The sequence below is a fragment of the Lactuca sativa genome, chromosome 9 (genome assembly GCF_002870075.4).
Source record: "Lactuca sativa cultivar Salinas chromosome 9, Lsat_Salinas_v11, whole genome shotgun sequence".
NCBI lineage: Eukaryota > Viridiplantae > Streptophyta > Magnoliopsida > Asterales > Asteraceae > Lactuca > Lactuca sativa.
The window spans coordinates 160,870,787-160,942,875 of record NC_056631.2 but is presented as its reverse complement, the minus strand read 5'-3'; the positions used below and the strand labels follow the sequence as shown (position 1 = coordinate 160,942,875).

At 34.9% G+C, this 72,089-nt stretch overlaps 2 protein-coding genes and 1 long non-coding RNA gene across 25 annotated transcripts; 1 reads left to right on the top strand and 2 right to left on the bottom strand.

Moving 5' to 3' along the window:
• Positions 1-17,944: 17,944 nt before the first annotated feature.
• LOC111888115 (uncharacterized) lies at positions 17,945-30,180 on the top strand. 19 transcript variants are annotated; one of them, XR_006187538.2, is made up of 17 exons: positions 17,945-18,739; positions 19,113-19,763; positions 20,141-20,525; positions 20,598-20,816; positions 20,953-21,426; positions 21,505-21,580; positions 21,961-22,090; positions 22,248-22,331; positions 22,404-22,496; positions 22,576-22,631; positions 22,874-22,973; positions 23,291-23,386; positions 23,641-25,773; positions 25,845-25,925; positions 26,127-26,321; positions 26,415-26,501; positions 26,754-27,354. XR_006187538.2 is itself a non-coding variant. In XM_023884231.2 (4 exons), the coding sequence occupies exons 1-4, from the start codon at positions 18,065-18,067 to the stop codon at positions 20,789-20,791; spliced, it is 1,905 nt and encodes a 634-aa protein (XP_023739999.1). In that variant the 5' UTR covers positions 17,945-18,064; the 3' UTR covers positions 20,792-20,905. The 19 variants fall into 19 exon arrangements, 1 of the variants encoding a protein (XP_023739999.1); XR_008227176.1 differs by having other exon boundaries at positions 23,288-23,386; XR_006187533.2 differs by having other exon boundaries at positions 23,285-23,386.
• On the bottom strand, positions 29,836-31,275 carry LOC128129327 (uncharacterized). The gene is made up of 3 exons (XR_008227183.1): positions 30,835-31,275; positions 30,711-30,746; positions 29,836-30,224 (listed from the first exon to the last, which is right to left on the bottom strand). It is a non-coding gene; the product is annotated as an uncharacterized LOC128129327 (long non-coding RNA).
• A 1,569-nt stretch (positions 31,276-32,844) lies between these two features.
• LOC111888116 (nicotinamide/nicotinic acid mononucleotide adenylyltransferase) lies at positions 32,845-35,120 on the bottom strand. Of its 5 annotated transcripts, none has more exons than XM_042898592.2 (10): positions 34,891-35,120; positions 34,440-34,688; positions 34,273-34,346; positions 34,105-34,190; positions 33,904-33,987; positions 33,707-33,791; positions 33,534-33,613; positions 33,333-33,434; positions 33,195-33,253; positions 32,845-33,114 (listed from the first exon to the last, which is right to left on the bottom strand). In XM_042898592.2, exons 2-10 carry the CDS (start codon positions 34,514-34,516, stop codon positions 33,009-33,011), a joined length of 753 nt encoding a protein of 250 aa, XP_042754526.1. In that variant the 5' UTR covers positions 34,517-34,688; positions 34,891-35,120; the 3' UTR covers positions 32,845-33,008. The 5 variants fall into 5 exon arrangements, with proteins under 5 accessions (XP_042754526.1, XP_023740002.1, XP_023740000.1 ...); XM_023884234.3 differs by having other exon boundaries at positions 34,440-34,596; XM_023884232.3 differs by having other exon boundaries at positions 34,440-34,561.
• Positions 35,121-72,089: the final 36,969 nt, after the last annotated feature.

The window sequence follows — 72,089 nt, the reverse complement described above, 5'->3', positions numbered from 1 at the left end:
TCTGAACCCTTGAGCAATATCTGGTGATAGGGCCATGGTCAAGATGGCCAACGCCTTCTCCTGCTCTTCCACACTCTCAAAGTCTTCATCAGTGTAATTTTCTATCTTTTCTTCAACCACTTGCCCCGCAACTGTAGTGGTTATTCTGACTGGATCCTTGATGATGCATTTCCATATCTTGAAATCTTTCATTTTTATGTACTTCGCTATTCTGTACTTCCACTCGGGAAAACCCATCAGCAGACATTAACCTTGGAATTCGTGTAGTGGTGCCCATGACAGCATCAAGTTCTTGAAAATGTGTTTGACTTTGAGATTCCATTTTTATTGTTTAAGAAATGTGAAACAAAATAGATTAATTAAGATTTAAAAAAATTATTAAAAAAATTCGATTTGCTGTCAAAATGAGTTCACTGCCCAAAAATGGTTTGCGGCCGTAAACACTAAGTTTGCGGTCGAAAGGGAATACGGTCCAAAATTTATGGTTCAAGAATATGGTTGAAGATTCACGGTCCAAGGCTTTACGGTTGAAGTATACGGTCCAAGAACTTTGATGGGATTGCGGCTGTAAACAGAGATTACGGTCGTAAGCTCGATCCGTAATCAATAAATTTTTCAGTTTCTCGATGAAACCAAAAACACTTTTTTAGATAAACACAAACTTAGTCTCAGGCCAATAAGAACTCGCTCCAAAATCGATTGTAGAATGCCTTTGACACTGGTTCGCTCTGATACCAATTGTAAAGTCCAAATAATGGATCTTACCAGAGATCAATAGCAAAGACAATCACACAAAGCAATAATAGAAGCGAAAAGAGAATAAACCAAGTTTACACACGTTTTATATCAATAAACGTTTGGTACAACTCGATGGAAAGTCGTGAACACTAAGGCATCAACAACCACTAAACGACTGACTAACCCGGTATTTATATGGACCACGACCGAGAAGAGTTTACGGCCGTAAACTCATTACAACCATAAACTACCAAAAACACACTACTGACACACTCCCTACTATTACATTGTAAAGCCTAGACCAAACCACTAAATCATGCCCTTCAATGTGTCTCTTCTCAAAGTGCTCTAAATCGATCTCGCATCTGTAACCTCTTGGAAATCATATCCTTCAAGGGCTGACACCTTACCACGCTCACTAGCTCACTTGCCAGTGGCTAAGATGCAATATCTGGAACATCCTCTGTCCCGAAACTAGGTCACAAACTTCTCCCCTAAGCTTCTCAGATTCTCCAAGACTCTCACCGATTCGAGTATGGATCCTATGCTTTCAGCAGTACGGGCCCAATACTACCTTCCACACCTATCCATACTCTCCTGAGCAATCCTCCCAAATCCTCTAAGTCACTTCCTCAAAATGATGCACCCAAGTCTTACTGAGCCTCACTAATAACCCACTGAAACATATCCTAGGCTTCCCTAGGTTCCCGTACCCACCTAGTCCTCAGCTACTAAAAGATTCCCAGTAATGTCAACTAGCTACCTTATGAATATAGCCACATGCAACAGAGATTAGATAATCCTTCCAGTAATAGACCCATCCCTAGAACGGTTGGAATCAGACAAGAGCCGCGCAATAGGGTCAAATCTATCACTCTAAGATTATCCAGCCTGTGCCACATGTAACTTAGCATATTTATGTAATAGCTAGCTCACATTACTAAGAGTCCCACAAAGCACAAATCAAGCAACATTCAAAAAACGGGAAAATCTAACCATCATATTTCAATCAAACCATTCTATCATCCAATCAGGAATATGTACATGCAATTCAATGGCTCATACAATCAGGCATAACCTAAACAGGCTATCCTATCACTGACTGATCAGTACTAGCATGCAAGTCTACAAGCACATATAATAGGCATATAAGGCATCCTCCTAGATCCTTAGCCCTAATATAGCATGTAGTTCTGATAATCATATCATAACATAAAATAACATATCATAACATCTATGGGTATCTTGGGGAAAACTTACTTGAGCTTGGCTGATTGCACGCATCACACACCTTGTTCCCTTCAAAGTTCTTTTCTCTTTTCAAATTCTTTTCAAACTTCTTTTTATAAAAGGGTTTTACTTTTAAAAATTTTCATACCAAGTCCTTAGTTTGAGTTCAGACACACCCGGGAGTGTGCCCGAATCCCTCAAACCAAGGCTCTGATACCAACTTGTAACATCCCAAAATTCAAGGCCAAAAATTTCATTTTTAAATAAGTTATTATAAAACCAACAATATAAGAAAACCTCCACAGTATCATATCATGTCAAAACCAATACGTCAATAATCAAAACATGTCATCATAAAACAATATCATAGTATAATCCCAAAGATCTCGTGTGCGGAAAAAATAGTGTGATGCACTGCGATCGAGCCAGCTCCTTTCCTTTAAAAACGAAGTACCTGGAACCAGAACTGAAAACCGTAATCACGAAGCTTAGTGAGTTACCCCATCATACCACATACCATACAATACACATACTGCCTAGCATATATGGGTGCTGGCCTCCCATTCGGTATCTTTTAACCGGTAGCCGAGAGCTAACCTCCCCTTCAGTATCTTTCAACCGATAATCAGGACCTAACCTCCCCTTCGGTATCTTTCAACTGGTAACTGGTAGCTAACCTCCCATTCGGTATCTTTCAATCGGTAACCGGGAGCTAACCTCCCTTCGGTATCTTTGAACCGGTAACCGGGAGCTAACCTCCCATTCGGTATCTTTCAACCGGTAACTAGGGATTATTTCACCCCTATCACTACCACATAACAGCATAACATATACATATAAATCATATATTGATCACATAATAACATATAATAAACATACTGATCACATGCATGGGTTTTATCTACCCCTTCGGTATCTTTCAACCGGTAACTGCCTTCGGTATCTTTCAATCGGTAATCGGGGACTATTTCACCCCTACTACTATCACATAATAACATATCATAATCATACTGCTAGGCATGCATGGGTACTGACGACCCCTTCGGTATCTTACAACCGGTATTTGGGGACTATTTCACCCTACTACTACTAACACATATATCAGATCATCCTAACACATAGAGCATATCAGATAGTTGCAAACCAGACAATTATCACAAAGACAATCATGTCATACATAGTCACCTACTGGTGGGTCGGTATTGGTGCCTTAGACCCACCTCTACTGTAAGGTAACGCACCTCATACTGCTAAAGTCCACTGCTAGAAATCCTTACTGCTGCCCTGGCAACTCCTCGAGCTATCAATATCACAATATCACCTAATTAGCAATTGGGTCCTAAACCATGATCCATAAACCATACTTGGGTTGAAATGACCGTTTCACCCCTGACCCATCGAGGTCGATATTATATATTCCATGAAGGCCCATGAATGGCCCAAGTCTAAACCAATCAAGCCCATAGCTCCAAAATCCATAAAGGTCCACCAATGGCCCACTAACGGCCCAATTTTCCAAATTGGGCCCAAACCTTTACATGGGCCTCACCCAAATCCCAATAACTTATTTCCAGTCCAACCATACATCCTTAGCTAGTCCAACAATCCCTAACCCAAATAATAACCCAACCCAAAATGGTCCTAACTTACAATTAGGCCCAATCCCTTCTCATGGGCCTTATCCAAAGGCCCAATAATGGTTCTTTAGTCCAAATGTTCAATTCCAGATGGCCCACTAAGGTCTAAAGTAGTCAAGTCCAAAGAATGGCCTAAACTGAGGCCCATTAGTGCGAAACCCACTCTGATTGAGTACGTGGGGGGTGCTCAGCTGTATGCAGGGCGTACTGGGCTTGTGACCTATACGCTGCGCGTACCAGCTTGTACGCCCAACATACTCCCCTGTTAAGCTCTTTCATCTATTAAGCACTTAATTACTTCATCCCTTGCTCTAACTCTTCAGTCTGATTTCTATGGGTGGTGGCTTTTCAAGTAAAGTTGCCAACTTTACTAACATGCATGGCTTAATGGGACTCTAGAGATCACAAGAGCTTAATGGATGGTCTTAACTCATACTTGGACTCAAACACTTCACCAAGCTTGCACCTTTATGAGAGAGGGGACCTTAGAATGTCCATATCTACATGTTTGAGTCCCCAAAACGACCCCAGCTCACCAAGGCCAAGCAAAAGGATAAAAATGGCCAAAACCAACCCAAAAGAGGATCTATGAAATGGAAGGTCAAGATCTGAACTTTTTACCTCCAATGGGCTGACAAATATGAGAACTTTTTGGATCTATAAGGTCCCTTCCAAGATCAACACTTGAACACCACTTTCTCTTCTTGCACACACACACACAAAAGTCTTCTTTCAAGTTCCAAGCTTCATCCAAGGTCATTTAGGGTTTCATGGTCATGAAAAGGGGTGGAGGCTGACTTGAAATGACCTAGGGAAGGATATAATATGGCTTATATAGGGCACAAGTAGAGAAATTAGGGTTCGGACACTCAGGACGTACATTGGGCGTACTTCTTGTATGTTGGGCGTACGCCACTCCACACCCGCGACCATGTGATTTAATAAGCTGGGCAAACCCAGCTAAATATACGCATGCATGGCTTACCTTTGTCACAAAACTCCATTAGCGACTAAAATTGACATTAACTTCAAAGTGCTATAACTCTTCCATTCTAAGTCCGTTTCCGGCGAACTTTATATCCACGAAAAGGTGGCGGGAGGCCCTACGCTCCTAGCATCACACCCGAGTCTTAAAACCTTCCGAATAAAGCCTAAAATGCATAACAGGCCGAGATACCAGTTTACAGTCATACCCTTGGCTCCCGAAGACACAATCAAATACATGGTCACTTGAATCATAGCAACTACATCCGAAATGGACTAAATCCTTCTTACCTCTAATCCCCATGACAACTAATGATTATGCCGCAACCGTAATTAATAAGGACAATTTGAAACCGGGTGTTACAAATAGGTGTTAAGACGTTGTCGCGCACGTATTAAGCAAATAAATTATCACTGCTGGTTGCACTAAAAATATTGCATCAGGCACATCTAGTCAAGAAACAAAAAGTATAAAATGGGGATTTTAAATTTAACTAAAAACTAACAACTAAAAATGTAGTTATATTAAACTAAACGAAAATAAATAATAAAAAACAATTTCAGTTCTACCGTGATTTTCCTAATCACGCAATCAACATCGACCTGGTTATTTGAGATGTGTTCTATTTAAGCTGGTACTGAGAAAAACTAACAAGCTCTAGTAATTCCTCTTTTACCTTATTTAGCTAACCAAAACAAGCTCTTCAATTAACCCAAACTTTTTACTGTCTAATCAAACAAGCTCTTAATTAAGATTGCAAAAGTTGCCTTAAGTTCTTTGTAAAATTCCCAGCAATACCCAATATTTCTCAAAAGCTCAGAAGCGTAAAGGTATGATTTTTATAGTTTATACCAGAGTTAAATTCCAAAACGGAACCACTCTGATACTTGTTACTTTTACCAGTTGACAAGAACAATTACAGATTCTATTAACTGATTAACCGGAATGATAAAACCTTAGCTAGGTGATTAGACTAACAAGAATCAAAATCAAACATTCATTAAGAACAAAACTGAAGAATCTAGATAGAAACACAAATCAAAAACTGGGTCTAATGATCATTCACATGAAAAGTACTTGTCTTTGCAGAACTAAAAACTAGGGTTTAGCCAGACATGTCAAAAATCTGATAAAAACAAATGAAAAGAGATATCAAACAACTAATCTTACTAATCTACTTGAAAGAGATGATCCAGAGCCTTCAAATCTTCAGAAATCGTTGAAATCAGAGAAGAAACACCTCCAAAATCGTATTTTCGTCTTCTGGAACATCTGGAATCGCCCACTTAGGTTACTGGGAGGTTATAAGGTCTATTTATACGTCTAGCAGCAAAAACGGCGCACCTGCGATCGCAAAGGGAGAACCGACGATCGCAGGTTTTGAAGTAATAATGTATGGTGCCTTTTTAATGAATTAAGATACCATTTTAGCACTTTTTGGCCAACCTGCGATCGCATGTACACAACCTGCGATCGCAGGCATTGAGTTTTCACTCCCGGATGATTTTTTTGGCACGAAAGAACCTCGAAAGCAACCTGCGACCCAACCTGCGATCGCAAAGGGTATCTTGCGATCACAAGGAGACAAACTGTTATTGCAAGTTGTGCCTATGAAGTCCAAACTTTCTTCTACTTTTCAGATCATTTTGGATCGCGTCAATCGGAGTTACGGTTCTCAAGATATGGTCAAAATACTGACACGGGGTCAAAGCTGCCAACAACATCCTTTAACTTTGAGATTGCATATTCTATCTTCATGTGATCAATTCAATCGAATGTTTCTTGACCAAAGCATCTTGCAAGCTTCCCTCTACATACTCCATAAGTTCCAAACTCCATTTTAAGCTCCAAACACGCATCTAACTACTCCCAAAGCACTGCTCCATTTCTTGACCAAAGCACTACTCCACTCGAACTATCTGAAATCGACATAAAAACATGAGCAGTATGGGAATTCTAACAAAAGACATGAGTTGAACATTATATATCTAAATGAAATGCAAATGTACAAAATATGATGCTAAAATGATGATAAAACTACCCTATAAGATGCATAAAATGGCATCTAACAATAGGCTACTTTGACTTGAAGAACAAACTTTTTGAAGAATTTGGTGACAAGCTAAGAAAACAATCGAAGAGCCCATCGCCACTGAAAGTTCTCCCAGCGTCCCTGTCCAGCCTACTCAACATGAAAACATTGTGGATCCACCATCCGTCAGAACTACAGTAATTGTCGATCGATTCGAAAAGGAACCTGTCCAAGCCAACCCACGAATCACCATCAAGCAAGCCAAAAGGAAGGTTACAAATGAGAAGAAAGAGGGATGGCTCTTTATGAAGAATTATGATGAGAACCATCGTGTAGACAAGCCAAAAATCACTGTAACCGATCTTGAAAAACGGAGGTTAGGCGACAAATTTCGCGATCGATCTGGAATCAAAATGTGGGGATTTAAAGACAATTTAAATCCGTGGATGGTGAAAGGGAACTCAGGCAACTCGGAATATTACAAGGATACTCATGACTTTTGTTCCTGGACGAAAGTCGATCTCACTAAACTCTCCGTAGCTCCGTTCCACAATCCGTCTCACAACCCTACGACCTTTGACTTCGAACGATTTCTAGAGAGGCGAGTCAAAGAGAAGATTACTGGAATGAAGACTGCAGAATCACTTATTAGAAGGGACAATGAGGTGATCGATCCCCGACCAACGGGCCAATGAAGATAGTGTTGTGGCCTGCAACCAAAAAGTTAAAAGAAATTCCTATTCCTCTTCACTTTCATGAGGGATATTTGGACAAAATGGAATTTTGGGCGTTCGATGAGGCCACAACCACAGTTGTGATCAAGTTTTCAGATGGTGTTCTTCATCTAGTTGAGGCAAAAGATCTTCTGCGGTTCAGGGAGAGAGACATTCACACCTTGGCCCGCCATCAAATCTTCTGCAAGTCAAAACTTATGAAGCCAGCTGCCAATGAGTTTACAGGAATGGTTGCAACAATCATCAAGAAGAGGTTATGGCTGGGGGCAATGGGAAAATCAGACGTGATGTTGTTCAAGAAGACCTGAGTACATGCTAGACCCAAACCAAGAGGGAGTTTGTTAGGTCATAATTAAATGGTTTGGGCTAGGCAATATCTTGTATAGGTCGTGATAGGGTTTTGGTCATGGGTTTGGTGTTTGTAGCTTGTTTGTGTGTGTTCACGGTCGTTTGAGTGTTCACGACCATGAACGCTTCAAGGGCCGTGAACGCCGAAAACTGATTTTTCTTCAATTAAAACCGTCGATCCACGGTCAATTCTCGATTAGATTAGCATGATGGCGATCGGAATGAGCTACGAGAAGTAATAAAAATTTCAACAGAAAACACGGTTTGAGAAGATTTGATGAACATTAGAGAGAGGGAAACTATTTTGGGTTCACGGACGTAATCCGGAAACGTGGGTTAAGGGGTAAACGGCCGGAAACCCCACCCTTTATACTTAGGATCTAAAACTCGGTCCATCCTTATAGGCTGCAACCCAAGATGCTTCAAATCCAAGCCCAACACCACAACTTATTTAAAAATAATGCATTTTGAAGACTTAAACTAAAATAAAAACTAAAAAAAATTAAATTAAAATATTATATTTTTTTTAATTTTTGATTTTTTTAGAAAAATAAAAATAAAAATAAAAATAAAAATAAAAATAAAAATAATAGAATAAAATTGAAATAAAAATGAATTAACACTAATTTCTCTTTCACTAATGCTAATATTATTTTGTGATTTTTGGGATCAAAATTCTTAGACAACCTTAATCCGTTTATCAGTACCTCCCTTTTCATGAATAGATCTGGTCAATCGTCGGTATTGTGATCCACTTAAACACGAAAGATTGTTACAAAATTAGGACATACTACAAGTGACAAAACATTATGGCCTTACTAGGAGATCAAGTCCCTTTGTTGCTCAAGGACATGCACTGATAATAGATGTTGCATGCATGTTGTTCAGAGTTTAATAAAGAGGTAAACGTAGAAATTTCATCTATTAAATCACTATGTTTTAGTTCCTTAAACTTAAATACCAACTAATCTTTAATTTGCAAAAATTGAATTGAGGTAAAGGAAGGATGACAAGAAATTTGCTCCTATTGAAGATGTAACATCCAGAAAAAGAAAACCATGTAGTAAGTTATTCCATTAGCACTTAAGCTTTGTTCTTTTTTCATTATGTAAAAAAAAGAATGTTTATTGTTGGGAAGTTTTGTGATAAATTTTCAATCCAGTATGTGTTTGTTGATACAGGTTTGGATATGGATATGATTACCATACACTTATAGTGGTCCATCTCCATTTGGTAAGCACCAATTTTGTTCATTAGCTCCCAATCTCATTCTAATAATTATAACTAAGCTTGAAGTTTTGATGTTAGTAACTTGGTTATCACCGTAATGAATGAGTTAGCAGGTATGATCTTAATTCCCTTTTGAAACTTGTAAACTTTATGCATTTCTTCAGCTTTTAGAAATCAACACCCTACTTGGTATGGTATGTAAGATAGAGTGATTAACAGATTGTATTCGGACTCTAACTCGTGACAAAAATTGCATTTTTTGTCAGACTAAAAAAGTTTGCTCTTTTTACCTCTCTCTCTCTCTCTCTCTCTATATATATATATATATATATATATATATATATATAGGATATAGATCCGGTAAGAAATTTTTTTTGGTAGGAAGGTAAGAAAATTTTATTTCTACATATTTTTTTGACGAACAAAATAAATGAATCACTAGATCATTCATTTGTAAGATGATTCACAAGAAAAAATTCCCAAAAAAATATATTTATGATTCATTTTTAAGTAAATTAAGAAAAAATTCACTTTTATGACCATTTTAGTAAATAACAATAAAATCATTGTATAAATGAATCATCAAGATGTTTTTTTAAGATTTTTTTCTTGTGAATCATCTTACAATTGAATCATCTAATGATTCATTTTGTTTGTTCGTGAAAAAAATATGTAGAAAAAAAAACTTCTTACCTTTCTACCAAAAATTTTCTTCTTATTTGATCTTGACTCTCTCTCTCTCTCTCTCTCTCTCTATATATATATATATATATATATATATATATATATATATATATATATATATATATAATATACCTTCGCTTCCGCTTCCCATTCTTCATTAGTCATGTTAAAAGAATTCGTTACGGGATTATAAAGATTTTCGGTTTTATTTTTACGTTTTAACCACACTGCATACTTTGCTTTCAAATAGTCGTATCGGTTTTTCATTTGTTTTTTGTCGACAACAAAATTATGATCTTTTTTTCAATTTCTCCGCGACTACAGTCCATGAGCTTGCTTTTAGGCCACTACCCTCCCTTCCATTACTTGTTAATTCGTGTATACAAGCTTCCAAAAAAGTTTTGTCCACGATCTCTGACTTCCAACTAACTCTAGTTCTTTTATCTGTCATGTCTATTGTAACAAAAAAAAAAGAAAAAAAAAAGAAAAAACCCTAAATCATCCACATAACACACGTTCACAACATAAATCAACCATAAATTTGATTTCATCACATTTTTAACAACATATACAACATACAATTTGATTTCATAAGTATATAACAATTTTTGACTTTTGATTTCATACAAACATGTATAACATGTATAACATATTCAACATTTTTTGATTTCAACTATCTAAAATATAATTTTATGCACACATAAGTTCATGTAACAAAAACGGATTCTAACAACATAATTATAGCATATTTAGATTTAAGATTGTTCAAACATATTTAATTTACAACATATTTCAGATTGTACCAAAGCACTAATGAGCAAGAATGGCTTATAGATAGTGCTTTAATTTAGATGAGATGAGACTTTTAATTTATATGGATAAACTCAAATACTTTGTGTGCATGTTGTCACACCTCCAAATCAAGGATGACGGAAACGTTCGGGGGTGGAGGACTTCATGTATAGTATCACAACAACGAGTATAATAATGCTCAAAGTAAATACAACCATCATAAATATAATTGAGAAAGTTACATCATATCAAGTTTACATGTTTCAAAATCAATTACATTATGATGACAAAATGTAATGTTTGACGATTTATCGTCCCATCCTCAAAATGCTGTTGGTTTTCCTGTTTCACTGATTTCCTGAGAATACAAGTAGTTTTGAAAAAGTGTCAACAATTAAGTTGATGAGTTCATAAGAGTTTTGTTTTAGAATGAAACCGTTTCCCTTGTAAAAGCAACAAAGTATATTTCCTGAAAATCCAATATTTTCCTTATCATGTATGAAATGAATGCTTCTATGTTATGCGATAATGAATCCTAGAAAGTCCCATAGATTCCTTCTATAATCACTCAGCGTATATAAATTATATAAAAATTAAGTTAAATAAACCGTTGAATATAATGGGTCTGCCCCAGGTCCAAAACCAAACAAGGAACAGGAGATAAGGCGGGCCCACTAATTCTAAGTCAATTTTGACTAGATTCTTATATAACTCTAGCATATACACTTAGCAATTATAGCTGAAGTCTAACAATTCTAGATGAAATATAGTTTTAATATCATAAAAGCTATTTTATGTGAACCTAGTATTTTGTATTTGTACCCATTTTTGTATAAAAACCTGGTACTTTGTATCTGTATCCCCTTTTGTATAAAACCGGTATTTTGTATTTGTACCCCTTTTTGGTATGAAACCGGTACTTTGTATTTGTACCCCTTTTTGTATGAAAACCTGGTACTTTGTATTTGTACCCCTTTTTGTATAAACCCGGTACTTTGTATTTGTATCCCTTTTCGTATGAAAACCTAAAACCGGTACTTTATATTTGTACCCCTTTTTGGTATGAAACCGGTACTTTGTATTTGTACCCCTTTTCGTATGAAAACCTTTTGTAATGTAAATGAACATAAAGTATACCTATTATAGTTTATCAAGATGTTTGATATGTATAAGCAACCTAACTATACCTATTATAGTTTAGTATGTTTGTTTGTGGTGTATAAGAACCCTTTTCTATGTAAGTCGAATATATAGCAAAATATAACTATGGTTATCTTGCTTTGTTTTGTACTAATGGTAATGATGGAGGATTCTTACAATTCAGTGAGTATTTTCTGTTATATAATTATACCATAACAAGAAACACATGTATAATATGAAGTCATCAAAGATTTAACACTTTGCTCAACATGTTAAAAAGTGTGTTGAAAGTTATAAGTTGTTAACTAGTTTTTAACCTTTCTGCACTGTTTTAGAAAGATCATAGAAAAATCATGCGAAGTCAAAAACTAAATCCGTAAATTATGAGAGTTCCTAAAATGTGTCTAGTTTTTTCATAATTTTTATCATGATTTTTGGAAGCCTTTAACTTGTGTTAAAATGTTCATAATCACAGACTGGTCCGGATTTGCTCTTGAAACGATAGGCAGTTTTGTAAAAATCACCATAAATTGTAGAGAAATCGTATGGAGATGTGCAAGTAGTCATTTTAAAGCTAAGAAATGGAACTACTTGCACCTAAAACAGTTTTGAAAACTAAAATGTTTAAGTTGCCCAAAACAGTCCGTGAATGGAGTCCAACTTTTCTGATGAAAGCTGTTAGAAAAGTTTAGTTATGTTCTTGGTGTTTTAACTTGTATTCCCCCCCTAAAAACTTGAGAAAACATGAAAATGTAGGGGTATGAACTCACCTTATGTGATTTTAGTAGATGAATGTTGGAGGAGAGAAGTGTTCAACTCAAGAACACTTGAAGGATCACTTGAAGATTCGAAGATCTAACATGAATGTGATGATGTTTGTGTAAGGAATCAATGATTTGAGTAAAAGGGAAGTGTAATTAACACTAGGGGAATGAATTATACTTACCAAGAGTGTAAGAAAACTTGATGATCAGCCTTGAATCTCAAATTTGAGGGGGAAAGTTTGAGAGAAAAGGTGTTTGTTCCTTGGGTGGAAATGAGAGAAATGAGAGAGATGAAGAGTGAGTGGAGTATTTTCCCAACTCTTTGGATGTTGATTTGCTGAAGAAAAGAGTAGGAAAGTACCCTTGAATGACCAGGTATGGTGGGGAGTACAATGGCTGGTCATGGGAATGGGTATGGAGTGGTTGTTTGTGTCAAATATTATGGCAAGATTTACACTCCACCTCATAATTTCCTTTAATGGATTTTATTCTTTAATAAATATTTTCATAAAAATATGTTTATATTATGAATATTTAGGGTCTTATATGTTAAAATATGATTTTTGGAGAAAATCTCGCGTTAAAATGATGAAAAACGGGCTTAAAACGGAGTTGGGGTCGAAAACCGAGTGAAAAATGGCAAATCCGTAGTCAGGAGGCTGACTCCGGCCTTAACAACATTAGATTTGAAGTGGGGGGTTAGGCTGCTGAAGAGGATCCGAAGGAAAAAGGGTTGCGGTCCGAGGTGAAGCTCGCTACGGGGCTTGGTTCCGGGTTCGGTGGCTGCGGCTTCGTGGCTGCGGTCTTGACGGCTGCGGCTCTGGGCTTTGGCTCGGTGGCTGCGGCTGGATGGCTGCGGCTACTCAGGGGCCTCGGACTCGGTTTATGTGGCCTCGGATCCAAGAGGGTTTTGGCCCCCATAGAGACGCTTCGGCCCTAAGAGGCTAATTTCCAAGGATTCTCCCCGTATCGAGGGGGGATTTTAAATACACCATGCTAAAACCATTTTACTAAAGTCAAAACCATCTTTAGTCAAACGTCTAATCATTAACCATTTACAATTTTAAATATAGTAATTTTTAATTTTTTCCTTACCGTATGTATACATATGAAAAGAAAACACAACCGGGTGTTTTTATATATAGTAATGACCCTTAAACTTTTTCTTTTATTCAAAAATGGCCCTTTAAATTTATATATTTTATTCAGAAAGCATCCAAATTATAATTGTGTTTTCGTATGCAACCATTGTCCTAAAGTATTCTCTTTTATTCACACATCATTTAAATTACAAAAAAAAGTCCGTAAACTATTTCCTCATATTTTTCTTATTAATAAACTCTTTGAATTATTTCCTATAATCTTTTAGTGTTTTAGAAAGTTATAAGTTTAGCTGTTAAAATTTTAATGTTTACATCTATTTCATTATTATTTTAAAATATCTTCGGTTTCAGTTTATTATTTTTATATTTGGTACGATTTGTTGAGTAGAAATGTACGTTGGTCATCCACACTCCAAAGGTCAAAGTTTCGATTCTCCTAAATCCTCATTTTGTTTTCTAAATGCATTTTTTTAAAACTTTTATGTATTTTGTAACATCTATCTTAGTAGTTTATGGTAGACCAAAAACTGTTTTTTTTTTGTATAACTGAAATATAGTTATATTATTTTTATTCGATCGTGTTGATCTATGATGACGCCAAAATGCCAGAATGTTAGGCATTACATTGGACAACTGAAATATAGTTATATTATTTTTATTTGATCGTAGAGAGATTCATTTATACCGCACTCAATAAATGTAGTAGGATTTATTTACACCCACTCAGTAAAAGAATGAAGTTTAAAGTATTTATAGTAAAAGATAAGATAACTTAAAAGACCATCAATATAAATATACTTATATTATTTTGATTAATCGTAGTGAGATTTATTTACTCCACACTCAACAAAAGAAATTAAGTTTTTTTTTTATTTATTTATAGTAAAACATTGGATAACTTAAATGACCATAAATGTGCACATTGTTATATTATTTTCATTTGATCGGAATTGTATTAATGTTATAATTTTATTATAAAGATATTTATATTAACAACAAAATATGTAATATATATATATATATATATATATATATATATATATATATATATATATATATATATATATATAGTTAAGTTATTTTGATAACTTAAAATATCTACGAGAACCCGAGAATATGAAATATCCATTAGTTTCTCATGCTTCAGACGAGATGATAAATAATGCTCGAAAATAATTGTTTTTATTATTTATTAATTACAATTCATGGTTCATCTTTTTTTAACAACAAAAACATTATTAATATTATAAAAACGCTAGATATGAGCCATAAATTAGTACAATTACTAAACAAAAAACAAAATGTTAACCGCACAATATCAAACCCCGAAAATGTTAGAAAAAACAAAAAATAAATAAATATGAATATACGCATATTAAAAACTATTAACGCATAGAAAGACAATTGGATGTGAATAATAAAAAACAATGAGATTCTTATAAAACAAGATATTAGCACACCCCAAAATATACAATTCAAAAGTTAAGAATCTAATTTTAATTAATATAAAAAGACGGTTGTATAATAATAATAATAATAATAATAATAATAATAATAATAATAATAAATCATTATTAAAGATTTATATTGTACCGATTATGTTTTCGTGAAATATATTCGGAAAACATGTAAATAACATAAATAAGATGATGCTAGATGTAATATTTGAACATACGTTCGATCAACATGTTCGATTTTTCTATTTCAGAAAAAACAATAATTAAAAAAAATAAAAGATAAAAAAAACAATAATTAAGAAATAAAAACGTCAAGGTCTCGTATATTAAGAATTAATACATTTTATTTAATACAAATATCATTGATTATATTATTTGTCATGTATTTATATTAAACATAATATGTGAAATAAAAATCATACATGTAGTATTATTTTTATTAAATAATATAAAGCATTAGAATATAAAATATTATGTAAAGTAAAGGACATTGGTATATATATGAATTATTTATATTTATAAATGCAAAAGTCGAAATTGAAATGAATGTATAATATTAAGGTCTATAAATGTAAATTTTATTAATAGTAGTATTATAGTAATGTTTTTGCTCATAATGATGATTTTTAACGAGTCAAAGTGGTTTTTGACTTTAGAAATGGTTTTGAGCATAGTAGTTTCGGGTGTGAATAACAACACCCCGTATCGAGTGGTTTTTCACCAAGTCAAGTGTCGGGATACCCCAAATGATCAAAATAAATCCAAAAGAGGTTTTGAGAGAGATTTGGGAGAGATTTCACCTTCTTGGAGAGATTTCTCATACAAAGAGAGATTTGTGAGAGATTCCACATTCTTGGAGAGATTTCTCATACAAAGAGAGATTTGGGAGAGATTTGACATATGTGGAGAGATTTAGGAGAGATTTCACATACTTGGAGAGATTTCTTATATGGAGAGAGATTTGGGAGAGATTCCTCATTCTTGGAGAGATTTCTCATACAAAGAGAGATTTGGGAGAGATTTGACATATGTGGAGAGATTTAGGAGATATTTCACATACTTGGAGAGATTTCTCATATGGAGAGAGATTTGGGAGAGATTCCTCATTCTTGGAGAGATTTGGGAGAGATTCTCGATAAAGAGAGATAGAGTGAAAACGATTGAGAGATGTTTCGTGTGTGACATTTGTGAGTGTTCGGCTTCGCAACGCAAGGTCCGTAAACCCCATTAAGCCATATTTAAGGATCTTACACACTCCCAATGAGTATGCAACATTGTTTTATCGGTTTGGTTCGTTACTTACCACGGGTTTAGGTTAAGGAAATCTAGATGTACGAACTTTTCAATTTATGATCTCTCATTAGAATAGCGAGTTGTTTAGTAATTACATAACGTAAACCCTAGCATACAAGGGTTAACTGAGTTGACCGGTATGACTTGTTGACTTTAGTTGACTTTGACTCGACCGGAAATTGACGGTTGTCATACATGTGGTCGGTGTGAGACAAATAAATAAAGGAAATTATGGATCTAATATTGGTTAGAACTTATGGAGCTTATATCTTTTACACATATGAGATATTTAAACGAATTACTTTCACATGTGTGGTAAAATCATAATCAAGTTCATAAGAACATTCAGATTTCAGAGTTCATAATCTTTCACAATATTTTTTTTTTCTACAAACCCTTAAAATCGTTAACAATTAATCACGGAATAATTTTTTTGCTCTCATACACATGCTTACAATTCATCCATAATTGATTACATAAAAGCAAAAGGAAAAAACAGGAGGCAATGTTGCATGTGAAGGACGTCAACAGTGAAGTTGCATGTGAAGGACTTTCAACCATGAAGTATTTGGGATGAAAAAAACGAACCTGATGTCGCCTGTGAAGGATCGTTGGTTGGAGGCTGTCACCGGTGGAAGACGCTGAGGAGGAGCAACGACAACTGTTGTTGTTGTTTTTGCCGATCAGTTTTTTTCGTATTAGGTATCCAGGGGCAATCGATGATATATAAACGAAAATATAAGTGTGGGCTTTTTCTCTTTTCCAGTCAACCATAATTTCTCATCTTACCGAGTAAGCCCTTTGGGTCAGCAAGGCTGACCGAATCAGATTAAATGTTATCTTATCAAACAGTCCGACTACTTACCGGGTCAGCAGTCAGGACTTATTGGACCCGGTAAGTTCAAATCAAACAGACCCTAAGGTTAACTTATCGCTTAAAGGAACATTTCCTGCTCATGATTAGAGTTTAAGTATAATTTTTCCTTGGGATTAACCTTAATATCATTAAAACCAAGATAATTACTTCTCAATAAATTCAAAACATAACAATAACTAAGGGTATTTAAAATTACAATAGAAATCAATAAATTCCTCCAATTCATCTACGGGTTTTGTGTCATGATGAATTCGGTTTGTAATCTGTTTCGCAATCACGTATTTCCATTTTTCTTTCCAGTTACCAACCTCTTTTTGGTATAGACACTTCAACGATTTTGTTTTCATCATATGGACTTTCCTTCGTACTCTAAAATATACAATATCATATGATACATATATAAATTATGTCTTTAAGTTTTCCATCTCGACCACATGTTGTAATTTTTATTTTTGGACTACCTGTTGTTTGTGTTATAGTTGCGTATAGTTTATTTATATTTAATACATAAAATATATGTTTTTTGTAAATATTTCATATGAACTGTCCGTTTTACGCTTTGGTTTACCATATCTAAAAACCGAAACCAAATTATAATTTTCGGTTTTTGAAAATGAAGCCCAAACTGTTGGTTTATTTATTTATTTACTTTTCTTTCTTGGGTTTTGGGTTGGATGTTGCTTAATAATAACTAGGGACAAAATTAGATCAAAATAAATAATTTATTTACTAATACTGATGTTATTCTTTTGTTAGAAAAGAAAAAGATTGTTTTTTTCTTTTTAATTTTTTTTATATGAAAAAATTAAGAAATACGTATGGTTTTTATGAAAGAAAAATAAAAAATGGTTCCAAACTCTAAAATAATGACGGTGTGTCGGTGTCATCCTATTTAAAAGCCATTCTCCCTTTTATTTCATTTCACCTTTTACTTTTTACAGCATACAACGAATTCCAAACCGCGCTTATTTTTTTTACAGCAAACGACGAAATCCACGAAAACGAAAACTTCATCGATCGATGATGGCAGGAAAACTCAGGGTTTTCTTGTTCCTTCTCGCAGTCGCACTTTCACTGACTTCACACTCATCATCCCACAACTTTACTCTCGACGACGACCCGATTGATTCTGATGTTTTGGGGGCGATATTAGTATCGCGAATTTTCTTGATTTTTTCTTACCTTTTTGTTTTTTTCTTCGAACAGGGAGTTGAAGACTTACTTCATGGATCGATGATGGCAGGAAAATTCATAGTTTTCTTGTTCCTCGCACTTGCACCGACTTCACACTTACAATTCCACAACTTTAGCGTCGACGTTACTATTGATTCTGGTGTTCTTGGGGCGATATTAGTATTGCCAATTTTCTTGATTTTTTCTTACCTTTTTGTTTTTTTCTTTGAACAGGGAGTTGAAGACTTACTTTATGGATCGATAATGGCAGGAAAATTCATAATTTTCTTGTTCCTTCTCACAGTCGCACTTGCACCGACTTCACACTCATCATTCGACAACTTTAGTGTCGACGTTACTATTGATTCTGGTGTTCTTGGGGCGATATTAGTATTGCGAATTTTCTTGATTTTTTCTTACTTTTTTGTTTTTTTCTTTGAACAGGGAGTTGAAGATTTGTATGACGAGGAGGATTATTCTTTACCAACAACACATCAGCAAATTGCTGTGCTCTCTAGCGAGGTAAACAAGCCATTAGTTTCCTCTGCATCTCAAGTTAGAAGGGGCTCAAAGGCCCAAAAGATGTTATATCCATTCCTTTTAGTTTTTTTCAACAAACACTTTAGCATGCAATGCATTCAGATGTTACTTGAAATTGGACAGAATATATATATGTAATGTAATATGCTTTTCTTTCTCATTAGGGTAACATACTTGCAAAACCAACACAAAACATTCCATTTTCACACTTCCCTGATCTTAATACATGTATTACTTTCTGAATTGTTCATAACAAGAACTGGGGAGGTTTAGCAAGAAAAAAAACAGTTTTATTCAATAAAAATTAGGGAAATCTACATTATTCATGCCATATCTGTCTTGTCTTTTCTGATAGGTTGATATTCAGGATGAAAATGCTGGTGGTGATTTTACAAGTGTCTCCCTTACTTCAAGTTCATGTTTATCCAAACAAGGAGACAAGGATTTTGCTACGTGGCCACATAGGAATGTTGAAGACCACATAGGAATCGACTGCAAATCTGCTAGAGGTTCAAGTCAACAAACTAGTGGGTCCTTAGAACTGGGCATCTCTGCTTCTTACAATCCAAAAGTTGGATCAGATGCAGTCTTTGAAGTAAATTCTGTAAAGAAGTTGGATCCTAGGGAATCAGATGCTTTAGCCTTAAACCAATCTTCTGAGTGCTGTATTCTTGTTAAACCTAAGCAACTGAAGTTTGATGAAATGGATGGATGCAATTCAAATAAAGGTAGCAGTCTGCTTTCCAGGATTAGAGAACTGTTGGGCAATCCCTCAATGGATATGGATTCTGCTTCATTAAAAGATGATAAATCCAGTGAGCAGCAGTTGAAGTCTGCAATGATACGTTCTCATGAGGATTTTGATGCGTGTACAAGTACAGAGACAATGAATATCGATTTGGACTTGGATCTGAATCCATTGGTGGAGGAGAGTTTGCTTCCCAAGAACAGAATGGTGAACCCTAAGGTTTCCCTGCATGATGCTGCTGCTGCTGTTTACTGTGAGGTAAGTGTCACTTCTCATTAAATCCATTCCCTTTAGTTTTGTTTTTTTTTTCTTCAACAAACAGTTTAGCATGCATTGAGGTTTCTCATCATAATACAAACCCTGTTTGCAATTGCATTCCAACCATCAAGAATGTAACTGGAAACCCATTCCAATGAGATGTTACTTGAAATTGGACAGAATATATGTATATAACCCATTTCTAAATGTAAGATATACCAAATATTGATGGATATATTCCTTTACATATCCAATACCAGGAGTAAATAATATGGTTTTCTTTTCTCATTATGTCAAGTGAAGTTGTAATAGCATTTCCCTTCTTTTATTTAACATTTTTCTCCTGAATTTTCTTATGCATTATTTATTCTACACAGGCAGCATTTACTGAAGTGGAAAGAGCGGCTTCTGAATCTGATCAAACAAGCAATGGTGATGTTGAAGACTTTTATTATGAGGATATGGATATTTCAACCAGCACTGATTATGAGGATATGGATATTTCAACCAGCATTGATTATGAGGATATGGATATTTCAACTAGCACTGATTATGATTCGGTGACCATAGCGGATTATTCTTATCCAACACAGCAGCAAACTGACGATTCGCTTCCTCCCTTTAATACTTGGCAAACAAAGCATTTTTGTTCATCTCCTGTTGATTTGGGAAATCTCTGGGACAGGTCAACATCGACTACAGAGAATCCGTTAACATCATTTCTTCCACATCCACAAAAACAAGCAGCTGCAGTTTGGCCAGGTAGTTAAATTTTTTCTCTATTCCAAAGTTTGAATTACCAAAAAATGACATTGTTTGTTTTTGTCTTTGAAGGTAGGAGAGGAGACATTAAAGTGAAGGCGTTAGTGGCAGCTAAGGCTGCAAAAATACGCCAAGAAAAACAGGAGAATGAGAGGAACTGGAAGAAAGAAGCATTTCGGATGGAGATAGCGAGGCGCAAAAAAAGAAAAAAGCAGAAAGAAGGGAAGGAAAAAAAAAGCAGGAGGAAATGGTTCCTAGAGGCCTGAACATCCACAAAAAGAAAACCATGTAGTAAGTTATTCCATTAGCACTTAAGCTTTGTTCTTTTTTCATTAAGTCAAAAAAAAAATATATATATATGGTCATGAATTTATAGTTTAGTCATTTCTTAGTTGAAAGTTAACAACAAATGAACATGTGAATGCAGATGGTCAATTTTGGATTTTTTTTTTTTTTTTTTAATTTGTGATGAAATGGCTTGGCCTCCTTTGCAGCAAGTTGGCAGATGGTTATATAATTTGGCTATAAGGTCCTTGAAAGTAGTTTATTAGGAAAAACATTTGATCCTAGACTTTGTAGAACATACAACAATAGAAAACTAGGATTTTGTATACTCATGCTCCAATGAAGCAGAATGTCACAGCAATTCGGCTCAATGGAGTATTAGTTGTTTGATAATAGATGCTGCTGCATTGCATGCATGTCGTTCAGAGTTTAATAAAGAGGTAAATGTAGAAATTTCATCTATTAAATCACTATGTTTTAGTTCCTTAAACTTAAATACCAAGTAATCGTCGTCGAGGGAATTGAATTGAGGTAAAGGAAGGATGACAAGAATTCTGCTCCAGTCCTGTTGAAGATGTTACATACATACATCCACAAAAACAAAACCACATACATAGTAAGTAAGTTATTCCTTCCAGTAGCAGTTAAGTTTTCTTCTTTTTGCATATGAATTTGTAAATTTCTGTGATTACAGTATTAGCAGAAAAGAGTGGGGGATTTTGAGCAACAGTTAAATAATCATATTCTGTTGTTACTTGTTACTCCTAAAGGTACAATTCAGACTCCAGTTGTACTTTACGCATAATTCTTCATTTCTGTTAGAAAAAGGGTCTTTATCATCTTTTTTATATATATTGAAAGAATTGACAATGACATGTAGCAACAATTCTTATGCATCCATTGTATGTGAACAAAAGAGTCTATTAAATGAAGATAAGAGCATTAACTTTTTTCTTAATTGTTGTTTCTTTTCTACTTAATGAGAACATGGAATAATAAACTATATGGATATTTCTATTTTAACTCAATGCAAAAAGAATGACTTAATAAACACATCTAATGTAATGTAATGTGTATACATTTACGCTAATCCTCAATCATCTGTCCCAGATTTAGGAATGATTATTTTGTTTTATATGGCATTGTCTAGTAGGACTCTTCCAACTAACAAGCCAAGCCAAGCCAAGCCAAGCCAAGCCAGTTGTTGACTATCAAACGACTGACTGTGTTGAAGTTGAAGAGAACAGGGACATTTGGCATATATAATGAAGCAAGTATTAGTATGTATCTATTTTCCTCCGAGCATTTTCTTTGGTTGAAAGATAGATACTAAATGATGATTACATTTACATACATACATACATACATACATGATGTTGTTAGCATATGCATTTAAATATCTTACTCTTGCCTGTTGGTTGGTTATATTGGTCATAGTTATGTTGGAAGCTCAAAGCTCAAAGCTCATCTCATGAGTTGACCATGAGTCAAAATTAAGTATGGATTACCTGTTATGAAAAGGTATCATTTAATGCTCCTAGACAATATTCTGTTCTGGCTTTCCAACTAACATAATCTAAATGAATATTGTAGGTGTGTTATAAAAAGTAAATTAATGGGAACAGCTTGCTTATCCATCTTTTGTACAAGCCAATTTCGATCTCTAACATGGAATGTGGAAGGAAGGTATCATTAAATACTCCTACTTTATTCCTGACTCGTACTTTATTTGTTTACCTATAATAACAATATACTTATGTTGTAGGTTTGTCATAGTACAATGCTGCCTATAATGATGTTTTATCATCTCATTCTCATCTGGTATGTATAATACCAACATACCTTACTATTTTTACCGGCATCATATATAATACCTTACTTACCTTCTTTATCTATAATAGCAACATTTTTTTACCTGAAACTATTCTATAAGTTTCAAGTTTTATGTTTGAGTAACCAACATTGCCAATATTGGTATTTGGTAGTGAGAATAAAGTATGTTGCTTGCTGTTCCCTGCAGTTAATACTATTTACTTTTTTTTTTTTTTTTTTTTTAATTACAGAGGACCCCAACCGGATTAAGCAACCTCCGGGCCCGTTTGTCCACCTGGCTGATCACTCCTCCCGTATGGACACTAGGCCATGAAAGCTGCATAAAAAAAGGTCACGTGTCATTTCTTATCATCTGTATGTTATATGCTGCTGCTTTGATAATATGAAAAGGGTTAGGCTAGGCTTAAATTGTTAAAATATGTTTCTTAGTCGGTAGGAAAAAAGATTACCATTTTGCCCTTGCAAGTTTCAAACTAACTGGCATTGAGAGTTTTGTTTTTTTTACAATCACTTCTAATTACCATTATGCCCTTGCAAGTTTCAGCTGCCAAGAAAACTAAATGGCACCGAGTTTTTTGTTTTCCTTCAATATTTAGCTTGCAGTTAATTTTTTTCTATATAATTTTGATTTTTTGTTGCAGTAGCAGTGTACAAACATGGAAGAAGAAGAAGAAGAAGAAGAAGGAGGAGGAGGGGAGGTCTAGGGTTGGATTCAAATGAAAAATTGTGTTTCTTATGCCCTTGTAAGTATGATTATGATTTCTTCAGTTGATTAGTTTTATTGTGATGTTAAAGTATGGATTTGAATTATGAAAAGTTGTGCATGAGAAACCAAAATTGCAGGTAATAATGTACTTTATTTAGTTAAAAGTCCTCTTGCTTATTATTTGTCTCTTTTAAATTCTTCTGTTGGTTGGTTATTCCTAGCAGCTGGGTATGTTTAATAATTTTTAAACCGACTCACTCAGAAACATTTGATTTGATTTCATTGTTTCAGGACATACATAGAGTTATCGAAGGAGATAAATGAATGAATCTTTCAAGAAATCATCTCAAAAGTACCTTCCAGAATCTAATCTAGATAAGTGTCCATGTCCTAGCAACTAAGTTGGGTATGGTATGTTTAATAATTTTTAAAATTTTAACATTTGATTTTGTTGTTTCAGGACATACATAGAGATATCAAAGGAGATAAATGAATGAATCTTTCAAGGAGTTATCTCTCAAGTTTTGACAAAACTATCTTCCAGAATCTAATCTAGATAAGTGTCCATGTCCTAGAAACTAAGTTGGGTATGGTATATTTAATAATTTTTAAAAATTTAATTTGACTCAGAAACATTTGATTTCGTTGTTTCAGGACATACATAGAGTTCCTGATTTCAGTCAGTTTGTAATACACATTCTACTAACAGAGTGTTTCAATCATTCAGTAAATAGTCTCTCTCAATTCAGTTCTACCCTAGTCTATATCACACAATGCAGTCTGTTCTAATAAATAAAAATCCTTTTGCCACTTGTCAACTTCTTAGGTGTTTTGACAAATGTCATTTTCTCATATTTTTCAATTTTTTCCTTCTACCTTCTAAAATTGACATGTGTATTTTTTTTTTAAAAACAAATATGATTCTCTGTGGCGCGTAATATGGGCTTTATTTGAGGTCCCACATATCAGCAACCAATTGAATCTATAACGTGTTTTCTCAAATCAATTGCCTTATTTTCCTCAGACCATTGTTGCATTCCAAATTCACATCCCATACAACATACTTTCTGTATCCATTTTACTCTCACAACATTTTTTCTTCAATTTAGTAAACAGGAGAATTGCTTTCATATTAACTCTCCCGTAAATCATCTCCTCAATTTGAATTTGAATTTTTAATGAAGTAAATTGATAGAGTTCCCATATATAGGCTCTATTTTCGAGTCGTTAATCTCTGTTGATACGTGAGATCCCAATTTTTGTGGAACAAAATGAATTCCATATTGAAATCACTCTATAAATTCGATTACTGTTCTGGCTATTATTCACACCTTGGTTTTCTTCTTCAATTCATTCGTCATCTAGGTTTCTTCTTTAATCTGATGTTCTTAATTTTTATTAATTGTATTCGATTTTTTATTATCATGAATGTGTGTTGTATCTGATTGCCTTCTTAACCTTGCATTTGATGTTGCACTCTATGTGATTGATAAAATGCCCATGAGATATTTGTTCTTATCAAATGCTATTACAGACTATTGTCTGTAATTTTGTGCTACTTACCACGTGTGTGTGTGTGTGTTTTTGTGATTCCTAGCTTTCCTGCATTTTGTTTGGGTTAAATCATAAACTTGGTTAGCTTACTCATCCTGGAAGAAAAGAAAGATCAACTATTTCATAATAAAAAATAGTTGATATCTTGGATATTGTATCTATATCAGCATGTTAAGATTTGACTGTACCATTTGGTGTATTTTTGAGCAAACCATGGGTTTTCACTCTCATTTAGTTTCTTTATGCTATAGTTATATGGGAAGAAAAGTGATTATGCTAAAGGAATTTTCAGCCCTTTTTCTTTTTTTGTTATTTGTTAGTTGACATCACTTCTAAATAGAAAGGTACTTTCAACAATAATCTTTAGTCCAAATATCAAATTGAGGAAATGACTTTTAATTTCCTTTTATGTGATTTTAGGTCAAAAAGTTCATTTACTCTTTGCTACTTAGAGATAGATCATTTGCACTTATTGGATTCAGTTTTTTACTACAACCGAAAATTTTGATTTTTGACTTTAGAAATACCAAGTTTCTGGACATAACAGCTTATGTGCATGGCTATTAGTAATATAATTTTGAAAAAAATAAACCCTTTTCTTTAGGAGGGCATGGGTTAAGTGTTGTTCCACCACAAAAGTTGATCTTAATTTCAAGAAACACAATTGAAGATCTACCTGTTGAACTTTCTTCATGTGCTTCCCTCCTCGCCCACTTTTTAATCCAAATATGAAAAGTATCAGTGGTAATTAATTATTAAAGGATTATTGTTCTTGCAGACTTTGATTTTGATTTTGATCAAGGAACAAGTGTAATCTTGAAGTCACTTCAACATCTAGTGTGTGTGTGTGTTTAAAACTGGATAGTAATGGTAAATTAGACTTTTTAAAGGGATAATATTTGTCATTTTTCGTATGTTATCTCATTCTCCTTCATTTGTAGATTCCATCAGATGGGTTTGAAGCTCTACTAAATGGTGTCTGTGGTTGCACCACACCACACCAAACTAATATTGCATTGCAGGTTTGGAAAGAACACTGTTCCTATTCATTTTACTACTTTTCCATCCAAATCCAAATCTTCACCTTACTGATCAAGTAGATTAAAAACAAAACTGCAAAAAATGGCCCATGTCCTAGCAATAAATAACAACTGGGTGTGGTATGTTTAATAATTTTTTAAAATATTAATGTGACTCAAAAACATTTGATTACATTGTTTCAGGACATACATAGAGATAGGGTTATCAAAGGAGATAAATGAATCAATCTTTCAAAAAATCATCTGACAAAACTACCTTCCGAATCCACCATTTCTAATGAATCAAGTTCAAACCCTATCCCACCAACCCAAACCAGAGAGTATCAAAATTTACAGCCATCATTCAAACGCTATAATGATGTTTTATCATCTCTTCTGGTATGTATAATACCAACATACGTTACTCTTTTTACCAGGCATCATATATACTACTTACCTTCTTTATCTATAATAGCAATATTTTTGTTGCAGTAGCAGTGTACAAACTTGGAAGAAGAAGAAGGAGGAGGAGGGGAGGTCTGGCGTTGGATTCAAATGAAAAATTGTGTTTCTTATACAGTAAGTATGATTATTCCTTGAGTTTTATTGTGATGTTAAAGTATGGATTTGAATTATGAAAAGTTGTGCATGAGAAAGCAAAATTGCAGGTAATAATGTACTTTATTTAGTTAAAAGTCCTCTTGCTTATTATTTGTCTCTTTTAAATTCTTCTGTTGGTTGGTTATTCCTAGCAGCTGGGTATGTTTAATAATTTTTTTAAATTTTAATCTGACTCACTCAGAAACATTTGATTTGATTTCATTGTTTCAGGACATACATAGAGTTATCAAAGGAGATAAATGAATGAATCTTTCAAGAAATCATCTCAAGTTTTGAGAAAACTATTTTCCAGAATCTAATCTAGATAAGTGTCCATGTTCATGTCGTAGCAACTAAGTTGGGTATAGTATATTTAATAATTTTTAAAAATTTAATATGACTCTTTAACATTTGATTTTGTTGTTTCAGGACATACATAGAGATATCAAAGGAGATAAATGAATGAATCTTTCAAGGAATTATCTCTCAAGTTTTTGACAAAACTACCTTCCAGAATCTAATCTAGATAAGTGTCCATGTCCATGTCCTAGCAAAAATAGCAATTGGGTGTGGTATGTTTAATAATTTTTAAAATTTTAATCTGATGCTTAAATTGTTGTTTGAATGTAGGTACTGTTTGTGGGAAAAGTAATTCTGACTTGGTCCCGTGTTGATCTTGTCGATAGGAATAAGTGGCTTAGTTGCCACCACTTTAGGAGCACACTTTTGTTGCAGTTTAGCTTTGCAGCTTTGTTTTGTCCTCTATTTAAGTATTGTAGCTTTCCTTTGTTTAGGTGTATTCAGAAATAAAAGAAACCTCTGTTACTTACTCTGTTTGGGTGTAAACTTTCTTTGATCCTAGGCCTGAACCAACACTTGGTATCAGAGCTTTCTAGTTTATGCCCAAATACATTAGATACGATAACATGACAGGTTCTCACAAAAGATAACGGTGGAGTATCGTTCCAGTGCCCACTGCTGACTTGTACAAAATGGGCAATCAAGATGGAGGCTACGTGGAATTGGTTCATGCTGATCTATGTGGGGGGGTCCTATATCCCCCCAAACCTTAGCAGGAAATCAATATTTCCTTCTCATGGTAGATAGATGACTACAGCAGGTTCATGTGATGTGGGTATCGATGATCAGAACTAAGAGTAGAAAGTGAAGGGAAATTCAAATTAAAGATGTTGCGCACAGATCGAGGAGGTGAATTCAATTCACGTCTAATGAATTCATTGAGTTTTGCAATCAGGAAGGAATTAAGAGGCAGTTGACAGCACCCTACTCCCCACAACACAACGGGGTGGTAGAACGCCGGAATCGTACGGTACAATCCTAAACAAAAACAATCAAACAACTCCTAAAATTTAACTAGTACAAAACACTTCAATTTTTCCCTAGTCTATATCACAATGCAATGCCTTATTAAAGAAAAAAAAACAAATCAAACAACTATAAACCATCTACCTTTCTATTTCAAAAAAACTCCTAAAATTTAACTAGTACAAAACAATTTAGCAAAATCTACAGGTAACCAATGCTTTGTTTTTGATCGATGCTCAAAATTTCCACAGAGGAGGAGCAAGTTAAGTTGATTGATGTCATTTCTGATTTTGTAACTAACTAACTAACTCTGTTTTTGGTTTTTGAAATGATCAACATCTTTTATTTATTTTGTAATTAAGATTTAGATGTTGGATTTTATGATAGGAATCCCCAAGTTTTAGCCATGCCCCCTGTGCCACCGGAATCGGAATCGGAATATGCCAATCTGGGGAAGCATTCAATGCCACTAATTGCAACAGCTTTTCTTCAATCAATTCCAAATGGGATTGCTTTAGCTTTTAAGTGGATAATCCAATCCCTAAATGAATGTTTTTTTCGAAACTCATTTGATTTATTTCTAATTAAAAATGATGCAGAAAGTGGAACATCTAAGAGCAAGGAAAAAGTTATTGCTATGGCCTCCTGTTTATCGCTTGCTTCAAAGGTTATATTTTCTTACTTCTTTCATCCAACATATAGATTATTATTAAAGAATCTGAATGATTTTGTAAAAAATAAACCCTTTTCTTTAGGAGGGCATGGGTTAAGTGTTGTTCCACCACAAAAGTTGATCTTAATTTCAAGAAACACAATTGAAGATCTACCTGTTGAACTTTCTTCATGTGCTTCCCTCCTCGCCCACTTTTTAATCCAAATATCAGTGGCATTATGGTAATTATTTATTGAAGGATGATTATTCTTGCAGACTTTGATTTTGATTTTATCAAGGAACAAGATTAAAATTTTAAAATTTTAATTTGACTCAGAAACATTTGATTTCATTTCATTGTTTCAGGACATACATAATAGAGTTATCAAAGGGAGATAAAAGAATCAATCTGTCAAGAAATGATCTCAAGTTTTGACAAAACTACCTTCCAGAATCTAATCTAGATAAGTGTCCATGTCCTTATCCACTAAGTTGGGTATGGTATGTTCAATAATTTTAAAGATTTTAATCTGACTCTTTAACATTTGATTTGATTTCATTGTTAATTGAATGTAGGTATTGTTCCACTAATAGAGGTCTGCCTTCCCCTTCCACCTGAATCATCGGTGAGTTGAGTTCCCATTTTACATGTGCGATGCGCCAGCCATTTATAATATACAGACCATTTGCTATTTTTATATATTTTTTTTCAAGGCATGGTTTTTGGGTTAAAAGATATGTTTTTTTCAACCTCCTGAAAATGTACCATTTTGTTTAGGGTGATCATAATAACCAGAAAATCCGAACCAAAACAATTTTAATTGTTACAACCGAAAGTTTTTTTTGCTTTTTGTTAATTGATATGTAGCTGTTCGGTTACGGTTTTATTAGGAATCCGAAACCATCTTTTAAACAATTTTAATTATTACAACCGAAACCATCTTCAAAGTTTCAAGAGTTTTTTTTTTTAACTTTTCATATGATTCACAGTTTCAAGAGTTTTTTAAACTTTTCATATAATTCACAATCAGTATTTGCCACTTTTCCTTATTCATTGAATGAGAAGAAATCAGAAGGAATTATTCAAGAATATTTACTCTTTAATTTAAGATTGGGTGCAAATGGTTGCTTCAGTCTTATTCGATTTTGCATTTATTCTAAACTTTTATGTTATTTTTCAAAGTTATCAACTATGTAGAATTTTCATATTGTTGGAAAGCACCTGTTTCATTCATAGCAACATACTTGGTAAAATTAATCTGCAAATCAACTTCTAAGAGGCTATTGATCAGAAAACACAAAAACTGAAAAAAAAAAAAAAACTTGTCACCTAAATTTTAAAATCTTAAAAACTTTTTTTTTTTTCTCACAATATACAATCACTCATTCCAGTTCAATCCACTCGTGCACAATATCACACCCAATTGATTATGATATCCACACACATACTTACACCACATTGATTTCACCTTTAAGTGTTATGTTTTCATCTTTAGCAGGGGATTATCTCTCTGTTCTTGCATGACTCAATCAACTCCAGAACTTGCCCAAACACCACAAGCCTTAGTGTCAACCATGGTGTCTATAAAATAAAGAAATAAATGTTACATGTTTATATATGTATGCCCGCTTTCATACCTTGACTGTGCTTCTAAAGAATTGACTTCCATTTTTATTTTATATTGTAGTCTCCATGCTATCAAATTCTTTTCTAACATCAATCACTGCAATGGTAAGGTAGAATTAATGACTATTGGTTGCATTTGTTTCATTCCTAAAGCTTGATACATCGTCATTACCAACAGTACAAAAGGATGGCTTGTAATTAAATCTTGATAAATATCATAACCCTAGAAATATTAAATCAAACAAATTTTCAACTAATCCTAATAAGATTTAGTTCATATAAATGGTTAGGAAACCCAAATATATTCATAAATATGTCAGGGTTTCATTTAATGGTTTTACATATTCTCCTATCCTAACCAATAACTCATCTACAGCTCAAAATATATATATATATATATATATATATATATATATATATATATATATATATATATATATATATATATATATAGAGAGAGAGAGAGAGAGAGAGAGAGAGAGAGAGAGAGAGAGAGACCTGATTTCATCATTTATGTACGTACTTTTTTTTTTCTTGCACTTATCACTAATCTTAAATAACAAAATAAATAATAATAATGTACCTTTTAAATTATATTCAAGGCTTTAATTTCAACAACCTGAAACAACAAAAAGGGAATGGTGAATAGAATATACCACTATTAGAAACATTATTAATGATAGCAAGTTGTAAGTATCAGGATATACATCCCCATGGTAATTTGTTGGGATCCCAGTCATGTCATAATGGAAAGTGGGTAAAAATAGAATTGGCTCTGTGTAATATCATCACCTGCAAATCAAAACATTAACTTCAATTGATTCCATAATAAAAAACAAACAAATAGTAAAAAGAAAGTACAAAACTTAAACGAGTATAAAGGGGATAGGAAGAATCTAAGAAAGGAGAAGTGGTTGGGTACAACGGCTTCTGATTGAGGGTGGTGAGTGATGGTGGTTGTGTAGAGGAGAAGGAGATACAAATGCGGTGACTTTTTGGGGAATAAACCCTATAAATGAAACTCCTACATCAAAATATCACAAAAATCAAAATCATGTCGTTGTTATCAACATAAACATCACCAAAAATCCAAAATCAAAATAATAAAGGAAGCAACAAATAAATAAAGAAACTGATGTCTAGAGAGGAAATGTATCTACCTAAAATCAAAATATTGCAACCTCTAAGTTAAGGATCTACATGCTATCGGAAGTCAGATAACCTGAATATTTAAATTTGAATAGTCAATCCTAACTTAAGTTTGTTTTTATACGGTAATCACACAAATACACCCAAATCTGTTATCAAGTACATAGAAACACACTTAACCTCAAATAGCTTCAAACACACAATCAACAAAAACCTTATAATTTTGTATTTCACTTGATCTGTCCATAACATCATTGTTTCTTTGTTTCTTTTTAAAATTTCTTCATTCTAAAGGCCGTCGACGATATGCAATGGTGAAATGGTAGTGAGGTTGTACGATGGTTGGATAATAGGCGACTTAGGGTTTCTAGAGAGAGAGAGAGAGAAGGTTGGATGATAGTGCTAATGATTGATAGCTGATGAAAGCAGCTGGTCGAAATCTTGTTCTCCAGGTATGTGTGTAAAACCTGCAACACATACGACCTCACATATAAGAAAACCTATTGTCCCAAAACAAAAACTGAGCAAAATAAACTCACATAAATAGCAGAACAAAGGCAGGGAAGGGACATCGACTTACCAATGGTGGTGCGCATTTGCTGTGTTGCTCTGGTGGTGGTGATGAGTGGTGTAACGATGGTAGGGAGAAGAACAACGACTTGCTTCAATACCTAAATCATTTGTGTAATTTGTAGGTGGGCGTGATCTTACAAATTTCCATTTGACTAATGTACAGAAATATAAGAGATTTATGTGTAATATGTTTATGTAAAACTTGCCTGGTTTTGGAGGTTTGATTGGGTTCAAATAGACCGAAGCTCAGAGAAAAATAGATGCAAACATGGAGAAAATCAACAGCAGATAAAATAATTCACAGAGAACCTGATTTCTTGAATTATATGGTGTCGATGGGTCTAAGATTTAGGAAATAATGATGATTTGAAAATGCTAAAAATGAGGGAATATGGGTTCAATTAGCGGATGACAAATTCAAGATATAAAATGGGCCGAGTCAAACTAACAAAATTTGTGAATGAATTTGAATTTTAACTGATAGGAGTATGACTTTTGAATTACATATTACTTTGACTTTTTCAATGCTTTGACGGATAAGATTTACATTTTCTATATGTATAAATTGATTGTATATATTGCATTATGGTTTGTACGACTTAATTTTAAACGTTAGACCAAATATGCTTTATAAGGTATATAATAGAGAATAGAGATATATCTCCACAACCATTTATATGTAGCGCTTTTTTTATTCAAAATTAGATACGGGATAGTGGATACAAGAAGAATCCCAAAATCTTTGCGAAAATTGAGATGAAATGTATGAAAATTTAGAAAACCCAAAAGGAAATGATGAAAGTTAATATGAAAGACAAAATGAAAGAGTATTATTAATCATTTTTATCAAACTAAACGTTTGAGCAAGAAATACTACCATAGAAACACTTGTATTTTTTTGGATTTGGTCCAATATGTTTTTTTTTTCAATTTCTCTCTTTATTTTTTTCCTTGAAACGCAATAACCATTTCACATTTCACAGGGCAACACAAAGTTCATTCCCAAATTTTAATTTTTTGTCAACACAAAGTTCATTCCCAAATTTTAATTTTTTGTCAATAATTCAAAAACAGTTATAATAGTATTATTAACATGTACAACAATTCCATTAAAAAATTAGTCTATAAATGCCATGTAACCAGGTAATAATACCATGTGCTACACGTTTTGTTGTTGGTTTGTGTAGAGCTGGTTTCGTTTGATGTAATCAATAACTTCATCTGATGTCAAATACTTCACTGACAAACCCCGCAAAATGCAATCTCTAAAATCACACACAAACAAAATTAAACTCCAAAAATTAAAGCAAAAGTGTTGAATTTTATTGGATTGGAATTTGGATACCTTACTAAAGTTGAGCTAATACGGTTTGGAACTATTTCATCAACCACTTGGATGTTATTCTGCATTATTCAAATTACAAAAATTGGATAAGCTCAAAAATATGCAACAAGATCGGTGAAAAGACGTAAATGCCCCTACCCTGTATTCTGTCAAAATGTCTATGTGTGAGATGATTTTCTCAATGTCTTGACCTTCTCTACGGATACAAACAACACCATAATCTCTGCATATACTCCTCACCTAAAATAAAATGTCAACAAAAACAAATCAGAAACTCATGTTAAGATTTATAGAATTACTGATGAAAAATTACACAAAAATAATAATTTACTTATTTACCTGGTCAGGTATCCAAGCTCCAGGAATGCCAAATGATTCTAGCAGATCAGAGCCACAAACAAGCATCACCTTTAAAGATGCTTCAATTCAGAAAACAAAAAAATTAGAACATTTTGAATCCCAACAAAGGTCTCGAAAAGGGTAATTTGGTCATAACAGGGTGCACTTTGTACCATTAGGTATGAGTCCATTATCAGAAAAGAAGCTTCTGATTCTTGACAACACAGTCAATGAGCGTTGAAATGAAGTTTGTTTTGCCTAAAACAGATAAATAATTCTGCATCAATTAATAAAGAAAACAATAATCAAAACATTTAATATATATTGAATAAAAAGAAAGGCGTTAATACTTTAGAATCAATCCACTAACCTCCCATGCATCCACCATTACAAAATCAGAACTTTTGCTAACTAATTGGCACATTGTAATACGGTGTTCAGATGGTATGAGACCCTATGCAAAGATTATAAAAATAACAAAGTCTATAGTTTTTACTTTTTATGCATAATGCTAAAGAATTTTGATTTGAGTAAAAGAAAATAATGATAAAGTTTCTTTTTCTTCATGTACCTTTTTTTTGTATGCATCGTTTACAGGCGACATATAACCTCCAACCACATTGAATCCTTTTGCGTTAAGAGCATCTCTTGCCAATTCTAAGCATGAAAAAATGAAAAATAAAAAATTGACAATTTGTGTAAACCCAAAAACATAAAATGAGAAAGTAACTATACATACCAAAAAGGCGTAAATGCATGAATGTAGGAGGATTGAAGCTTCCTGTGGATACCAAAACTACATGGATTTTTCCCCTGTGAGAATGTAAGAGGGGTGAAAAAGTAATTATGCATTGTTTATTAATTTTAGAAAGTAATCACTAAAGATGATGATTGTGTAAGACTTACTTTGTGTTGGAATGTGATGAAGCATTTTCCTCAATGGGCACTAACATTAACTTATCAACTGGTAACTCAACATCCATTTTTGTAGAGGCGTTTGGTTCGTATTTTCCTGCTATCTGAAAAGACTGAAAAGCCCCTCATCAACAATGGCAGCCGATTGCTAATTTAGGGTTTCAAATTGATCATGGTGACTTTCAATTAGAGATACACCAAAAAGTCGATATTATCAAGAACGACAGAAGCAATTGATATCTATTCAAACAAAAAAAAGTCAGAATAGCATTCATACACTAATCACCTTGCAAAAAAAGTTATCAGATTTGCAAACGGATACAATTACATAAATGAAAAACAAATTCAACCCAAAAGAGGATATTGTAATCCCCGTTTAATAAAACACACACAGTAACAAGAACACCTACATAATTTGAATAAATAAAATTGCAGGTCTAACCTTGAAATTCGTTCGTTGATAAGTATACTTCAGCTTCAAAGAAAAGCTTCAGTTGAGATAATCAGTGGCAGAAAAATCGAATAAAGCCTTATGCTTTTATAGAAAACGATAAGTCATGTCGATGATATGGTGGTTGATTATTTGCGATTTGGATGGAATCTATTTCTGGAGCTCGATTAGGTAGCGTAATATACGCGGGACAAAACAACATTCTATATAACGTTAGGCGTAGATAGGATTAGAACAAAAGCAAATACGGACAAAGTCATTGGGACTATTTTACCTGATTTCAGTAGGACAGAAGGCACAATGACAAAAAGACCCTTCTATCCCCTCTCTTTCCCCTTCATTGAAACTTCAATGACCCAAACTCCTTCCAATTTCCTAGCAAAACTGGTTTGAATCAGATCGGTGTACCTCCAAAACGAAATCTGTTAGCATAAATGGGTCTCAGTTAAATTTATTGTATATAATTATAAAATAATCACATTACATGTCTAATTTGTAATTGTTATATTATTAAAGACTAGTAGGGAACCCGCGCGATGCAGTAGGACGCGAATGTGATGGTGGTTAATAATTTCATTTTTCTGATTAATTTCCTTTTGACGTGTCGAATCGTCATTTTTTGGTGAATAGTCTCATTGTATCGATTAATTTTCTTTTGAAAACATTTTATTTTCCAAAGAACACGTCCACAATGTATGCATGTTAGTTGGTATTTTATTATTTGTAATTGACATATTTATCAAAAAAAAAAGTAAACCGTGTTCCGGTGTTTTTGGGGTTGATAAGAGTGATGTATTTCCTAGGGTAGTAGTTGGAAAGTGGTGTTCTTATGTTATTGAGATGACTTCACTTTTGATGTTACAGGGTTATGAATATATCTCATAGCCGAATGATTTCATTTTTGACGTTACGGGGTTATGGATATATCTTATAGCCTAAGGATTAATAACCTTAAGCATATGAAGATTATATGTGGACAAATTAAAGAAAATATTTGCTAAAACATTTTTGAATATGGTCGTTAATGACATTAGATAGTATTTTTTGATTTTTTTTTTCCAATTCTTACATTGATAGATCTTGTTCATGAAGAAATCATTTAATATGAAATATCAAACAAATAAATTAACTAATATTAAAAAAATAGAAACACAAATTAATATTAATGCTTATGCATATTATTATTATAATAAATATTTTCAGTGTTTGCTTGTTTGAATCGACAAAATCAGTATTTCATTTATGTTTTTTGTTTATACAAAACATATGTTCATAATTATATCCATATTTAAATACTTATATACAAATTTAAAAACCTAAAAAGATACTTTTAAATTCATCTGAACCCTTTATTTTTTGAACATAATACTTAATACTTAATGAACATAAATTTTTAAAGGTTTAACATCTAAAGTTACTTTGAATTGTCATCGAACTTTGAATAATTGGTTATGGCTATTTTATTTAAAAATATAATCTGTTTTATTATACTAATTATACAATATAACATTATTTCTTAACTGGACTAAGAAGTTGGGGATCATCATAAAGATTAAAAATAAAAAAATATAAAAAATAACTAACGTTATCATTTATATCAACATTGTTGTTTTGTTGATAATTTTTTCTATTTCTCAAAAATTAGTCAATTTATTAAATAGGATTAGAAAAAATAATATGAATGTCCTTTTATTGAATAAGAAAAAACAGTATATATTCGTATAGAAAAAATTAAATATGGTTATTAAAAATCTTAATCCTTAATTCCTACGACGTTAAAATGTACTTTGTTTACCATAACATAAGGAGTAATGGTGAATTTTTTTTTCTTGATAGATATCTTTTTCTTGTTATATTGTAAATATGTTCCAGCATTTTATATATGAAAATTTTTACATAAGTCTTTTTTCAGTAAAATTTTGTATCCTAATTTACGTTTTTTAAATCAAAAGGGTTAAAGCTTAAATTTAAAATCAGTGAACAATTAAATTGAAGTAAATATATTTATTAAAGCTCAACTGTAATTAATTTGATAGGTCATGTTAACTGTATTATAGGGCATGTAAAAACTCCCTTTATTTATTGGGAAAATACCGATAATAGTCAAAAAAAAATGGGGAGCTTTTTCAAAATATAGACACAAGAGTAGACGTTTCCGGATATAGACATGCATTCAGCGGAGGTAGCTCCACGGGCACATGAAAAGTTTTATGCTAACAAATTACATAAACTAACAAATCAGAACTTTCAGGTCATACTGATGAAGGTGGTGCTACAAAATCAAAAATAGAAAGGTTCTAAGAAAGAAAGATCGAACCAGATCTTAAACAAACATACACACATGTACTATCTATCACAAACATACACACATACAAGTCTAAAAATACAACAATATCTTGTAGAGAAATCTTGTAAATGGTGGTGATGAACGTCATGGTGAATGGTGTGAGGCTAAAAGCAATGACTAAATAGTGTTGGCATAGATGTAGCAATGATTATGACGATGTAGCGGTGGTAGTGTTGTGTTGCATTCGTGACTATGTTAATGGTGGTTTTTATGGTCTTTCCAAAGAGTGAATAGATAGTGGTACTAAAGGTGGACGCGGGAGAGGCGGTCGATGACAGTGAAGACGGTGTAGCACTGGCGGCGATTGTTGGTAGTGAGGGGTGATGGCCATGTTGGTTAGGGTTTTCATAGAGTTTTTTCAGATCTGAGGTTTTCAGTAATTGTTGTGGAGCAAATGAAGGTCGTGGCTTTTTAACAAACTTGACGGAGGATGCTAATGAAGAGGGCGAGAGCAAAATGGGGTTTCAAAGTGTCATCTGGTTTTATAGTGTGATTTTCTTATAAATGTTTATGGTAGGTTAAGTTTGATTGGTTAGTTTCATTTCAGATGGATCACCACTTATCTAATCTACACCACCCATCATAAATTCAATGGCCAATAAAACTTCTCCTTGTTTTTAAGACAATTGTCTTAAAAAAAATGGTCCACCAACATGTATACATTATAAAGTATTAAGATATTAGAAAAAATCTACTTAATGTTGAAGGATAATTTAGTAATTTAAACATCTTGTTTCACTTTGGCCTAGTCATACCAAACACTTTGTAAGTAATCATCAATCAAGTTATTTCAATCTAGTCTAGTTCTGTTATGATCTGGTTCATATACCAAACACTGCCTTAATGAAAATATGTTAGAGCAATTTAGTACGCTTCCGACTTTGACGGGGATAGAGGGGCAAATTAGGAAATTTTCCTCTAAAGAGGGAATGGTATGAAAGGAAAATGGGATACTCATGAGAATGAAATCTAATGCCCTTTGAAGGGAATAAGATTATGTCATTATGTGTTAACACAAAGTTTTAGCAAAGAAAAAAGAAAATAATGGGAAAGATGTTAGAAAATTAATGTAAACACTTTCCCCTTGGATTGTGTGAACACTTTCCGGACTGATATTTTTACCATATGTCTGGACAAAAAATTAAGCTTAGGATAATCTCAAGGGACACTTACGGATTTAGGTACAGAAAACGTAAGCCAAATTGCTAGAGAATTTTGAGTTTGGATGAAGAAAACGAAGGCTAAAAGGTTCTATATGTGGCTCAAAAGATGAGATGTATTTATACTTGACAGATTAGACTAAATCTTTTAAATTAGTTATATAAATCTCGAAATTAATGGTATAATTAATGGTTATCAAAATTAACGAGATTTACTAAATCTTCAATCTTCTAAAATAGTTATGTAAATCTCGAAATTAATGGCATAATCAATGGTTACCAAAATTGACGAGATTTGTTTACTATAATTACCCACTAGAATTTAGATTTTCCATAAATAAATTAATTCAGATTTCCGAAAACCTTTTGGGGCGCTGCCCCCTTGACCCCACCTTTCTGTCATATCGGCTTATAATTCGATCTTATATATGCATGCACTCCGCATTCACCAAACATATATTAGAGTACAAATCACGAAGCCCCTTAGCTCACATGTAAGTTCTAATTACACAAAATGTCCTGGTGACACTAAAATCACCAACTTAAGTACCTGCAAAGGACTAAGGATTGGGTCTTTACCCTCGGTGGGAGTGATGACTTAAGAGTGATAGGGTATAGTGACGCCGGCTTTCAGACCGACAGAGATAATTCCGCTCTCAGTCGGGCTGCATATTACCTTAAATGGAGGAGTAGTAACTTGGAAAAGTTCCAAATAGGAGACTGTAGTTGATTCAACGTGTGAACCAGAATACATAGCAGCAACTCAAGCGTCGAATGAGGCAATATAGCTAAAGAACTTCATTTGAGACCCTGGAGTTGTACCAGCTATAAAGGAGCCTATGGAGATTTTTTGTGACAACGAGAGTGCGGTCGCCTTAGCCAAGGAATTAAGGGATCATGGCAGATCCAGGCACATCGATAGAAAATGTCACTTCATAAAACATCGAGTAGAAGAATGACTCCTTGTAATGAAGGGGGTATCGTCAGAGGAGAACCCAACAAATCCCCTTACAAAGGGACTGAGTAGGGTTAAGCACTTGCAGCACGCTTGGATTATCGGGCTGAAGGACGATATTAATTTTAATGATTATATAGACATTTAGAAACTTGTAATAGCTAAAATGTAACTGATATTCGATGATTGAATAAAAGGATTTTTATTTATAAGTGAAGATACTATCTTATGTCAATTATTTACTATTGTTTCATTTTTGCATGTTTTGACTTCTAGAATAATAAGATTATTCAAACTATCCACAGTCGATCATACTTTGGAAGTAGGTTAAGAAAGTAGACTGTCATGAATGGGTTTTCGTAAGATTGTCAAAGGTGTTAGACATTGCAAAAGTTTGCTACAAACATTCATGAGTGCTCTTGAAGTAAGATTTGAGTATTGGACTAAACCCACGCTCACATGAATCACTTCATGGAATTTATCACGAGTGATTGTGAGACGATAAAATCGTATAATCTTCAAAAAAAGATATATGAGTTAGTTGTGCATTGATAGTACGAAACCACATCAGTAACTTGATATTATAAAACATATTATTGTGTATGATTTAACGAGTAGTTAGTACAAGCATATAAGTCGAAGTTTATATGTTCCTTTTATCCTAAGAGGATTAAAAGCGATATCTTGGGCCCATCGATCATTTTGTTTTGACTTATGTGTTGGGCCTGGTCAGAGCTAAATTGATGTATTCAGTTAAGTTCTATGTCAAACAAATCAGAAATCGGGAAACAAACTGTAGGAAAATGAGTATGACTATGTTCCATGTATTTGTCCGCACGATATCTTGAAGAGCAGAGGATTATATGATCCCTTATCTAATGGACGCGTTAGAGTTCGACAACGGCTTTTTGAGAGCTATGATTGCTAATCGGATTTTGAAGTTACATTGGCAGTTATAGTTATTAGGCTTATCCAAGTGGGAGATTGTCAGATTAGGTGTCTAAGCTCATAACTATAATTGGTATGTACTTGACCCGCTAGTAGCATAATCCATCTCGGGTTGCCTTCAACAGAACAATTTGATAATATGGATATACGAGAAAGAGGTTATTTGTGATTTATTAATATATTATAAGAATAATATATTAATTGAGAAATCATATTATTTAATTAGTATTAATCAAGAGTTAATTTGGAATTAATTTAGTGATCAAAAGAGACTGATTAAATATACAAGGACTAATTATGTAAATCAGTGAAACATATGGTTTGGGCTAATGATCCATGATTGGTTTGTGTTGGACTAAGCTTATGTGAAAGTCCATTAAGTGATAATCCAAATGAATTGTTGGATCATAACACTACAAGAAAAATGACTTACAGTCACACCAAAAAAGTGTGACTATATGCGTATAGTGACATTTTTTTTCACTGAAAGTGTGACGGAAGGTGACGTCATCGTATGGGTCTTATGGTCACTTTAAAATGTAGTGTCTGTATGCTATGAAAATATGTGGCCGTAGTATAAAAGTGTGGCAAATGTGTACGGAATTTTGTTCCTTAAATATCTAATATTGTAGCGTTAAACAGTTATTAGTCACACATATTTATTTAACGTTGTGACTGTATATCACCAAAATGCGACATTCATGATGTTTTAGTGTAGTTGTTTTCTTACATATGGTCACACAATTTAAATTTTATTAAGACTATTGTGTATCTTTTGTAAACTTTTAATTATGGTGAGCGTGACCATGTTTGCTAAATGACCACAAGTACTTTACTTTCATATGTGACGAATTGCTAATTATTAGTCACAAAAACAATCAACGTTTGTGACTATAACCTAACGTATAGAGACAAACGAAGAAGTGACTTAAAATCATAAGTATTATAAAGTCACACATTTTGTTAAAATTAAGGACAATTCGGTATCGTATTAAGACTATTGGGTATATTTTAGACACATATAATTTACGGTAAACATGTCCGTGTTCTGTAAATGGACACATATAGTTAATGATGTATGTGACGATTTCCTAGTATTTAGTCTCAATAACAATCAATTATGGTATTTATTTGCCACATATATTGTTTTCCATGTTGTTATTGTTTAACTTAGTGACAATTTTTTTTAATAAACATCACTTTAAATCAATTGTAGTCTCATAATTCTTGTATATTATGACTATTGTTAACCATTTAGCCACACGTTACAAATTGATGTAAAGTAACCATTGTGTATTTTTAGAGACATTAAAAACGTATATAACATGGCAAAAATCATACATCCACTATAACTTACTATTTACTGTTACTTTTTATACATTTTAGACACATGAAAATACTTTAAATTAAAGTAACGAAACACAACAATATGAAACACAAACAAAATTCATAATTTTATATTAATAATAATTGAAATCGGAATCCATATATACATTACATTCCTAATTAAAATATCAAAGAAAGGAAAATTTGCGTAATTTAAAGAATTTATATAACGGTTAAAAAATTAAACACATTATAAACCAAAACCTAAACATAACTAGCTAGGCATTCTTTTTGTTTGTATTTCTCCTTGTCTTCTTCAGAAAGACATCAGATGATATGTAAGTTGGTTTCCTTTTTGTTGATTTTTGATGTGATATAATTTCCAGTACCTATAACAACAACATTGAAACCGATAAAATTAATTCATCATAAACTTAGTATAATACTTTATGAAGAAAATAAAGTTTAATGCAAAAAGTATTGGACATATTGAAACAAACCTCTGACTCGGTTTGCACAAGGTATTTTGGTCATGGAACAAAACTTTTATATGCATCCTCAACTAATTTGAATTCTCCAGTTTGATGGGGTAGAAATGCAGTTTTTACAACCACTTCATCAATGGAAACTTTATAGCAATCATATTGTAGAGGAACTCCATGAATCAATTGTCTTTCTGATGATAAGTGAATGGTACCGCAGGCAATGATGTTCATTTTATACGGATATGATAGACTACACTTGATTGGCTACAATGACAAGTAATGTTATACTCTGGAAAAAAATAGAAATGTATATTCATCATGTAAACAAACACTGACCTGGTGAATGGGATTATTTGGTGAAACTTTTGGTATGTCATGATTGATAGTGGTAGTCTTAGACTCAACAGTTTTGTTGGTGGTTTTTATATTTGCCTGATATCAAGATTTAAGACATATTTAAACATATATTTTAATAAAAAAGATTAAATAAAAGTATTGAAAACTGTAAAGTTAGTATATACTACTGTTGCAGATTTCATAGAAATCAATATTGCATCGGGTGTTGCAGTTGCAGATTTCGTTTGAACAGGTTTTTTGTTGGGTTTTGGAATAACCTACATAATATAAAGTCCAACATGAAAAATTAGAAATCAGTATCAAATATATATATATATATATATATATATATATATATATATATATATATATATATATATATATATCAACGATGACCTAATAAGACGATAACATACTGGTGTTACAGGTTCTGAAGGTTCATTGGTTTTGAGATTAACAGGAGACGTTTCATTACTCTGTACAATCTTCTCACTTGAAATACCCTAGAAATTATAAAGAAATAGGAAAAATGTTTAAAAGAAATGCAATTTAGAACTAACATTGACAACATATATTTTCAATAAGATTACTTACAATTGTATGAGACAGATTTGGAAAGTCAGCTCCTTTTGCATTAAGATGAGCCAAAACTAGCTTTAGTGTTTGATCTTGTTCATTCACCTTTGTAGATTGAGTTCAACATCTTTTTTCTCAAGCTCAAGTTTTCCATTATGCAGTGCAACTTTAAGATCTCTAATTTCTTCCTTAGATGACCCTTTGTTGCGAGGAACATTGAAATATCTGTTGTAAGTGACTCCCGTGCCGACACCCTTTAAAAATCCGTCCTTTTCCTTTCCAAAAACTAAGGTCATGGCATCCGTTCCTGGTTCAACATTTACTTGTCCTTCTTTTATCTGCTTCTCATGTTCCATCTACCAAACAAAAAATTAATAATTATTGTCTTAATATCAATGATTAAAATATTTAAAGTAAAAGAAAAAGAAAAGTGTATTGAAGTTACTAGTTTATCAGCCATGATTTTAACATCTTGATCCTTAAATTCTCCTTTACTTTCACGTCCTTTACACCACATAACTGACCTTGGGGGAATTTCCTCCTTCGAAATCACATTCTCTTCAATCTTGATAAAAAAAATTAAATTATAAAGAATATGAAAAAAAAAGCATGTTAAATAAAATGATATGAAGTTAATGTAGCTTACCAACTTCCTCCTAAGAGTTGTATACCCCCCCCCCCCCCCCCCCCGGGTCCCATCCGATGATCATACTTTGACATTTTCTCGCTTTGATAGTCTTTTGTGACACATTCTGTGAATTAAAAGTAACATATTTGTCACGAACTTTTAGAACCCAGATTATGATAAATAAATGAATAAGTTTTGAAAAAAGATTTTAACATTAAACTCTTGAGATTGTGTATAAGTCACAAATTTGTTCCAATCATCTTGTTCAGTGATTAGTGCACGATAACGAACTGGGATTTTTTCAAGCATATCGGTATCGCCTAGATGTGGTTTGATGTAATCTGCATACAACTTTCTTCTGAAATTCCGTAGAAGAATACCAAGTCTATTCATCACAAATTGTTTTCCACTTTCATGAACCTCAAAATAGCGCTAAAAAAAACAATGAGAATGTTAGTATTTAAAACTTGATTTTTACATATATTATGTTATACAGATTGAAAAATTGAAGAAAATATTTACTGTTATCTCTTCCCATAGTTTGTCCTTCATTTCCGGTTTAACTTTTTTCCAGCAAAGAGCACTTAATCCCACCTTCTCGCGGACAAGATCACCCAAATAGCTAACAAAGACTGCATTATTCTTCCCTGTAAACTTAACAAATTCATCAAACCTAACACGTTTTTTTCCACCAGAATTGACATATTCAGTCTTCAGTTTTGGCAATCGAGTCATGCCCCTCTTCCTATCTGATTTTGTAGGAACTGTTTTGTGGATTTCTTCTTCCGAATCTGATTGGCTATTGTAGTGAATGTCTTTATTTTCACCATTCTCTGTATGCGAATCATATTCTTGGTTTCCATCATCTAGCTCATATTTTGTATTATAGTCAGGGATATCCTCATGTTGTTCCTTGTCAACCTCCATGATTCTTCTGTTGACAAAACAGATTGAAAATAAGTTTGATTATTTATAAGTTTAATGATAATGTATGAATAAATAATATTACAGACAATTGCTCACATATACATTTCATTGAACAGTTGGTGTGCAAGAAGCACACCAATATGAAGAATAAAAATTCTTTCTGTTACGCATGATTCGTGATCAATACAATTAATAACATTGAAACTATACGTACACAAACAATATACTTACACTAGAAAGCTTGATGAATGATGAACTAAAGTATGATCCTTCTGGGATATAACCAAATGCTAAACAAAACAATGGTGGAATAAATGACAGTCTATTAAATATTAAAATGATTTAACACGTCCTAAATTGATGGAGGTTACCAAAAATTATCGGGATTTCCTTCATCCGATGGATTGATCTTCATAGTTTTGGCGGTGTGATAGATGAAGATTTCCCGCTTTGATTTGGAGCCCAAAAACCATACAAAAAAATATTTGCCTCTCATTAGTTTTTGTTTAAATTCGTTTGACAGATTCAAATGTGTTTCAAATTTTGATCTCATAGTAATCCCACACGATTAGAAGAAAAAATTGTGGTTTGGAAACATGTCCTGCCTTTTCAAAAATTAGTATGATTTATTTGGTAAGAATATAAACATTACATATACGGTCCTTCTAAGTTAACAATTTATTTTTTGGACAAACATTTATGACTATTTGAAATAAAAAATATATAAAGTTAAAAAATTATATATACAAGGGAAAAATATTTTTATGTAACAAAAATAATAATATGGTCTAGTAGGCGTAATTATTTATAATAATAATTTATATGTCATAACTCCATAAACGAATGACTATCCTATGGTATTACACACTTACAACCCGTACATGACATAATGAGGTCCAAACCCACAACCAAGACCCATACATGACCTAAAGAGGTCCAAACCCACAACCAACACCCAAACATGACCAAATGAGGTCCAAACCCACAACCAACATCCATACATGACCAAATGAGGTCCAAACCCACAACCAACACTATGGACATGACCTAATCAGGTCCAAACCCACAACCAACACTATGGACATGACCAAATGAGGTCCAAACCCACAACCAACACCCATACATGACCAAATGAGGTCCAAACCCACAACCAACACCCGTACATTACCTAATGAGATCCAAACCCACAACCAACACCCGTACATGACCTAATGAGGTCCAAACCCACAACCAACATTCAAACATGACCAAATGAGGTCCAAACCCACAACCAACACCCATACATGACCAAATGAGGTCCAAACCCACAACTAACAATATGGACATGACCAAATGAGGTCCAAACCCACAACCAACACCCATACATGACCAAATGAGGTCCAAACCCACAACCAACACTATGGACATGACCTAATGAGGTCCAAACCCACAACCAACACTATGGACATGACCAAATGAGGTCCAAACCAATAACCAACACCCATACATGACCAAATGAGGTCCAAACCCACAACCAACACTATGTACATGACCTAATGAGGTCCAAACCCACAACCAACACCCATACATTAACTAATGAGGTCCAAACCCACAACCAACACCCGTACATGACCTAATTAGGTCCAAACCCACAACCAACACTATGGACATGACCAAATGAGGTCCAAACCCACAACCAACACTATGGACATTACCAAATGAGGTCCAAACTCACAACCAACACCCATACATGACCAAATGAGGTCTAAACCCATAACCAACACTATGGACAAGACCAAATGAGGTCCAAAACCACAACTAACACTATGGACATGACCAAATGAGGTCCAAACCCACAACCAACACCCATACATGACCTAATAAGGTCCAAACCCACAACCAACACTATGAACATGACCTAATGAGGTCTAAACCCACAACCAACACCAAAACATGACCAAATAAGGTCCAAATTCACAACCAACACCCATACATGACCAAATGAGGTCCAAACCCACAACCAACACTATAGACATTACCAAATGAGGTCCAAACCCACAACCAACACTATAGACATGACCAAATGAGGTCCAAACCCATAACCAACACAATAAACATGACCTAATAAGGTCCAAACCCACAACCAACACCCGTACATTACCTAATGAGGTCCAAACCCACAACCAACACCTGTACATGACCTAATGAGGTCCAACCCCATAACCAACACTATGGACATGACCAAATGAGGTCCAAACCCACAACCAACACTATGGACATTAGCAAATGAGGTTTAAACCCACAACCAACACCCATATATGACCAAATGAGGTCCAAACCCACAACCAACACTATGGACATGACCAAATGAGGTCCAAAACCACAACCAACACTATGGACATGACCAAATGAGGTCGAAACCCACAACCAACACCCATACATGACCTAATGAGGTCCAAACCCACAACCAACACTAGAGACATGACCTAATGAGGTCCAAACCCACAACCAACACTATGGACATGACTAAATGAGGTCCAAACCCACAACCAACACCCAAACATGACCAAATGAGGTCCAAACCCACGACCAACACCCATACATGACCAAATAAGATCCAAACCCACAAGCAACACTATGGACATGACCTAACGAGGTCCAAACCCACAACCAACACTATGGACATGACCAAATGAGGTCCAAACCCACAACCAAAACCCATACATGACCAACTGAGGTCCAAACCCACAACCAACACTATGGACATGACCTAATGAGGTCCAAACCCACAACCAACACCCGTAAATTACCTAATGAGGTCCAAACCCACAGCCAACACCCGTACATGACCTAATGAGGTCCAAACCCACAACCAACACTATGGACATGACAAAATAAGGTCCAAACCCACAACCAACACAATGGGCATTACCAAATGAGGTCCAAACCCACAACCAACACTATGGACATTACCAAATGAGGTCCAAACCCACAACCAACACCCATACAAGACCAAAAGAGGTCCAAACCCACAACCAACACTATGAACATGACCTAATGAGGTCCAAACCCACAACCAACATTATGGACATTACCTAATGAGGTCCAAACCTACAACCAACACTATGGACATGACCAAATGAGGTCCAAACTCACAACCAACACCCATACATTACCAAATGAGGTCCAAACCCACAACCAATACTATAGACATGAGCTAATGAGCTCCAAAACCACAACCAACACCTGTACATTACCTAATGAGGTCCAAACCCACAACCAACACCCGTACATTACGTAATGAGGTCCAAACCCACAACCAACACTATGGACATGACCAAATGAGGTCCAAACCCACAACCAACACTATGGACAATACCAAATGAGGTCTAAACCCACAACCAATACCCATACATGACCAAATGAGGTCCAAACCCACAACCAACACTATGGACATGACCTAATGACGTCCAGACCCACAACCAACACTATGGACATGACCTAACGAGGTCTAAACCCACAACCAACACCCATACATGACCAGATGAGGTCCAAACCCACAACCAACACTATGGACATGACCAAATGAGGTCCAAACCCACAACCAACACTATGGACATGACCTAATGAGGTCCAAACCCACAACCAACACCTATACATTAGCTAATCAGGTCTAAACCCACAACCAACACCCGTACATTACCTAATGAGGTCCAAACCCACAACCAACAATATGGACATGACCAAATGAGGTCCAAACCCATAACCAACACTATGTACATTACTAAATGAGGTCCAAACCCACAACCAACAGCCATACATGACCAAATGAGGTCCAAAACCACAACCAACAGTATGGACATGACCAAATGAGGTCCAAACCCACAACCAACACCCATACATGACCTAATGAGGTCCAAACCCACAACCAACACTATGAACATGACCTAATGTGGTCCAAACCCACAACCAACACCCAAACATGACCAAATGGTGTCCAAACCCACAACCAACACCCATACATGACCAAATGAGGTCCAACCCACAACCAACATTGTGGACATTACCAAATGAGGTCCAAACCCACAACCAACACCCATACATGACCAAATGAGGTTCAAATGACCTAATGAGGTTCAAACCCACAACCAACACATGTACATTATCTAATGAGGTCCAAACCCAAAACCAACACCCGTACATGACCTAATGAGGTCCACACCCACAACCAACACTATGGACATGACCAAATGAGGTACAAACCCACAACCAACACTATAGACATTACCAAATGAGGTCCAAACCCACAACCAACACCCATACATGACCAAATGAGGTCCAAACCCACAACCAACACTATGGATATGACCAAATGAGGTCCAAACCCACAACCAACACTATAGACATGACCAAATGAGGTCCAAACCCACAACCAACACCCATACATGACCTAATGAGGTCCATACCCACAACCAACACTATGGACATGACCTAATGAGGTCCAAACCCACAACCAACACTATGGACATGACCAAATGAGGTCCAAACCCACAACTAACACCCATACATGACCTAATGAGGTCCTAACCCACAACCAACACTATGGGCATGACCTAATGAGGTCCAATCCCACAACCAAAACTATCGACATGACCAAATGAGGTCTAAACCCACAACCAACACCCATACATGACCTAATGAGGTCCAAACCCACAACCAACACTATGGACATGACCAAATGAGGTCGAAACCCACAACCAACATTATGGATATTACCAAATGAGGTCCAAACCCACAACCAACACCCATACATGACCAAATGAGGTCCAAACCCACAACCAACACTATGGACATGACCAAATGAGGTTCAAACCCACAACCAACACCCATACATGACCAAATGAGGTCCAAACCCATAACCAACACTATGGACATGACCAAATGAGGTCCAAACCCACAACCAACACCCATACATGATCAATTGAAGTTAAAAATTAATTTTACATATTAATTCAAAATTTATATATGAATTTATTTTTTTGTTTGATAAAAAAATAATGCTAGTATGGATATTATATTTAATTAATATTGTAGATAGTTTTTTACATGAGTATAATACATATTAATGTAAATACTATATATATATATATGTATATATATATATATGTATATATATATATATATATGTATATTAATGTGTAATACAAAAATGTGTAATCATTATCGTAGCCGAATAGCTGTCATTCAAAATCCACCTCTATAGACTGCAATTAATTGGAGAAGTGATGGCCTCATTCGAGGTCCCTTCACCTCCGACTGATGATCCTTATAAACCATTCGCTTATGTCAATTTTGTCATTGTCACATATTCATTACGTTACGATAACTTCGATTACTCCTTCTTCCTCTTTGAAAAAAAATACGTCGATTTTCAGAAAAGAAGATGAATGCTGATCTGTGGGCCCATCCAAACTTCAATCTCTGGAGTGTAAGCGCAGAACCACCAAAAATCACACCGGTGGTCATGGGCGGAACCTTTAAGGGGCCAGGGGAGGCCATGGCCCCCTAGGTTTTCAGCCTTAATATAGTAAGGATCTCATTAGTTCATACCTAAAATTGAATTTAAACAGAAAATATAAGAGAATGATCAACAACATCGAGAGGAGATTAGATGAAAATATACAATTTATAAAATATTTGATCAGAAAATATATTCATGATGATTATCCAAGTATTTAATTCAAAACTAACCGGACCATGAAAAATCCACCCTATCTATCCAAATAAACTAACAAATTCTAATCATCTTCAAAATCTATATTTAACTTATATAGAACACACAAAAACTTAAGCAAACAAATCTCCAAAAAAAAGTAAAAACTCCTAAACCCTCACGCCAGATGCCGCCTCTGGTCACCATCTCATTCTCATAAACCGTTCCTCAAGGTTTCCCATGTTCTCATGTTGACGATCCTGCCTCTCATCATCTCGGTTTTACGGCAGTCTCTCCGATCTAGAGATCTCCTTCACAAGTCAGCTTGCCTCTCCTTCTCTTCTTTTAGATATTCGTTTGAACATTGATAGAATTTCAATTTCATTTTGTTTTTATGTCTTTAAATTGACAGCCTTTGTTTAGTGATATAGACCCCTACTTTGCTTAGGAAATATAAAGTGTCTTCAAGTCCTTGTATCATACTGTCAAGTGCCTTGAAACTATAAAACGTTCTTTTATCTCTTTGTATCTCTATATAACATATTGTTTATACATTTGTATGTTTTATTTATTTATTAGTTATAGGTAATAATATCACAAAAAATTAATATATTTTATAGTTATAAGACTGAGTCACAAACATAATTAGTTTATTGTTGAAAGACCACCTTAAAGTATATTTGCTTAAATAAATCTTTAACAGTAAGAAGTTAGTAACAATCATGAGGTAATTAACTATAATTCGAAGTTATGGCTCTGGCCAATGTTTTAAAAATCGGTTCAAATGAGTTTTTGTACAAACTGGCGGTTTGTTCTGATTTAGAAATATACATAAAACTGGTGTGAACAGCTCACTTCTCTGGTTTTTGGTCCGACCGGCCAGTTCAAATCGGTGTTTAAAACATTGGTTTCGGCCCCCTTGGTCGGAATGCTTGTGTTCCGCCCCTGCCGGTGGTTGAATACGGGAAGCCAAACGACAAACATTTCACCATTCGCGTTGTCCATGGTGGGTTCTTTACAGACTACCCAGGCAAGGCGTATCAACAGAACAAGGTTCACTTCACTTCTCATGTGAACATTGATTTGTTAGGCATGGAGTTGCTTGGGCGTTTTTCTAGAAGCCTTGGGTATACCAGTTTGGGGAACTGGTATCATATGCCCATCAGAGAACACAATGGGTTGTCAATGGTTCCAATACTAAATGATGAATGTTTAGAACCATTCAAGATGTTAGTTAGGGCCTACGAATTCAAAGAGATTGAACATCTATATATTGAACACAGGCCTGTGTTTGTTCCAAACAATTTCCCACACTTTTTGATGAACTCTCCAGCCAAACATGTTGAGAAGCTTATTCATATGTTTGTAATAGAACATCTAATGGCTTGGGTTGATGATGGAATAGCATACATCCATCATATGCTAAACATGACAATTCCAAGAGAAAAAATGGAGGATGCTATGGACATGGTGAAAGAAAATGTCGTAGCATGGAAAAACATAGCCTAGGTGAACTATGTTGTAATCTTTTTTGTGATTAATATAGAGTGAATATGATACTCTACTTTTGTACTTAATATGAAACTCTTTTATTTAACAAATTGTTATATATTATGTCTATAGGTCATATTGTTTTGATTATATAGTAAGTCTACATTTGATGTTTTACATTATGTCTATGTTTTGATATATTATGTTGTGAAAAAGGCAATGTTGTTTGCTAACACAGGGGTTTAACAATCTATTACATGTTATATGCCCAAATTTGATGGTGTTTGCAATATAAATGTCTTAGGGGCAAAATCGAAATTAGTTATCATAATAATTTTATATGTTAATTATATCCATGTTTTGCATAACTTGTAACTGAGTCATATTTATCCCTGTTTTAGATAATATTTTATTAAGATGACAATGTACTTTGAAACATAGTTGTAACCTGTATTTATGCTAGCACAGGGGTATAACAATCATTTATATATTATATGCCCAAATTTGATGTTGTTTCTGATGTAATTGTCTTGTGGGCAAAATGGTAATTACTTATCATTCTATATTTTATATGTTAATTATGTCCATCTCTTGCATTTTTGACCCTGATATAGTTAATTTTTTTTTATTAAGATGGCAATGTACTTTGAAACTTAGTTGTAACCTATATTTATGCTAACACATGGGTATAACAGTCATTTATATATTATATGTCCAGATTTGATGTTGTTTTTAATGTAATTGTCTTGTAGGCAAAATGGTGATTACTTATCATTCTATATTTTATATGTTAATTATGTCCGTGTCATGCATTTTTGTCCCTGATATAGTTAATTTTTTTTATTAAGATGGCAATTTACTTTCAAAATTAGTTGTAACCTATATTTATGCTAACACAGGGGTATAACAGTCATTTATATATTATATGTCTAGATTTGATGTTGTTTTTAACGTAATTGTCTTGTGGGCAAAATGGTAATTACTTATCATTCTATATTTTATATGTTAATTATGTCCATGTCTTGCATTTTTGTCCCTGATATAGTTAATTTTTTATTAAGATGTCAATTTACTTTCAAAATTAGTTATAACCTGTATTTATGCTAACACAGGGGTATAACAGTCATTTATATATTATATGTCTAGATTTGATGTTGTTTCTGATGTAACTGTCTTGTGGGCAAAATGATAATTACTTATCATTCTATATTTTATATGTTAATTATGTCCTGCATTTTTGTCCCTAATATAGTTAATTTTTTATTAAGATGGCAATGTACTTTGAAACTTAGTTGTAACCTGTATTTATGCTAACATAAGGGTATAACAGTCATTTATATATTATATGTCCAGATTTGATGTTGTTTTTAATGTAAGTGTCTTGTGGGCAAAATGGTAATTACTTATCATTCTATATTTTATATGTTAATTATGTCCTTGTCATGCATTTTTGTCCCTGATATAGTTAATTTTTTTTTTATTAAGATGGCAATTTACTTTCAAAATTAGTTGTAACCTATATTTATGCTAACACAGGGGTATAACAGTCATTTATATATTATATGTCCAAATTTGATGTTGTTTTTAATGTAATTATCTTATGGGCAAAAAGGTAATTACTTATCATTCTATATTTTATATGTTAATTATGTCCATGTCTTGCATTTTTGTCGCTGTTTTAGATAATATTTTATTAAAATGGCAATGTACTTTGAAACTTAGTTGTAACCTATATTTATGTTAACACAGGGGTATAACAGTCATTTATACATTATATGTCCAGATTTGATGTTGTTTTTAATGTAATTGTCTTGTGGGCAAAATGGTAATTACTTATCATTCCATATTTTATATGTTAATTATGTCTATGTCTTGCATTTTTGTCCCTGTTTTAGATAATATTTTATTAAAATGGCAATGTACTTTGAAACTTAGTTGTAACCTGTATTTATGCTAACACAGGGTTATAACAATCATTTATATATTATATGTCCAGATTTGATGTTATTTTTAATGTAATTGTCTTATGGGCAAAATGGTAATTACTTATCATTCTATATTTTATATGTTAATTATGTCCATGTCTTGCATTTTGTCCCTGTTTTAGATAATATTTTATTAAAATGACAATGTACTTTGAAACTTAGTTGTAACATGTATTTATGCTAACATAGGGGTATAACAGCCATTTATATATTATATGTTTTATATGTTAATTAAGATTGTTTTAGCAAGGGTATATCTGTCCATTAATTGTTATTATGATAAAACAAACAAAATTATATAACTTCTTGCTAACTGTGTTTGTATTAGATCAGTTTTATTGGATTCCTTTCTCTTTTGGTTAATGTTTTTGTTTTTTTGGTAAAAAAATTATTTGCAAATAACCAGATACCCCACTTGGTAAGTGTCAATGTAGTTATTGGTATATTTAGGAGTGTCATGGGTTCGAAACCAATTACCAACATTTTTTTTTCTTTTTTTTAAGGTCTCGATATGTCCCTGATCATCAACTTTTTTATCACTTCCCCACATGCCCCTGATCATCCAGACTCATTGCGTAAATATCCCAAATTAGACAATATGAATTCCTATCGATTCAATCTCTGATAACTACAAAGGCACTGCAACTACGTTTATTCTTCAACCAGAAATTGATGCGTCAAAATCAAATTCATACAGGTACAAATACTACATTTAATTAATACAGGAAATTACAATTATTTTTCTTTCAAGATATTGGATTTATTAGTAATGTGATCTATTTTGTTTATGCACACCAACTGTTTGTTAAAATGGATCAATAAACAGGAAACGTATATTGCTTGTTGACACTGTTGTAAGCTGAATGTGGATAAGTCTTGGATGGGAGCATACAGAACATCGGAAAGCTACGTAAAAGGTGTTGCAGAATTTATCAAATATGCAGTGCACAATTACAAGATTTCTAAACATATGGATCATGCAGATACCAAAAAAAAGATAATAATTCCCTGTCCATGTGTTAAGTGTGTAAACCACATACGTCATTCGGTGGATATGGTAGATGATCATCTATTCAGGAATGGAATTGATCAAACATACACAAATTGGAATAAGCATGGAGAAACAGAAGAACCACCAAGAAGTTATGTATATGAACATAATTTTGACACGGATACGTCAAACGATGTAGATTCCACGAACATGAACACAGAAATGCCAACAGATGCTGCAGAAACTGTAGAGATGGTTGAAGCTGTAGAAGAAAATTTTATTGGGAACCCTGATAAGTTTAGAGAACTGATAGAGGATGTCGAGAAGCCCCTATACACAGGGTGTCATAATTTCACAAAGTTATCTACAATCATTCAACTACTCAACTTGAAGAGTAAGTATGGAGTATCAGATAAGTGCTTTACAAAATTATTAGTTTTGATAAAAAAAACATGTTACCAGAAGGAAACGAAATGTACAGTAGTACATATGAGGCGAAAAAAGCATTTAAGGCAATGGGTTCAGGGTATACTAAGATACATGCATGTGTCAACAATTGTATACTTTACAGAAACGAATACACAGACTTGGCAGCATGTCCTACTTGTGGTAAATCAAGATGGAAGGTTGATGAACAAAAAAAATAAAATTTACAACAATATTCCTGCAAAATGTTTGTGGTACTTTCCAATTATTCCGCGCTTCAAGCGTCTTTTCCAGTCTAAGACAACTGCAAAAGATTTAACATGGCACGCAACAGAAAGAATGGTGGATGTTGGAGTTTTAAGTCACCCAGCTGATTCACCAGCATGGGCTGCCATTGATGACAAATATCCTGATTTTGCTAGCGAACCAAGGAATTTGCGACTAGGCATTTCGGCAGACGGGGTTACTGTGAACAGAGGAAATAGGAGTCATAGTGTTTGGCCTGTTTTAGACAAAACTGTAACATTGGTGCCCGTGGTATTCTAAAAGCTTTGGATAGGGTCCAAAAAGTTTTTCACTTGCATAGAAGGTCCAAAATCAAAGTTTTTCTAAGTTTTTGGTCCAAAAAAACTTGAAAAGACGGTTATACCCTTTTACTTTCTTTTTTATATATTTTTAAAAATTTTCAAATACTATTTTCATTTAAAATAATAAAAAAAAGAAAATAATTATCCCCAGCCCCACCTCTCTCTCTCTCTCTCTCTCTCTCTCTCTCTCTGCACCATGGTATCGTCGAACAATTGGTATCTTCAATCCCAACTTCATCATCATCATCTCTGGCAGCCACCATGACCACCCAAATAGCTTCAAACCATGGTGTTTGCTTCTACAATTTACACAGGATGAACTAAATAAAAATCAAACCAAATCAAAAGTAAAACAAAAGCAAATCAAAATTAACCTGTTACCTGTAATCAAAACCTAATAGAATCAAAACCTAAATGCTGATAATTAAAACCTACTTTCCGATTTCAAAATCAAAATCAAAGATGAAAACCAAAACCTATTGAAAATCCAGATTCCACAAGAAATATCAAACGATTTCAATATCTCGATTCCAAAATCAAACCCAGTGATGAATATAAAGATCGAACAATAGGAACTGATCAACGATCTATGAGATCCAAATAAAAATCAAATGTTGGGCGGCGATGACAACGATTTCTTTAACACATCGATTATTGAAATGACCAAAAACTTACTAAACTCACCGATTTTAGAAAACGATTTTTGGTAGCCATGGCACCGGGGTATCTGAAGCAATCTTCGAACAACATTTGAATAATCAAGGGAATGCAACAATGGTGGTGTGGTGGTTCTGATTCAAATCATCGATGGTGGCGCGACTCCAATTAACGATCTCTTTTGCGAAAGTTGTTGTGCACCAGTGAGCTTTACTTTCTTCCGACGAACATTACATATCTTCACCCACCTTAACCATGAACACAAAATTGCAAGTGAAGAAGACCCAATTCATCGGTTCTTCACTTTTCTTGGAGAATAAACTTTGTTATTGTACCAGCGTGAAAGGGGGAAGAAAGGAGCACGTTTTGGTTCTTAAACAACTTCAAATCGATATCAAATTTGAGATTGAAAAACATTCCCATTGAAGTTTTCCCCTTTTCTTTTCTTGATTTCAGGTTGACTTTAGAAGGGGAAAAATAAGTTGAAGAGAGGAAACGTTGAAGGACAAAACCATGATGCGGGTGGGAGAGAGAGAGAGAGAGAGGAGGGGGTGGAAGATATTTCTTTTTCTTTTCTTTTTATTTTTAAACTAAAATAGTATTTGAAACATATAAAAAATATAAAAAAAGAAAGTAAAAGGGTATTACCGTCATTTCAAGTTTTTTTGGACCAAAAACACAGAAAAACATTGATTTTGGACCTTCTATGCAAGTGAAAAACTTTTTGGAGCCTATCCAAAGTTTTTTGAATACCATAGGGACCAATTTTGCAGTTCATCATGGTTGTGTATGAAGTGAAAGTTCATCATGGTTGTGTATGAAGAGAAAGTTCATCATGCTTTCGTTATTGATTTCGGGAACACCAGGAAACGATATTGATGTGTTCCTAGCACCTTTTATTGACGATCTGCAGTTATTATTTGATTTTGGAGTTGAAACATACGATGCATAAGCACAAGAGCATTTTAAACTACGCACAGTTGTGTTATGGACTATTAATGATTATCCTGCTTTAGGTACATTAAGTGGTTGCCCATACAGCGGTTTTCAAGGTTGTGTTGTGTGTGGTGAAGAGACACACTGCATTAGACTCCCTGAATCGAATAAGCAGAGTTATGCTGGTCATAGAAGATTTCTACCATATGATCACCCGTTCAGAAGACAAAAGAAGGCATTCAATGGACAACAAGAGTTCTCACCCTCTCCAGATCCTATGAATGGGGAGGAAATATATAACAGGGTAAAATTTATAATTAATAAATGGGGAAAGGTTAATAAGGGCAAGGAGGTAGAAATCCAACAATCAACAAGTGGAAGAGGTGTGAAGATGAATAAAAAAAGAGAAAATCACACCAACTGGGTACTTCAGATGTGGGCCAGTAAAATAATACATACTGGAAGAAATTGAATATATGGTATAGACAACTAAGGTATTGGCCCGACAATTTGGTTCCATATTGTATAGATTTTATGCATGTGGAAAAGAACATGGGTGAGAGTTTAACAGGAACTGTTTTAAATGTTCCTGGGAAGACGAAAGATGGTTATAAAGCTCGATTGGATTTGGTTCATTATGGCTTAAAACCAGAGTTGCATCCTCATATAGAAGGGAACAACACAAGATTTCCCGCAACAGGTTGCACATTGACAAAAGAGGAAAAAGACAAATTATGTGAGACTTTATACAGCTTAAGGGTTCCTCAAGGGTATTGTTCTAATTTTTCTAGTTTGGTGAGTCTAAAGGATAGGAAGTTGATCGGACTAAAATCAAATGACTATCACATGCTCATGCAACAATTTTTGCCCATAACAATTCGATCTATTATGCACCCACCCACCAGAGTTGCTATTACAAGGTTTTGTTTCTTTTTCAAATCAATATGTAGCAAAGAAATCATAGTGGATGAGCTCGATAAGTTGCAAGAGGAGTTATGTGTAACCTTATGTCTTCTTGAGAATCACTTTCCACCATCATTTTTTGATGTGATGATTCATTTAACCGTTCATCTCACTAGGGAAGTAAAATTATGTGGTCCAATATTCTTTAGATGGATGTACCCATTCGAAAGGTATATGAAGGTTATTCAGGGGCACGTGCGAAACAAAAATAGACCAGAAGGATGCATTGCAGAAGAGACAATTGAGTTTTTTAGTCAATTCCTTAAAAGGATGGATACTGCTGGTATTCCACTTGAAAATCATAATAATTGTGGAACTCATAAAGGTGTAGATAGTTGTAACATCCCAAAAATACGAGCCAAAAATTTCATTTTTAGAACATATACTTAGCAAACATTAGAAATAAAACGTTCACCGATCATAGCATTTCATAAAAGTTATCGCATGTCTTGAAAACATTTTATAAAAACATAATATCGTCAGAGTACAATTTCCCAGGAGGATCTCATAGTGCGGAATACAAGGCATGTGTGTGATGGGCCGCTACCGCGCCAGCTCCTTCCCCTTCGAAGAAGAGGTACCTGAAACCAAAACTAAAAACTGTGAGCATGAAGCTTAGTGAGTTCCCCCAACATACCACATACCATACAATCACATAACATATATATATTGTCAGGCATATCTGGGTGCCCGACCTACCCCTTCGGTCCTCTCGACCGGATACTGTCTAGTATCTCTGGGAGCTGGCCTCCCCTTCAGTCCTCTCGACCGGATATTGACCAGTATATCTGGGAGCTTGTCTCCCCTTCGGTCCTCTCGACCGGATACTGACTAGCATATATGGGTACTGGTCTCCCTTTCGGTCCTCTCCACCGGATACTGGGGACTATCTCACCCCCTACTAATACCACATAACACATATATCTCATAATCTATCTAGCATGGCTAGGCATGTCCGCCCCTTCGGCCCTATCGACCGGTATACTGAGGACTATCTCCCCTACTGTCACTAGCACATAGCATCATATCATACTAGCACAATAACATATCACAGGTAGTAGCAACTCTAGATGAATATCACAGAGACAAACATCTATCATACAATCCTACTGGTGGGTCGGCATTGTGGCCGTAGACCCACCGCTACTGGAAGGTAACTCACCTTCAAGTAGCTGCTGATATGCGTGGGAACTGACTGTCTTCTGTTGTTGCTGCTCCGAAAATCCTCCGGCTATAATTCCCACAAAACCCTTAGTCAAATACTGCTAACCGACCTCAGGGTAAAATGACCATTTACCCCTAACCAAACCAAGAGTCAAAGTCAAAGTCAAAGTCAACTGCCAGTTGTCTCGACTTGCCGAGTTGACTTGCCAACTCGCCGAGTCCCTCTCCCTTTGTCCGACCATAAACCCGTCTCTACTCGTCGAGTTAAGCATTGACTCGACGAGTTTTCCTTCTAAACCAAAGGCCAATAGTCCTTCATCCTACTTGCCGAGTTGTATGAACAACTCGCCGAGTTCATCTTCATCCGAAGAACACTCTATGCTGAGACTCGCTGTCACGCCCCCAAACCAATGATGGCGGAAACCTCCGAGGGTGGAGGACTTCATGTATAGTATCAGAACAATAATGACAATAGTGATGAAAGTAAACACAACCAACATATATATAATTGAAAGAGTTACATCATTGTATGGATTACATGTTTCAAAATCAATTACAATATGTTGACAAAATATGAAATGTTCGACGCCTTAACGTCCCATCCTCAAAAGCACTTGATTACCTGTTTAGTGATTTCCTGAGAATACAAGTTGTTTGAAAAAGTGTCAACACAATGGTTGGTGAGTTCATAAGCTTTTGACAGTAAGAGTTAGAAAATCGATCTTTGTAATGAGTTGTATGTTACCAAGAAAATCCAATATTTTCCTTATAAAAGTTATGTGATCCTAAATACTAGGACCGAGAATGAACAAGTAATTTCCATAGTTAATGATATAAACGTGGTTTTAAATCAGCATAAAACCCCTTTTTGACATGAAAGCACACAAGTATTATTCCATACTTAAAGTAATTTCTGAGAGCTAAATCGACATAACTCGCTAATTTAAGAGTAGAACCCGTAAATCTTATGATTTTTTAATACCACATGTGAGCTATTATAACCATACTTGACATGGATGGCCTCGTAATACGACGTTCTTCAGGCGTCGCCGTTAAATGACACTTGTCACCACAGACCTACCGGTCTAGCTATTGCAAGCAACTCTGGTGTGGGTTTGTCAAACCCAATATAGATCTATACACAACTATCCCGTTCTCCCTACAAGAGACTCTGGTTACAATTTACAGGACTTCTTGACTTTGTTACTTTGGAAGTAACCTGAAGCGAATGACTCACAAATTTATTTATTAACAGATTTACGTGAACTAAACTGAAAACCTTTGGTAAATAAGTTTGGGAAGTAAATGGTATATAAACTATATCTATTATAGTTTATCCGAAACGTTTGTAATGTATAAGAACTCTTTTATGAAAACGCATTTGTGTTATGAATACATAAACTATGCTCATTATAGCTTTATATACGTGTTCTAAATGAATGAATAATCTTATCATGAATGACTAAGTTTCAGTTTATGATGAGAAACTAACAAGGAAACACATTCAATACTTAGAACTTATTGTTATACACTTTGCTCAACATAATACAAAGTGTTATGAAAGTTATATGCTGTTGACTAAATTTAACCTTTCTGCACTGTTTTAGAAAAGTCATAGAAAATCATACGTAGTCGAAAACTAAATCCGTAAATTCTGAGAGTTCCCAAAATGTTTCTAGTTTACTCATAATTTTTATTATGATTTCTAATGACCTCCAACTTGGGTGAAAAAGTCAATAATCACAGACTGGTCCGGATTGGTGTTTAAAATGATAGGCAGTTTTGTAAAAATCACCATAAATTGTAGAAATATCGTATGGAGACGTGCAAGTAGTCATTTTAAAGATAAGAACTGGAACTACTTACACCTAAAACAGTTTTGAAAAAAAATGTTTAAGTTGTCCAAAACAGTCCGTGAATGGAGCCCAACTTTTCTGATGAAAGCTGTTAGAAAAGTTTAGCTATGTTCTTGGTGTTTTAACTTGTATTGTCCCCCTTAAAACTTAAGAAAACATGATAATAGAGGGGTATGAACTCACCTTGAGTGATTTCAGTAGATGGATGATGGAGAAGATAAGTGTTCAACTCAAGAACACTTTGGAAGATTGATTGAAGATTTGAAGATCTAACATAAATATGATGGAGTTTGTGTAAGATATCTATGATTTGAGTAAAAGAGAGTGAATCATTTGGAGAATGAATATACTTACCAAAAGTGAGAGAAAACTTGGAAGGAGGTCCTTGAATCTCGAATTTTTGGTAAGAGAATTGTGAGAGAAAAAAGTGTTCAATCTTTGGTGAAATGGAAGCAAGTGAGTGAGAATGAGGAGAGAGGATGAATGTCCAACTCTAAGAACGTGGGAATAACTTGTGAGAGAGGTAAAAAGTACAAGGAAGTGACAAGGTATGGTGGGGAGGAGTGTGGGTTGGTCATGGAGTGGGTATGGGGGTTGCTTGTGTCATAATACAAGGAAAAGTCAACACTCAACCTTTGTACTTCACCCACTCTTCTTGGATAAGGTTTTATCCTTAAAACGTGATTAATCATTAATTAAGGGGTCTTATATGTTAAAATAAAGTTTTGGGTGAAAATCTCGTGTTAAAACAATTAAAAACGGGTCTAAAACGCAAAACTAGTCGAAAATCGGGAGAAAATGAGTTTCCTGCGAGACCTCTCGGTCCTGGCCGAGGTTCGGTCCTCCTAATGCTAGGCACGAAGCGAAAGGAAGCGAAAGCAGCAAGAAGCAAAGGCTCGGTCCGAAGTCGTAAGAAGCGAAATAGACCGAAGTGAACAGTACCTTCGGGTTCGGGTGGTGTGCGAGGTTCGGTTCCAGGAGCCTTCGGGTTCGGTTCTTTGAGTGATGTTCGGGCCCGAGAGCACCCCTTCGGGTCCGGTCCTCTTGGTTTTGGTCCCTAAGAGGACTTTCGGATCCTAAGAGGCTTTGACCCTAATAAGAGGGTTTCGGGTCCTTAAGCCCTTTTTGCCCGTTCTTGCCCCGTTTTAAGCGGTTTTTGACCCGGTTAAGGGTCGGAATGACCCGTATGACTTCAAAAGGTTATAGAAACTTTTGAGAGAGATTTAGGAGAGATTTTTCATACAAAGAGAGATTTGGGAGAGATTTCGCATTCTTGGAGAGATTTGGGAGAGATTTCACATTCTTGGAGAGATTTCTCATACAAAGAGAGATTTGGGAGAGATTTCACATTCTTGGAGAGATTTCTCATACAAAGAGAGATTTGGGAGAGATTCTCGATAAAGAGAGATAGAGTGAAAATGATTGAGAGAGGTTTCATGTGTGATAATGGTGAGTGTTTGGCCCTGCAACGCAAGGTCCGTGAACCCCGTTAAGTCATGTTTAAGGATCTTACCCACTCCCGATGAGTATGTAACATTGTTTTATCAGTTTGGTTCATTGTTTAGCACTAAGGCTTAGGAAATTTAAACACACGAACTTTTCCGAGTGATGTTTTCTCATTAAAATAGTGAGTTATACAGTAATTACATAACGTACGCTCAATACACAAGGTTAAACGAGTCGATCGGTTTGACTTGTTGACTTTGACTTGACTCGAAATTGACGATTGTCACACTCGCCGAGCTGTATGAACAACTCGCCGAGTCTGTTCTTGAGGCAAGAAGATTTCCTTGAACTCGCCGAGTCGTGGCATTGACTCGCCGAGTTACTTCATGAGTGAGTCTGGCTTCCGACCCACTGAGTCACACCCCATGACTCACTACTCCAACCCGCAACACGAAAAGGGGGAAAACTCGGGGACTCGCGACTTGACTCGCCGAGTCTGCCACATGCGAATACTATATACTCAATTTTGCTTGAATTTAGCTCATACCATTCATAGATCTAGGTTTTCTAGGGCCTGATTAACACGTAAAGTTTCCAACTTTACGTGTAAATAAACACCAATGAAGGTTTTAGGGCTCAAAATGCACCAAAAGAGTAGATCTAGGGCTTTCATGCAATATGGCTCCATAAAGGCAGTAGATCCAAGCTCCTTGAGCTCAATCATGCCTAAATCTAGAGGCTAAACAACTTATTACAAACCCTAATACACAAACAAGCTTGGGGAAAGGCTCAAGAAGGACTTTCATGGAGCTACAAGGGACAATAAGCATGAAAACAGAGGGAAACTGAGTTATACCTCAAGGAAACCACTGAGATAACACAAGGATGTATGTCCTCCTTCTTCTCTTCTTGGTCTACTCTCCTTCCCTCTCCAAATTTTCAAGAAAACACACCAAAATGCTTCAATCCCACAAGGAACAAGGCTTGGACGAAGTAGAGAGCTCTGAGGGTGAAGTGGGCGAGCTTGGGGGCGGATAAGAAGATTTAAATAGGGTGAAAACCCTTGAAATTTAGGGTTTCATCAGACAGCGGGGACTCGCCGAGTCCAAAATGTGGACTCGCCGAGTCGCCAACTTAAATGTGCCCCCATACCCATCTCTACTCGGCGAGTCGGGCCTACAACTCGCCGAGTCCAAGGCTAAAATTGAAAAATACTTAGATAAATTTTACGTACCAGGAACCAGGTGCTACAATAGTAGCTCTATTACGGACGGTACTCTTGTATCAGTTGCTAAATCGGTAGAAGTTTCTGCATAACTATTCAGCAAAGCACATTTCTTTGTATTGCAAAATACATCTGAAGTACTCCCATGTATCAAGTAACGTTTTTTACATGTATGTTTTTTTTATAATAATATTAACATTAACGTATTGACAGATGAGACATGGAATTTTTGGAACATCTACACCCTACTAAATGAAAGGCACATCTAGAACAAGACCATAGTAAAACATTTGGTCATTGGTTACGAAAGGAGGTATATTCTTTTCAAATATGTTGTGTTCTTTGTTATTTTTGTCTTGATTTCTTAAATTCATAATCTAATTACAATTCAGGTAGAGAGAGAGTTAGGGGCCTGTAGAGAAAGTATAACAGAGACAATGAGATGGATTTCACATGGACCCAATAAGAACATTATTAAATACGATGTATATGCTATTAATGGATATACTTTTCGTACAAAAGCCCGTGAAGGTAAAGTTTACCAAAACAGCGGGGTTAGTGTTGTTGCAACTGACACACACATCATTAAAGAAGTTGTAACATATGCCAAAAACACTTATTATGGTGTTTTACAAGAGATATGGGTACTCGATTATCATTTTAAAAGAATTCCAATTTTCATGTGTGACTGGGTTGACAATAGAAAAGGGGTAAAAAAGGATAAATTGGGGTACACACTAGTTGAACTAAAAAGATTAGGCCATAAAGGTGATCCCTTCATATTGGCCGCACAAGCACAACAAGTACTTTACATGACAGACCCACTCAATCAAAAAATGTCTATTGTGTTCAAGACACCTCCCAAAAATTACAAAGATACATATGAAGATGTAGATGAAGAATTTAGTACTATTGATCCTCATAATGATAACATATTGCTACGTGTAGACACACTTGACTTGCAGAAGGAAAATGATTATTTTCGTAATGATTGTCACTGTATTCTTATACATACGGTACGTGTTTCTTAATGTCATGAATTACATTTGTAGCGATAATATTTTTCCTTCTTTTAACACTTAATGATCTTTATTTTTTGTTTGTAGAAGGGAAAGGCCAAAACTTGAGCACATCGTTATGTGGAGAATAAGAAAATGACAAAAAATGACGTTGTACTTTACTTAATGTCTTTTTACCATATTATACCATCAAACTATTATGGTGTAATATTCTTATAACTCAAAGATTTTTTTTTCGGTTTTTTACTGTTATATTGTTACACATGTTATAACATAAACTGCATGTAATAGCAATGTACTTTCGTTATACAATGTTAAACAAGTTATGTTGTATTCACTTCATTTATTATCATAATATTCTGTTAAAATAAGTTGTATTCTTTTCATTTTTAATGGTGTATTATCTAGTGCAATTAAAAGAATAGATGACAAAAAGGGCAATGAACGACCCCTAATTATAACGATAACACATTATTTTTCTTTTATGACTATATTTACATATAGACACATATAATAGCTGTAAACGTAACTAAATAGTACCTACACACACAATATTTGTTTATTCTTAATGCCAATTCATAATATTTTGACACACATAATAAAAGGTAAATGACCATAAGTAACCAATACTAACTTCTTTTAATTTCTTGTGTAAACTAAATACAACTAGTACAGAACCGCCCTATGGACACACAAATATTTAGTGTGACCATATGTATCACCTTTTAACTACTTTGTCTGTTATGTGGCTAAAAAGGCACCAGGTTATAGACACACAGAGAACTAACTCATGTGACGATACTTTTATCTACTATCTCTCATAAAAAAGTATGACAATCTTAATCCATACATGTGGCTGGTTGTGACTTATGATCTCAGTTTTCGAGTGTGACTAATGTTAATCACATTTGGTATAATTAAGTGTGGTAAAAGTGTTGATTGTCTATTTAATGGCCACTCATTCTAATTTAAATGTATCCAAAAACAGTCTCTAAATTTTTGTAGTGACCTTTGGCCACACTTTTAAGAAAAAGTGTCACTGGCCGTTTTTCAGAAAGTGTGACCGTAGGTCATTTTTGTACTAGTGTAAACTTAAGTGTAAGAATTAGGGTTACAAAAGACTCTTGATATTCTAAACTATAAATGTGTACCCTAAGCTCTAAAAACCGGATATTGCTTGCGTTCCAAGAAGAGCTTGCCGATTTTGTGTCTCCTAAACCTATCTTATATTCATCTAATTGTTTATTGGTGTTTGTGACTTGTTTGAGGCATGACACTTGGGGTGCTAAGCTTTTTTAAGGCCAAGTTCTACAAGCTACATCAAAAGGTAATCTTCTAACTAGTTTTTATGATATGTATATCAAAGTTGCATGCTAGTTAGGCTTCATGCTTTGGAAAAAGAATATTGCATGTATAATTAGAGAAAACCTAGATCCAAAGCATTAGGGTTTTATGTGCACCATAGGGATGTTAGAGTACATAAAACCCAACAGAAAACACCCTAGAGAGTGTTACCATTGCACCTGGTGTAACAGGAAGGGCATACTGCAAACTACTATAAAGAGAAAGGTCACCTCGCACGAGTCTGCCCAAAAAGGAAGGATAAAGGTGTGATGCCCGAGGGAGATAATTTATGATAGGAAATATGGATGCTATTTAGGATCCGTCTGTGGTCACTAGTACATTCCTTATTAATAACTTGTATGAAACAATACTTTTTAGCTCCGGTGTCGATAAAAGTTTTATAAATCTGTCTTTTCAACAACTTTTAAATCACAAGTCTAGTAAATTAGAAGTAGCGTACAAAGTAGAAGTGGAAAACAGCCAGTTAGAAAGCACTACCAAAATCCTAAGAGATTGTTTGTTAACCCTAAATGACCACACTTTCCATATAGATCGTCTGACTATTCCTATTGGAAGTTTCGAGTTTATCATAGGAATGGATTAGCTTTCTCCTCACCATGCCGAAATCTTGTGCTATGAGAAGGTCGTGCGATTAACCCTACCCAACAGAGAGATATTGACCATTTACGGGGATAAATCGGTGGAAAACCTTAAACTCATATCCTGCACAAAGGCTCAAAAATATCTACATAAGAAATGTTATGACTTCCTGGCTCACATAGTGGATAGGAAGAGAGAAACAAAAGAATTAAAGGACATACTGCAAGTATGTGATTTTCCCAATGTTTTTCCCAAGGATCTACCAGGATTACCCTCGAACTGACAAGTCAAATTTAGAATTGACCTAATCCCAGGTGCTGCACCAGTAGCTAAGTCACCGTACAGATTGGCTCCCTCCTAGATGCAAGAACTTTGAGGCTAATTATAGGAACTTCTGGACAAGGGTTTCATAAGACCAAGTTTTTCATCTTGGGGAGTCCCAGTCTTATTCGTAAAAAAGAAAGATGAATCATTTCGAATGTGTATTGATTACTGAGAACTATATAAGTTAACAATAAAGAATTGATACCCACTCCCTAGAATCGATGATTTGTTTGATCAAGTGCAAGGGTCTAGTTACTACTCCAAAATTGACCTAAGGTCTGGTTACCACCAACTAAAGGTATTGGAAGCAGACATACCAAAGACCGCGTTCAAAACTCGGTATGGTCACTACGAGTTTTTGTCAAGCCCTTCGATATAACGAATGCCCCATCAGTGTTCATAGATCTAATGAACCATGTTTGCAAGCCTCGCTTAGATAAGTTCGCGATTATATTCCTATACTTACAAACAAAGGAGGATCACGATCAACATTTAAGATTAATTTTGGAATTGTTGAGAAAGGAGAAGTTGTATGTAAAGTTTTCCAAATGTGAATTTTGGATAAGAGAAGTGCACTTCCTAGGGCACGTTGTTATCAATAAAGGGATACATGTGGACTCAACAAAAATTGAAGAAATCAAGAATTTGGAGGCACTGAGAATGCTGAATAAAGTGAGCCAATTTCTAGGACTTGCTTGTTACTATCAAAGGTTTATCGAAAATTTATGCAAAACAACCAAGCCTCTCACAGCATAACATAGAAGGATGTGAAATCCAACTGGGAAGACAAGCAGGAAGCTGCGTTCCAAAAATTAAAACACATGTTGTGCAGTGCACCGATCCTGTTACTCCCAGATGGAGAAGAAGACTTTGTCATTTACTGTGATGCGTCTCATCAAGGACTGGGTTGTGTATTAATGAAAAGAGGCAAGGTTATTACTTATGCTTCACGACAACTAAAGTGCACGAGGTCAACTACACTACTCATGATCTTGAGCTGAGTAGTGGCTTTTGCCCTAAAGATTTGGAGACACTACTTGTATGGTACTAAAAGTACTATCTTTACAGATCACAAGAGCCTCCAACATATTTGCAACCAAAAAGAACTCAATATGAGACAACAAAGATGGGTCAAACTACTAAATGATTACGACTGTGAAATTCGTTATCACCCTGGCAAGGCTAATATGGTCGCAGATGATCTGAGCTATAAGGAGCATGTGAAACCCAGATGCATGCGTGCACTGACCATGACCATTCATTACAATCTAAGTATGTAGATAAGGGAAGATCAACTGAAAGATGTAAAAGAAGAGAACATTGCAGACAAAACCCTGCGAGGAATGGAAAAACAATTCGAGCTTAGGGATAAACGGACACAATATTTCATGAACGACATCTAGACGCCCAAATTCAGAGGTATCAGGAGTTTAGTCATGGACGAAGCTCACAAAATGAGATATTCTATCCATCCCGACTCTGACAAGATGTACCAGCACCTAAAGAGGTTGTACTGGTGGCCGAACATGAAATCAGAAATCGGTATGTACTGTAACACCCGGTTTTGGAAGTGTTCGATTGTGTCTTCGGAGACCAAGGGTATAAGCGTAATATGGCGATTCATTTTTTTTATGGGTCTCGGGTCTTATTCGGAAGATTGCAGGGCTTGGGTGTGGAGCTGGGAGGGTAGGGTTTCTCGTCACCTTTTTGTGGATATGAAGTTCGTAGGAAACGGACTTAGAATGAAGAAGTTATAGTACTTTGAGGGTATTGGCATCATTGTTCCTTAATAGAGAAAAGTGGCAAGGAAGGTGGCCAAGATGAGTGCATCCAGCGTAAGCTAGAGTACGCCCAGCGTAGAGGGGATGAGGAGTCGCGGGTATTGGAGACGTACACCCAGAGTCTTTAAACCCTAATTTTTAGGGTGTGCCACTATATAAAGAACATTATACCCTCTAGGGTCAGCCTCCTTCTCACCCTTAAACAGTTTTGACGAAACCCTAATACTCTTTGAGAGTTCTTGGAGCTTGGAAGGCTTGGTGTAGGGCATTTGGTGATTTGGATCCACTCTTTTCAAGGTATAAATTCATGAACTTGATGATTATTTCCTTACATCTCTTAGATTGAGTTTTGGAACCATTTTGGTCCAAAGGTTGAAGCTTTGTGGTTCAATCTAATTTCTAGCACTTGGAGTTGCTACTCTCAGATCTAAATGAGTCCCTAAGGCAGAAAGTTGCCAACTTTGATGTCCTAATAGGTTCATGCATGAGTTAATACCATTTCCATGGAAGTAGATTGTCATTTTTGGAGTTTAAGCTTATGTAGGTCATGGAAAGCCATCAGGTAAGAAAGTTTATGGTTTAAGATGTCAATAAGGACTTAGATCCGTAATTGTAGCTTCTGGAGTAGAGTATTAAGCACTTAATGGGAAAGTGACTTGACAGGGGGATTATGCTGAGCATACATGCAGGTACGCCAACGTACTCACCATTTGGCTTGTACGCTTAGTGTACATAGGAGTACGCCTAGCGTACTCATCAAATATGGGTTTGGACTATTTTGGGCCTCGGTTTGGGCCATGCAAGTGATTTTGGTTCTTTGGGCCTTAGTGGGCCATCAGAAGTCAGATAATGTGTGCCAAGGAGATGCTCGGGCTTAGGGTAAAGCCCATTAGAGGATTTGGGCCCAATTAGGCCATTAGCGGGCCACTAGTGGGCTTGGAAAGCCTACATAGTGTTGGGATTTTGTTTGGAATTGGGCCTAAGTTTGGATCATACTGGTCCAGGGGTAGAATGGTCATTTTTCCCCTTGCAGGGATTAAGGATTATGGTTTGGGACCCAATTGCTAATTGGGTATATTGTTTGGTAGTGGCATCTTGGGAAGTTGGCGAGGCAGCAACAAAGGAATTCGTGCGGGAAGCTTCTGCAGTGCAAGGCAAGTCGTCTCACCATACCAATGGGTCTAAGGCACCAAGGCCCGCCCATTTTTATGATAGTTGGTATACTTGTTGTGTAGAGTTGGTATACATGTTGTGTAGAGTTGTGTGGCATGTTTATGCAGTGATACGTGGTAGAGATAGCTTTTACAGCTAATGGTAGAGATAGCCTTTGTGGCTAACGGTAGAGATAGCCTTTGGGGCTAATGGTAGAGATAGCCTTTAGGCTAACGGTAGAGATAGCCTTTTGGGCTAATGATAGAGATAGCATTTGTGGCTAATGGTAGAGATAGCTCGATAGCTAATTGATATGTGATATGTGGTAGAGGTAGCTTTTATAGATAATGAATATGTGATATGTGCTAAAGGTAGCCTTTGTAGCTAATTGTTCTGTATTATGTGGTAGAGGTAGCTTTTATAGCTAATTGATATGTGGTATGTAGTAGAGATGGCTTTTATAGCTAATATGATATGTGTTGTGTGGATTGTGTGTGGGGTATGATCTGGGGGACTCACAAAGCTTCGTGCTTACAGGTTTTGTTTATGGTTTCAGGTTTCATCGTTTTGGTAAGGAAGGGTTTAGATTGGTCGTAGTGCACACAACTATGATTTCCGCAATGAATGATTTTGGGATGAACTCTGATAAATGTTTTACTTAATGATGATTTGAATTGTTAGAGTAAATGGTATCAATGTTTTAGCTATATTAAAAATGAAATTTTTACCTTTCATTTTTGGGACGTTACAAGATGGTATCAGAGCCTTGGTTTGAGGGATTCGGACATACTTTCGGGTGTGTTTGAACTCAGACTGAGGATCTGTAAAACTTTTAAAAAGAAAAATGTTTTAAGTAAAGAATTTCTAAGACAAGAAAGGGTGTCGTGCATGCAATCAGCCGAGCTCGAGTAAGTTCCCCAAAATATCCACATTTGTTATATGTTATGATTTGATTATGAACCTGTAAATCGCATGCTAGTTAGGGCCATGGGAGATGCCAATATATGTTGTATGAGTTGATAGACTTGCATGCTAGTGCTGAGTAGTCAGCAATAGATTGGCCTGATATGTGATGCTTGTAGCCTTGGGAATATTTGATGCCATGCTAGAATGAGAATGATAATTGGTATTAGTAACTGCCATGTGTATGCTTTTAAAATTGTACACGGTAGGATCTTATAGCCTTAGAATAATAGATTTGGCCTTGTTTCATGTTCCTTGTTTGGTTGTGGTCCTAGGGTAGAGTCTGTTATTCGACAGTCTATTGGATCCTATTTTGTGTATAATTGCATGCATAAGTCAACCGGCAATGAGGGTGGATGTGGACAACATGGGTTGTGGTATATGGGCCGAATGTTCTATGATAGTTTGCGGGTCGGAGATTACCCTAGGGTAAGACTAGGATGAGGTTAGCAGCAGGTGCTACAGTAGATATCGTCTTGCTGTTTAGCAAGAATTTAGTATATGGGTGGAGTAAGTGACTCAGAGGATTCAGGAGGATGGCTGAGGAAAGTATGGATAGGTGTGGAAGGTAGTATTGGGCTCGTACTACTGAAAGCATAGGATCCATACTCGAATCGGTGAAAGTCTTGGAGAATATAAGAAGCTTATGGGAAGGAGAATTCTTGGTTATGCCTTGATCATGGGAATAGCTGCTTTGCAAAATAAGGATGAGCACGTAGGGATGGGACCAGGGTTTGGTCTCGAGTCCGATGGTGAGCCAGCTAGCGGAAGGACTGCCAAGATTTTGAGTTCGCCTGGGATCTCTTGTATCAAGCGACAAGGGTTGATTGTAGGATCTATTGTGCTTTGGTAGTTGAAACTATGTCTTGGGAATAGTTTATAGTCGGGTTAGAGCAGAGA

What these genes read in the sequence shown, in the direction of transcription:
- LOC111888115 (XM_023884231.2), top strand. Translation starts at nt 18,065, where the DNA reads ATGATGGCAGGAAAACTCAGGGTTTTCTTGTTCCTTCTCGCAGTCGCA. An exon ending in CTGCTGCTGTTTACTGTGAG is followed by an intron (nt 19,764 to 20,140) that starts GTAAGTGTCACT and finishes TATTCTACACAG; the next exon opens with GCAGCATTTACTGAAGTGGA. An exon ending in AGCAGCTGCAGTTTGGCCAG is followed by an intron (nt 20,526 to 20,597) that starts GTAGTTAAATTT and finishes TTGTCTTTGAAG; the next exon opens with GTAGGAGAGGAGACATTAAA.
- LOC111888116 (XM_042898592.2), bottom strand. Translation starts at nt 34,516, where the DNA reads ATGGATGTTGAGTTACCAGTTGATAAGTTAATGTTAGTGCCCATTGAG. An exon ending in TCATCACATTCCAACACAAA is followed by an intron (nt 34,347 to 34,439) that starts GTAAGTCTTACA and finishes ACATTCTCACAG; the next exon opens with GGGAAAAATCCATGTAGTTT. An exon ending in ACATTTTGACAGAATACAGG is followed by an intron (nt 33,254 to 33,332) that starts GTAGGGGCATTT and finishes TGAATAATGCAG; the next exon opens with AATAACATCCAAGTGGTTGA.